Below are 72089 nucleotides of genomic sequence, written 5' to 3' on the forward strand. Positions count from 1 at the left end.
AAACGGATATCGGCTTTCCACGCAATCCAGGCAGCCATCAGCTTTCCAGTTCCTATAAAAGGAACTTAAACAACGTTTTTAGTGGTTTTAGTAAACCGTCACGTCCAAGGGCGCCCATCAGGGGAGGCAAGGTGGGGCGCTCGCTCCCCCTTTAGAGGAAATTTTGCTTCGGAAGATCGAAAACCCAATAGATATTTTGGAATAGTTACCGCAAAATTTGAGACTATATTTGAAATGTCGCTTATACTTGTATATATCTTCATTTAGATATATACAATACGTTTTCTTTCACTTCCACCTAAAAACAGAAAGTTTGGAAAACCTTTCTCTGCAGCATTGCTGTGTGATTTTGAATGATGCCGTAATTTATTCGCGGTACGATATAACAATAATCAAAAATTTACTTTCACAAAACACACTCCTCGACCTCATTTCTTCTACTCTCCTAGCTAACTAACTAACTAACTAACTCTATGGCCTATGGAACCCGCAGGTTCAGTGCCGCGTTCACAAAAGCTCTCCACTGACTTCTATCCTTAGCTAATTGCATCCAGTTTCTACTTTGTATTCCTATCTCTGCGAGATCCATCTTAATGTTATCCTCCCATCTGCGCCTAGGTCTTCCTAATGGTCGTTTTCCTATGGATCTTCCAGTCAAGGCTTTGAAAGCGTTTCTACTTTCTTCCATTCTAGCTACATGACCTGCCCACCTAAGCCTCCTAGACTTGACGACCCTAACAATGTTGGGTAAACCGTATAAACTATGTAGTTCCTCGTTATGAAGTTTCCGCCATTCCCCATTCTCGTTCCTCTTGGGTCCGAATATTCTTCTCAGGATCCTGTTCTCAAATACTTTCAGTCTATGTTCTTCCCTCAGAGTAAGTGACCAGGTTTCGCAACCATACAGAACAACAGGCATGATTATCGTTTTATATATTTTAAGCTTCAAATTTTTCGACAGAATTCGCGACGACAAGAGATTTTGAACCGAATAGTAACACGAATTCCCTGCTTTTAGTCGACATTTAATTTCTTCGTGAATATGATTTTCATCTGTTAATATTGATCCTAAATATTTGAAAGTATCCACTTTATCAAAAGTATTATTTAATATTTTAACGCCCCCACAATTTGCCGTATTACGGTCCCGACGCACTTCCATGTATTTAGTTTTCTCTGCATTTACTTCTAAACCCATGTCCCTGCAAGCGTTTAAGAAGATCTCTGCATTTATTTCTACTGTTCTCCTATCATCCCCTATTAAATTTACATCATCAGCATATGCCATCACCTGGTGAATACCGTTCAACTCTAGGCCCTGGTTGCTATCTTTGATTTTCCTTATAGCGTATTCCAGCACAAAGTTAAATAATAATGGCGACAACGCATCTCCTTGTTTCAGGCCGTTTTGGACGTGAAAGCTCGTGGACAAAAATTTTCCTACCCGGACTTTACATTGGGATTCACTTAAGCATATCTTAATTAATCCAATTAGCTTTCTCGGTATTCCAAGTTCTGTAAGAACGTTGTACAATGTTTCTCTCCTAACCGAGTCGTAAGCCTTTCTAAAATCAATAAATAGTTGATGTACCGGGATATTGTATTCCCACTTTTTTTCGAGTATTTGGCGAATGGTAAATATTTGGTCGATAGTTGATCGATTTCGTCTAAATCCGCACTGATAATCTCCAATAATTTCATCTGCGTATGGGGTCAGTCTTGCTAATAGAATATTTGAAAGGATTTTATAGGATGTTGACAGAAGAGAAATGCCTCGATAATTATTACAGTCAGTTTTGTCGCCTTTCTTGTGAATTGGAACAATGATTGATTCTTTCCACTCTTGTGGCAATTCTTCCTTGTTCCAGATAAGGAGAATGAGTTTGTGTATCTTGTTCCACAATTTTTCGCCTCCAGCTAAAATTAACTCAGCCGGAATTTCATCCACACCCGGAGATTTGTGTTTCTTTAATTTCTTTATAGCGGCTTCTACTTCTATTCGATTGGGTTCTGGAATATACGGTTCTGCGGTGTGTATCTCCTTTTCTCCACGCGCATTAGTTTTTGGCTGCGTGTTCAGCAAATCGTCAAAGAAATCTTTCCATCTATTTAAGAGGCTATCCGTATCAGTGAGAACTGTTCCGTCAGTTTTCTTTAATATATAAGCACGAGGTTGATAGCCTTTCTTAAATTCGCTGATCCCCTTATACATGTCCCGAATATTTTTATTTTTACTATTATCTTCAAGTTCCTTAATTTTAGCTTTCAAAAAATCGCGTTTCTTTGTTCTAAAAGTTCTGGAAGTTCTACTCTCCTAGCTGCCTCAAAAATTTTAGAAAAAAAAAAACAGTGAAGACTGAAGTCCTAATTTTGATCCTAATAGCTACACTGGATGCCACTTTATAATACTGTTAGTTATTCGAAATTAATTAGCGTTAATCAAGGGAGAGAGAGCGAAAAAGACTAGAGGTCTCCACGGGCCGGAAGTTTGAGCCCGGCCCGTGAATGTACAATGTGAGGCCCGACCCGAGTCCGAAATATGCTTTATCCGTTAAGCCCGAGCTCGTGTGATAATCAAATGATCCCGAAATAAGCCCGAGTTACAGAAACTTAATAATTAACGCAAAATTGTATTTTTATTTACAACAATTAGAGGTTTAATTTTGAAGTTGTGCTTTAAAAGTTCTCCAGAAAGAATGGTGCAATATATAGCCTATCTTTGTACAGTATATTTACAAAGTTAGGCCCGAAAAAGCCAGAGAAATATGGTTGTATATTTAAAACTTTACGGCCCGAGCCCGGCCCTGGCCCGAAGTAATATATGCTTTGTAGACCCGAGCGTGGCCCGCGGGCTCGGCCCGAGCCCGTGCAGACCTCTAAGACAGACTGAGACAGAGAACGCTATTGCAAATTGAGAATACGATTTTTATTTTCCCAGTACTGACTGTTAAACAAATGTTGCTCTTTTTCTTTAATACCGAGAAATAAGTGTCATTATCAATAAAATTAGATCTTCAAAGCAGAACTGATTAAATCTATCCGGCATCAATAGATAGAAAAAGATGAAAACCTACTCTTGGAACTATGAATTCGCATACAATCCATTTCTTGCTACCTTTTAGTGTTTTTACCTCTATACGGATGCAATATTGACACCAGAAGTGTGTAAATCTACTGCTACCAGTTACAATAGCAGGATTAGAGTGAAGATAGAACCTACTCCTGCGACGCTAAATCCATTTTTAAAAAAATCGTTTCTCGCTATCTTTCACCGCATTCGCACTGATAACTTTTGCACAGACTGCGGGATAAAGTTGTTCTACGACACTTTCCGTACTCTGTACAAAGCGTATTTTGAAAATAAAAACTGACGCTAAGCATTTATTGTTGTAAATAACACATAGCAGTGTCACGTGCACAAAGGTTTTGTTTGGATGGTGAGATGTTTTCTCAATTAATACAGAAACAGCAACTAATAGATTTTTACCACTTCCGGTTTTAGCAGAAAGATTACAGTGGAGGCGGAATATATTCTTAGGAGGCTCAATTGTTTGCGGAAAGCAGATTCTCGCTATCTACTAACGTTTTTATTCTATAGCGATCAACGTTCAAACCGGAAGTGATTGATTCTGCCATTTATGGATTGAATAAAGAACTAAGAGAGAAGGTGGCACTTATTCTTAAAAAGTTAATTCGATTCAGAGAAGAAAACGCTTCTTGCTATCTCTTATCGAAGATCAATATTGAAACCGAATTATGTGATGAATTTCCATCAGAGTCACTTTTAAAAATAAAATGAAATGAAATCTTTGAGTTTAACGTTCCACGATAATGCCCTTTAGGCTAAGGGAAACGGATGATTAAGGCAAGTGAATGGCGACGGAAGAATTGGTGGAATAAAAATATGGGAGGAAACGGGAGTACCTCGAGAAAATCCACAGATAATTGCCTAGCACAACCTTGCCTGGCTGAGGATTGAACCAAACACCTCATGCACCAAAGGTAAGCGCTCTGCCACTAAGCCACCGTGTCTCCCTCCTTTTACTTTTTCTGTTTGCCATTCCTCTATATAAATCAATTTACACCTATAAAATAAAATTACTGCTACGAAATGGTGTAAAATTACGTTTTTATCAATAAAAATATCATACTTTCTCAAAAAAACAGCAAATTTTGTAATTTAATCTAAGGAAATGTATATCAACTTACAAAGTGAAGGGTAAATGATTTTACATTGATGTTTGCCAATTTAATTACATTTTTGTTTTTATTTTTTAGTGTAGAGAGTTTAAGATAAAGATAAAATATATTCCTCAGACGCTTAATCGATTACAGGAAATTGCTTCTTGCTATCTGTTACCGTTTTGGATCTAAAAATAATTCACGTTAAATCGGAAATAGTTGATTTCTATCATTGCCATTTTTACTATTACCTCCATGAAGGAACTTGATTCCTTATTTTGATCCTCTAGATCACGATCAAAATTGATTCGAGATTTTTTTTTCCTTCCAGATGACGGCCACACATTTGTGTCTGCCGGACGGCCAGACGTGCACACACACATGCAAGATAAATATGTAAAGGAGTTTTGGTAAACCAAACTTCTTAGTAAATCAAGTTAGTACGAAACTAGCTATGCGGAAATAAAATAAAATAAATGTATATTGATGGTTAGGTGTCTTAACAGACACTAAAGCATCCCCATCCTACCTATTAGATCTGGTATAGCATAACATGAGTTTAATGACTGGTGCTCAAAATGAATCAAAAAGTATGGAAAACAGAAGCACAATAGTTGGCAAGCCTGCACGTCAAGTTTATTGGATGTCTTCTCCTCCTACCACTTCTACTACTTTTAAGACGTTTTTTTTTATCTGACAGCAATGTTTTGGGAATACAGGGAAGCTTTTCATTATCCAACATCCTGTCGACAGGAATTGAAAACAAAGAAGGGGTTATCTCCCAAATGGAAAGTCTGGAAATAACCTCGAAAAGTTAAACAAAAAAATACGAAGAGGGGGTGAGAATCCAGCATGTATAAGGATTATATATAAAGAATTAAAAAAAAAAGAAGACGTCGTATTACTGCAAGAGTAGAGAAATACGCGTTCAAGATTTAGTGATACATAGAATACAGAATGACGGAGGAAGAAAGTGAACGAAACGTAATATTTTCTGAATTTATAACGTTTTGTTATAACATAATATATTAACAGCTGTACGTATTTTCTTTAACAGTAATTGGTAATTATGGTATGGTTCTTAAGGGTAACGGGAAGTGTTCGAAGCGAGTAGATGTGAGGGGTTAGAACATTTTTATGAGCTAATATACACAAAACATAGCACCCCACAATACAGTCCACACATTAAAAATGAAATCGTTAAGTTTTACGTCCCACGTTTATGCCAGTGAGGCTAAAGGAGGCGGTGATGATGAGAAATTAATGAAATGATGGAATGAAGAAAGTGGGAGTAAACGGGAAAACCCCGACAAAACACGCGCACACGATGTTTGTCCACCACATCGTTCACTTGGTGCAATCTGGAATCGAACGTAGGACCCCATACACCAGAGGTAAACGTCTACCACTAAACCACCGCGGCACTCTACACACTACAGTCCAAAATATGTATACATACTCTCAAAAGAAAATTCCAAGTGTATTGCGTGTTCGTACTTAGTTTAACTCTACTTCACAGATTTAAATTATATTAGGATACAGCACAATACACGTTTCTGCATCTATACAGTTACTAATGTGGTCAATTTTTCTCCACCTACAAAACTAGACCCACAGAAGCAGAACTTCCGAAACTGTAGGAGTACGACGTTTTCCGGAACTTTCCTTGCAGAGCCAGATTAAGACCTTTAGAGCCCTTCAGCACTTAAAAGATCTTGATGCCTCTATATATTGATTCAAAATATAAACAATAATAAACCACTTTTTTTGTATTGTAATTGAATAAAACTAAGAGTAAGATGGAAAATAATGCTTATTTTTGTACACTTCTACATTATTTGATTGATTGATTGACTGATTGATTGATTGATTGATTGATTTGTTTTTCAGTTTAGCAACCCTTTCATCAGCGAGGCTATATGGGACATGAACCTACAGCTTGAAGTGGGATTCGAACCACATGGTCTCCTGCTGGGAATCGAACCCGGTGCCTTCCACGTCACCACTTTATTTATAATTGGAAAGTTTTCTAATATTTTTTTAAAGCTGCAAAGTCTTTGATCAAATCCTCAATCATTACGATTATCAATTATTATTACCTCTGTCATTACTTTTCCTTCCGTGAAGGAGGTTTTACTGACCCCGTCCGCACATAATCTCCCACTATTACAATTTTCTGTTTCATTAAAAAAAAAAAAAAAAACTCCATCTTCACGACGCGAATTAAATAGGCAGGAAATTCTAGCTAAAATAACTGCACCTCAGGCAGCAACGCCGGCCCTCAGATAGAAACAGGTGCTATAGAACTGTGTATCGGGTGGCACACCTGCGTCATTCAGAATTACTCAGAGAATTAGATACAACTATTTGCTCTCTCTGGCATAACCCGGCCAGCCTACTTTTATATGGGTCACCCTGTATATACGTACATAAAATAAGAAACAAAGGAGCCGGAATGGAGAGTTGAATTAAGAATTATGATTAGGAATATCATGTATACAAAAATAAGTTTAAAAAAAAACAATACAACACACGAATTAATATTTTTAAATAGTAAGAAACTCTGGTGTCTTATAGCATAGCCTCTTGACAGAGCTAATCCATATGCGTTTGAATCTCCAAAAGTTAGTGCACAGAAAATCTCTCTATCGTTTATTTTGAGCTTCATCCACGGCTTATATGCCTAACTCGAGAAGCGAGAAACCAAAACACCCAGTTTGCCCAGTAATATAGACATTGGTGACGAAGGTCACTGATGTTTCTTACTGACACTTTCAAAGCAGGAATAAACCAATTTGAAGTATACCGCTTCATATGTTCTGAGTCTTACAATGCCATTTAAGAACTTTTGAATTTTAGTTACTTCTATTTTTACTCACACTACCACTTAACAAAAGAGAAGAAAAGAAATCGTCTTTTCTTTAAACAGTGAAAAAAATAGGGTAAATAGTGTGTTTATAGTCAAGTAAAGATGTTTCACTCCGGCATTTCGTGCTTAGTACATCTGATTAGTAAAACTTTAGATATTTTAATAATAATAAAATTCACGAAGCGTCACAAATGTACTTCTGAGATGTAACACAGCACTATGATGATGATGTCATACTGGTGATATGGTGATCTCATCTCTGACTAGTGGTGTCCAAAGCTTCTCCATTTGATTAGCATACATTGAAACTTAACATACATACAAACTTCTATATAGATAACCACCCAATACACAGGAGTACAGTTACGTTGCATAAGAATGCAGGAAAAATAAAATGATACCATGTTTCTTATGCATATACGTTGCGATCGTATTCAGATACCTGCTTGAACTTTAATTTTTTCTTTATGGAGTCTGTACAATTGGCATCATAGCTTCGCAGTGTTATTATAATGTTATCTTAAGTTAAGCTTAACGTTGCATCTTAAAGGACACTACTAATAAATATTAAACTAATCGTCCGAATGACTTTTAGGAAGAAAAAAAAAAAACAAGCTGTTTCATCTTTTAAAACATGAAAGCGGGTATTACAGAGATGCTAACGTTCTGCTATCTTTCCTTCGTTCTCCGTGTGGAGAAGTGTCCTTGAAATCATTTTAAATGAAAAGCTGGATGCTGTGTTGCACTTTGTTGGGAACTTGACACCCTGTAACCTATCCGAAACCTTGACAACGTTTTGTCTTCTCCCACATTCTTGGATGATATTTACAATGAAACAGGAACATACGTTTCTGCTGCATTTTAATACCAGCTAAGATGCATAATACATATATATATATATATTTTTTTTTAAAAAAAAGCTTTACAGTTTCCTCTTATATATAACATATATACCACTACGTACTTTGAACTTTCAAATCTCACTTTCATCTAACAGCTTGATAGCCATACTTCTAATAGCAGTATTTTACGAAATTAATATTGTTTTTTTCAGTAAGATTTGAAAGTCATACATGATTTGTTAAGTGGCATTATTCGATCTATCATATAAATATTCACCATATATTTTTACATTTTTGTTCCTATTCATGCTGAACTGGACACTTCACTATATAGCTACAAATACAAGTTATACGATATACGAGAGAAATGTAGACGAAAAATATTTTAAAAAACGCATACTTTCATCTCAATAACTTTAGTTAAAAACCGAGATCCTTCTTCGTCACGTTACTGATTTTGAACTATTATCTTGTGCAGTTTATATCTGCTAAAATTAAATAAAAATGGTTTATTTATATAATCAGTGTTCACATGAAGCTGTGCTTGCTGTCTGTTTACATTTTAATCTTCTATGTTATTGGTGGAGAAAGCTGGTTGCTGAACTGGGGAGGAGCATTATCGACGGTATGTTTATTTTAAAATATTGTTCCATACACACACGCGCGCGCGCGAACACATACACATACAGTATTGCATAAAATGGAAATGATTTTAACACATGCCATTGTTCAAACTAAGGCAATTTGTGTAATATCAGTCATTATCTAAAAGACATACAGAATAGCATTCGTTATCTAAAAACATGCAGTTTTCACTTTCCATGGCAGAACAGATAAAATGGCAAGACAATTAAGTTTATTATCTACTATTTACAAAAGAATAAATAAAATAAGTATCCATTTTAACAGTGACAAATTGCGATTTTCATTTTTCACTTTCGAGCGTTGATAAGAGAAAACGAGTATGGTGGTTGTGAAAAAAAAATCAAATTCGAGAATTCAACTGGGTTTCACACTTCATGGACTCTGCACGCCGAAAACGTTATTTCTGACTGTCTGTCCGTCTGTTCGTGCCGAAGTAAACATGTTCACAAGCTTAGAGGTCTAACCATCCGCACCAAATTTTAAACGTATGGCTTTTATCGAATTTTCTTCCTACTCCACAAACATAAGGGTATTTATTGATGGATGAAAATGAAAAATTGTGACTTTCTCGAGAACGACTCTAACGATTGTGCTAATTTCATACATCAATATTTCATTTACAACCCTATACTGTGGTAAAAGTCATTCCTCTGGGAAAAATATAGAAGAAATAGTTTACTGTTGAGATGAGTTTTTTTTTTCAAAGTTTTCTTTAAAATAGCCCCGGCTATTTTGTTCATATTTCACATTCGTTACTAGCCTGACAATACTACATAACTCATTTTCCCTTAAAAAGTCCACAAGTGATAGTTTACCGTTACAGGTGCGTTTTTTTCGGGCAATTTTCTCAATAACGACGCAGGTGATATTGTTCATATTTTGTAAATAAATATTTCTTTATAACCTATAATGTTGTGAAAATTACCTCTTACGAAAATATCCACAAGTGGTAGTTTACCTCCGGGGATGAATTTTCTTCAGACGAAGTTTCCCGAAAACGCGTTACAATATTATTCCTATTGCACAAATAAATGTTTCAGTAACACTGTAATTGTACCATAACGTGATCTAGTTTAAGAAATTGGAGAGAGTGCGCTGGTTCATACCTTTTATTTCTATCACTTACGACAACAAAACCAATTTCAATCTTGAAGGGGGGCATGATGACTCAGTGGTAGAGCGCTTACCACGGCTGCGTACCCTGGTTCGATTCCCGGCTAAGTAAGTTTGTGGTGGACAACATCGTGTCTGTGAGTTTTCTCGGGTTATTTCCGTTTCCTCCCACTTTGTCATTCCATCAATTCTTTCATCATCATTCACTTGGTTTAATCATAGTTTTCCTTACACTAAAGGGCATAATCGTGGGACGTTAAACTAAAAGATTTTATTTCCAACTTGAATCTTTTCTCCTCTGAAACAAAATCCTTACTTGCTATACATTATTCTGCAAAATGAGCATTATACGTGTATATGTACGGGAAGAATGAATGTATCAAGTGGTGATTGTTACATCTTAATTGAACACCAATAATTTTAAATATTAGGCCTTGTAAATCAATATTTAATTGAAAACTACAAAATGGCATTCTTATGCATTTATTTATTTTTTTTTAACCCTAAAAGTTACGCTACATAGAGGATGAGTTACTTTATGGGTTGATCCAAAATCCGTTAACCAATTGTTTCCAATTAAGCTAGAAAGAATTACCATTTACCAAACAGAATAAAAAAAAATATCAAATATCTTGTAATACACAGAATAGACGATGTATCTTGAAACACCCGTATAACTTCTAAACAATCAAACAAAACACTGAAATTTTGTACGTACAAAGCAAATGTCAACAGGAGAAAATCGTTCAACATACTCTGCAATATCAACAGAGGAACAGTGTTGTCAGACCAGCATATTTTTTTTTTCAAAAGACACCATATCAGAATATTACATATTTTAATCCTACATTTTAGACAAAAGCTATTATTCAGTGTAGAACCAAATTTATTATTCAGTGTTACAAATTTAGGACACTACAGTATCATAAACAAATTTTGAAGGTCTCTATAATAGTAATGACACAACTGAGATGGATGGGCAACGCATAGCCAAAGTCCTATGAGTGTGTTAAGTAAATATTACAGTTACAAGCAATTCAAAATTGGAATTTTTAAATAGGGTTTTCATTTCGAAAAAAAAAAATACTTAAATAATACCATATTTAAGTACTTATCGGTTTTCAATAGACAAACTAGTAAACTTCCCTGTAGTGGGAAAAATCGTCCTTTACTGATTTTTAGGTAATCTTTATTACAAATACACACTGCGCTTACAGTACTTCTCGTAACAGGTTTGTTAAGTTCAAACCGGAAATTTGGTGGCCAATAACTCGAGAACTGAAAGCCTCTACTTCATCAAAGTTGAAGTGTTAGTTGACCTTAACAAACTTAATATGTGTGTGTGTGTGCAATACCGTGGTGCACAGACATTTGGTTCTTGAGTTATTGATTATGAGCTCATGAAGATCTAGCACCATGTCAAATTTAGTCAAGATCGAAAAACTTCCATCAATCGCTTTACTAAAATTTCTTGACTTCATTGAGTTCAAAATCAAATTCGAAGGTCAATGACTTGGAAACTAAAAATCTGTACATCATAACATTTCACACCAATCTCCAATGTGAATAAAGTTCATCAACCTTTACCGCCATAGCAAGTTTGGTCAAGATTGGATGAGTTCTGTCGATCATGATTTAATGAAATGTATTCATTGTAAGTGCAAACCCAAACTTGCTAGTCAATAAATCAAAAACAAATTATCTGTATACTAAATTACACGAAGTCTGCTACCAAATCAAATTTGGTCAAGATCGGATTAAAATCGTCGATAGTATACATATCATAAGAAGTCGAACTCCAAATTTCATGGCCAATAACTCAGGAGACAAAAGGCCTGAAGACCAAGATAATTCAAACGTGTACTAAACTCGTAAGGTTCTATTTCCATCCTAATTTTGGTCAAAATCGGATAAGTTCCGTCGATCGCATATGGTATATGATATATATATATATAATGTCTTTCTGATATTGTTTTTTAAAAGAAAAAGGACGAAAAGAGTTGATTGAGTTGATTTTAGTTTAGCGTCCCTTTCAGCAGCGAGGCTATATGAGACGTGGACCTACTGATTAACGTGGAATCCGAACCACATGAGCTCCCGCCGGGAATCGAAAAGGACGAAAAGAATCATTAATGCTGTTTAACAGAATTTTCTATCTCAAACCTATGTATATCTATACAAGTGAAGTAACTTGGGTTCCACATATCTCAGGAATAATTTTCAGATTTTAATTTACTAAAGCGTTGACCTATTTTGCTTTTCTATTTACGCTTCTTAGCAGCGAAGAGATGTTTATTTAGTGTGTGAACTATTTCTTGGAGAATTGCGAACGCTGATTTCTTAATCTTCTTCTGCAGCTTCTCGTTTCCTTGTGACTTGTCTCCCAACAAAGTATCCCTTAATGAAGTAACTTACATGGTATTAGGATTGTGGTGAAAGCATGGTGGGGAAAATTCCCTCTTTTAGTGGGTATTATTAATGTTTGCATACTAAAGCTCATTCTTTTTCTTTTTTTTCCACCCTCGTATAGTCTGTGGACACTAATTTTAAAGCAAAGTACAACAGATAAAAAAAAGAAATGTGGGATGGGTGAATTTTCCAGGCACTTTGCCAGTCAAAAAATCCCTCTTATTTGTCGAGGGAAAATCCCCGTTTTCTTGTAACTTAAAAAAAAATCCTTTCTTGTCGTGCTTCTTCCTTGCCCATTATTCTACACAATAAAATCTTAAATCTGGATTTGGAAACATGCCAAAGTTGACTATTTCTTTTTTCTTCTTCTTCTTCTTTTCCCTCTCCTCTTTCGTCTTTCAAGCTCCCTCATTTTCTATTTTTCTCCCTCCCTAGAGGGTGAAAAAAACTATCCGGATATTATCTGTTGGTAAGATACTGTGTGCGAAGAAGATAGAAAACCAGCTTTTTGAACTTGAAAAGTGATAGTTTTCGTTTTCTTTTTCTGTCCTTATTTTATTCTATCCTTCTCCTTTTGCCATCCTTATCTTGCTCGCGATGTACAAAAAAAGAAAAAGAAAACAAAAAAGAAAGAAGAGAATGTTTGTAGTAAGCCGTTTTACAGAGAATACCCTCTTTTGTACTGGCCAAACAGTCGTTGTTACTAAACAAGGAAGTAAAGGAGAAGGGGATACTTCTGGTGGGCGAAGACAAGATTCTCTTTTCACATTAAAATTTATATAACCAGCCTCTCTCTCTCTCTCTCATTTTCTCTTCTACTTCTGTGTCTCTATCTTGCATAGATACCTCTTGCTTAGTAGAATCCTTGTGTCAGTTTTCGAAAGTTATATTATTTATTTATTTTTAGATATATGTGTATTTGGAAAATTCTGACTATGGTAAGTATATTTGTGTTACTTTATAAGTCAAAATGACTGTGTTTATTGAGAAACAAAGTATTTTTTATACTCATGAAGCACTACGTAAGTGTGCGTTCTTGATAGTTTATTCGTACTGTTATTTTATTTCGTGTCATTACTGTTACAACCCTAATGTAATACCAGTGTCCAGAACTATCTCATGGTTTTATAGTTAGTGTACGCGGAGAACCCTAGTTCGGTTTCCAGTGGTTCGAATCTTACGGTAAATTATATTTCTTTGTCTCATACAGGCTTAGTGGTGGGAATAGAAGCTAAAAATCTCCAAGGTAAGCAGCCAACCAATATTCATTTCCACCCCGAAATGTGCACTAACATGCAAACGTATAAGTTAATGTAGAGTCTGAATAAGGACCTTCACCGGGAAAAAAACTCAAAGTATTCTGCACCATTAATCCCCCATGGGTTTATCCTGTATTTGGCTATGTTACTTATAGAAAAACTCACTATAATAGTACTGTATCGCTTTCTATATTACGGGATATACAATGCTGATTTATAGAACCTAATAAAAAACGTGATTCGCCACCATGTTTTCACTAATTTGGTTTAATCTCCACCTATTATGTAAGTTTACAGCAATGGCATACAGTAGCGAGAATAGCATACCAGTGATGTTTAGAGGTGAGGCAAGGGGTATATGCCCTGGAGGCTACATCTGCCCCTCTCTGACTTTCCTCCCTAGACATAATATATATAGGTTAAGTAAAATAAAAATGCCATTTAAGAATACAAGAAAATAGTTGTCCCTCTGTCTGCTATCCAAGAAGCTGGTGTCGTAACTGTAGAATATGCCTTTTCCCAGTTTTTCAATTCCAATTTTTTTTTATTCTCTTTACTTTACCATAATTCACCAGTAAACAGGAAAGCCACAATTCCGGAAAATTTTTATCGGAAAACAGAAAGTTTATCGGAAAACCAGAAAAATTAGGTTTTCTGCATGTAAGAAGAATGTAAGTCACCAACAATTATTGAATTCTATTACCATCATAGGAATATAAGTTTCGACAAAGTAAAATTAGACCATTTCTCTCAAAATTAGAATGTATACTATTATACATATATTATTATTATTATTATTATTATTATTATTATTATTATTATTATTATTATTATTATTATTATTATTATTATTATTATTATTATTATGCAAAGAGAGTATTTCTTTGCGAATATTTGAGGTTAAATATGCCTTTATTCTCATGTGATACTTTTATTTATGTTCAACGGACAAAAACTTTTTATGTCTTGAGAATTCAGGAACTAGGAGAAGGTGTTTACATACTGCATTAGGCCCCTAATTGTTGTACGCATACAGAGTTGCTTAATTTAAATGCGTAATTTAATAATCTTCCACTTCTTCATATTAAATCGAAATCTTGACATTAAACTTAATAGTGTGCGTAATCCTGTTGATCCTCTTTTAACCCCCCCCCCCCCTTCCGCTTCAAAAGGCTCGATAAATTAGTATTCCAGTTGTGACTCCAGATTACAACCTATCCTAAAAATACCAAAAATAAAAACCTGAAAGCTCAGAAAAAGAGTTCGAAGACAGAGGTGAAACAGTAGCCTGACTGGAGTAGTCAACATCGACGCTGCGTAAAAGGATGAAAGTTGTAGGCAGCAAAATCTTATCAAAGCCCGCTAGTTTGCAGAAAAGAAAATGAAATGAAATCTTCGAAAAAAATGAAAGGAAAATGAAATGAAGTTTTACATCCCACGGTTATGCCGGTTAGGCTAAAGGAGACGGTGATGATGAGAGATGAGTGAAATGGTGGAATGAGAAAAGTGAAAGGAAACGGGAGAGCCCCGAGAAAACCCACAAGCATGTTGCAGAAAAGAGTCGATCTACAACTCCAGCCTAAATTGTTCATGCATTTGCCGGTGCTCCTGGTGCTTGACATCACGTTGCATCATTACAATGACTAAATATTGTTAACTTCTATGCCTGGAATCAAGTGAAGTGTGTTCATTTTCTTCTACTGACCGTGTACCAGATTACAGTGATGTAGGAACATCGCAATCGAGGTCAAGGGATATGGCCCAATGTGATGTTCTGTGATGAATTACGGTTAAAAAAAAGTTATCATCTACAGATCTAGTATGTGCAACAGATGGTTCTAGACACCACATGGTGTGCAGAGAACGGGCAGAATGTTATCATCTACAGAACATCCGGAATGTGGCACGTGAGGTTCCTAGAGTTAAGCTGTAGGTGGGTATAAAAAGTGGTAGAATCGCACTGCACATCTTAAACGCAGGATCCATTACTGAAAGAAGGAAACTATTCTAAGGAGGTTATGAAAGATTATATATATATATATATATATATATATATATATATATATATATATATATATATATATATACTTTTCGTTGGTACTGACTTTGTTGACATGGATTACAAGATTCACTCACACAGAACCGTTCTAATATTTCTACTCATATATTGGTCACTTGATGTATCAAAATCATGTCCCCGACAATTATTGGTCTATACGTGTTTGTTCCTTAGCAACTGTCAATCAGTGAAATAAGGTCATCATAACGTAGTTTTGAGTAACTGGTATACCTAATCCTTAATCGAACTTTCCACCCCAGTTAGCATTTTCGTGTTTACAACATACTCGTTTGAACCACAGTAAAAATCATCCATCGTATCTCCGTTCTACTGACTTAATGGCTCTGTCTAGATAGGTTACCATCCTGTATTCTAAATATTATTCTTAGAGAATCTTCATATATACGGAAGTATAATATTAGAATTATAATGAAAACTATATTCACGAAGAAACTAAATGTAGACTAAAAGCATGGAATTCGTGTTATTATTATTTAGTTCAAAATCTCTTGTCGTCGCGAATTCTGTCGAAGAATTTGAAGCTTTAAAATATACAAAATGATAATCTTGTCTGTTGTTCTGTATGATTGCGAAATATGGTCGCTTACTTTAAGGGAAGAACAAAGACTTAAAGTATTTAAGAACAAGATCCTGAGACAAATATTCGGACTCAAGAGGAACGGGAATGGGGAATGGCGGAAACTTCATAACGAGAAACTACATAATTTATATGGTTTACCAAACATTGTTAGGGTCATCAAGTCTAGAAGGCTCAGGTGGGCAGGTTATGTAACCAGAACGGAAGAAAGTAGGAATGCTTTCAAAGTCTTAACTGAAAGACCAATCGGAAAATGACCATTAGGAAGACCTAGATGCAGATGGGAAGACAATATTAAAATGGATCTCGCAGGAGTAGAAATACAAAGTAGAAACTGGATCCAGTTGGCTAAGAATAGAAGTCAGTGAAGATTTTTTGTGATCGCGGCACTGGACCTCCGGGTTCCATAGGCCATAAAGTAAATACGTTAGTTAATTTACCTGGAGCGAGCCCCTGCCGTCTAACAGCGCTCTGCCCTTACATTATCGTCACTTTTTAAGGCTAGTATAAGTAACTACCGTTTCTATCATCAGTGATGTCCAAATGGCGGTTCGCAACCCGGATTCAACCCGCAAGTGTTTCATCTAGCCCGTGAATAAAGACATAAAAATTGTATGATTTGTTCCTTTAAGTTGTGTGTAACAGGAAGAGCGTAGATGGACATCATAATATACAGTTCTTGAATCAAGACTTTACTTGTAACTGCGGAAATTTTGTTAATCTATCGATTACCAAGCCCATTCTGAAAAGTACGGCCGTTGGTATCGTTTTTCTTTTTTTTTTTTTTTTTAATGCAATTTCATAGAATTACCTTGAAATGTTCATAGATCATGCTTTAACTGGCCGAAGCAGGATAAGGAGAATACACACAAAGATTTAGAAAATTTATAAATTACGCGTATTCAGCGAATCATCATCTCAGGGGGAGGAGGTGAGGAAAATGGCCCCAAGTTTGATTCTTATATTACCCTGGCCCGCAATGACTCATTAATTGGGCAACATTGCTTTAAAGAATCTAATCCTTCAATCACAAAGCTACACGTCCCGCAGATGAAATATGCACTTTAATTCTAACTTTATTGTAATAGGAAACTTTGAACGAAGTATGTTTAAATTTAAATTACTACTACTACATGCATAACAAACTTGAAGTCTTTATTCATTTTTCCCCCATGGCCCTCGGTTCATACGACTCAACTCTAAAGCAGAACTTCAGTGAACTGGGTATATCTGAATTTTACAAATATTTGCCCGCACGGTTCCCAGAAACCCGCAAATTTTCATCATACGTGATTTCCATGTTCGGTAATACGCACCAGTGTAAACAATTTTCCTCATTTATGAAAAGGAACGAGTTCTGAGTGAGATGCAAAATTAATATAAATTCACTTGACCTCTGTTCTGAAAATCGCAGGCGTAAGCAACATGTGTCCATAGATATACGAAAGCAGTTACAGGGGGGAAAAGTGTCAGGAGTCGGGAAAGAAACAATGGGTATCCATCTACTACCCGGATTTCCTTATGTTCCTTCTATATTTTAAAGAATTACAGTATTTTGTGTAACATTTTATGTATTTACTTATTTTTAAACGCAACATTAAATATGAAAATGGCTTTCTTTTGTTCGTTTTTGCGACCATTACTATTGGATACTAATGACTATTTGTATCATTGGTTTATCAATTACTGAGTTTGACGTGCCTAAACGTACATAGTTATCCACCGTTGTTAGGATAACGAATGGTAACAATTCAAGTCTTAACTGTAGTTCCCAGCACTTCTTTTAAAATAAAAACGGCAGCTCTAACCCTAGACTATTTACTTCTATTTTGAACAGTAGAGATACCATGCGACACAGTTATAAAGCTCTTGCTTGCTCCGTAGTCGGCGTCAACGTTCTCCGTGCTTATATAGTAAATTGATGTTGCAAAGTCCTACCAAATGAGTATTTACAGAAGAAAGACGCGTCACATTCATATCCACATAGTTATGGTTGTCATTGCTTGAAAGTTTAGGAACCAAAATGTGCCATTTTTCACCCGACAACTGACATTAGGACAATACTATTTTGCTGTTGCACTGTGAAATGTCTTTCATACATCAAAATCTTATACACGTTTAGATCATTCCGTAAGAATATATTATTATACGAAAACGTCAAGATTCACTGTATGAAAGAAAATTAACCATCGATCTGACACTAAAAAAAGCTGAAATAAAAGTGAAGCCATTATAACAAAAAAAGTTTATTAGAAATTATAATAACTTCTTTCACGCAAGTAATGATTTCTCATATATTTTCCATTCTATGAATGTATTTGAGTGTGTGTGAGAGAATGAGAGAGAGAGAGAGAGAGTTTGTGTGTGTGTGTGTGTGTATGCCTAGAGCCTATATAAACAGAAGGCATTTCTCTTTGTTCCCTTCTATCTTTAACCCCCTTTTCCGTTCGAATCAACCAATAAGAGAAGGTGCCATTCCCATTAAGCCCTATTCGAAGATATATCACACTTAGTCGGAACTTTTGCTTCCAAAAACAGACGGCAGTGGAAGGTTACGGCAGCAGTACTTGGGAGTCACGAGCAGTTGATAATCCTTAATCCTATTAAGTGAATCTAGAGTCAAACAATGAAGCGGATTCAGTTCCTTGATTCAGGAAATTAATCGCTTCATTATCCTCCGGACAAACTCCAGGAGAAGAAAGCAAGACAGAGAGAGAGAAAGAGAGATGGGAGAGAGGAAAGTCAAGAGGGGGAAGGGGAATAAGAATAAGAAGTGGGAGGAGCCCAGGGAGAGCTGTTAACCTTATGGGAGATAAAATGAGGATGCTTTTGGAAGGAGGAAGCTGAGCTGTGTAACTGAAAGAATCGAGGGTGGGCAAAGGCTTCCGTTGAATTTTCTCGAAGAGAACGGAGGCAATGCAAAGGAAGTGAAAGAAGATGAAGAAGAACAGAATCAGCAATATGGTTTGGTTGATTGAACTTTGGGGAAATTTTCTTTCCAACTAATTCACATGACAGGCAAAATTAAAGGAACATTTTAGCTCCAATGGAAAAGAAGAAGTAATAATAGCAAGTGGAACCTACACCTTAATCTATAAGTAACGTAATACACGGGAAATTGTAACTTTGTTTTAAGATATGACAAAAGTATATCTTAGGCAATGTATTTGCAAAGAGTAAGTAGATTGGAAATGAAATCTTTCAGTTTTACGTCCCACGATTATCCTCCGCAGCATGATGAAAATTAATAATTATGAAAGGAATTGATGGAGTGAGAATGTGCGAGGAAACGGGAAAACGCCTGGGATCGAACCCGAGACTCCTCGCAGTAGATCCACTTGCTTTTCCATTTTTTTTTTTTTTTTTTTTTTTTTTTTTGTCTAATGTCTTGCCACGAGTTCTGTAGGTTTATCGTTACCTTAGACATTGTTGTTTCCGATTCATCTAACACACTGTTAGTTGAAAACACTTGCTCGAATTATTGAGTTCTTTGAAAGTCGGAGAAGTTGCACATTCTTCAGCATCAACGTCTGGTCTATCGTAGACACAAATCCGTACCACATCACCTCGTATGCCCTGTAGAATTACGAAAACGAATGATTAATTAAAGTGAATGATTATGAAGTACGTAATTGGTGGAACGATATTGTGGGAGGAATGGGAGAACCTGGAGACCCAGGCACAACTACGACGTTGTCCTCCATAAACTCGCGTGGCCGGAGATCAACACTTTACACCAGGACTGAGACATTGTGCCCTCCACTAAATCACACAACTTATGTATAGCAGCAAATGTTTTTTTCATTATTTTCAAAGCTATTATTAGTTTTGGAGTAAAGTATTTGTTTTCAGATATCTAAAGATCTTCTGTTGAATACACTGGCGTCAACGATAGTTGATGCGCAGATAATAACTCAGGTTAATTATTATAGTATTTTACCATATCAGGACCTTGGAAGAGAAAGGGCGAACCCGAAAAATCGATTTTTTCCCCCCTCGCATCGGACAGATCTGGACAACACACAGATACTATGTTTTGCCCTGGTTCGCTCTTAGTTTTCTCACAGTTTCAAGATAAACAAAGATTCGCCCTTGCTGTTTTAATGTAGGTATACTTGCGAAACTTTAAGCCTGATTTCCCAACACCCCGATTACAGGATTCTCCCTTTCTTTTCCAATGTCCTCATTTTTATTTTTTATTTTATTATTATTATTATTATTATTATTATTATTATTATTATTATTATTATTATTATTATTATTATTATTATTATTATTATTATTATTATTATTTTAACATTAGCTTTAAGCAAGTAAACCTATTCACTGAACAAAAGATCTCTTACGCTTTAAATACACTGAAAAAACATTGGATATATTTTGCTCAGCGGTATGTGACCCACAATACAACAATGTATTGTTGGTGGCCTAATATATATCATTTTTCTTTATAGCGAAAGCATTCTATTCTTCAAAGTCAAAAATATTGAAGTAATAAACACGATAGAGCTTAGCTTTTTCTATTGTTCAGTTAGTAGGATTCTGTTTTTTTTTTTTTTTTTTTTTGCATTTCACTTCTCTTTCTAATTGTACCAATCTTTTTTATAATCATCGGTGACAATGCCTTCCTGTCCACCCTCCATTAAAATACTAACTGAAATTTCAGTTTAATGATCCATGATTATGTTAAGGAAGACAATGATTAAGACAAGTTAATAATGATGGAAGAATAAGTGGAATGAGAAAATGGGATGAAACGGGAGTACCCCGAGAAAACCCATGGACACGATGTTGTCCACCACAAACTTACTTGGCCGGATATCGAACCAAGGACTCCAAGCACCTGAGTTAAACGCTCTACCACTGATCCACCGTGCCCCCATTAAAATCCCAATACTGCTCATAGTAGTTTCTAGGGTCCGGATGTTAGGCACGAAAAATATGCAAAATAAACAGCCAAATAGACGCTTAAAATTCCAAACATACGCAGTAATACAGACACTAAAACGTAATTCGAAATAATGAAAATAAATATTCAACAAGTGAAATGAAGTCTGCATAGTCTTCAAATTATCTAGAAACATACGTGATCGTTTCTTTGCAGAGAATATCTTATGCATTTCTAATAAATAAATTATTCACAGCATATGTTTTATCACGTCATACAGCAAATCAGATTTCTACAGGATAGAGTAGCAAAGGAAAAAAAATAGTTGAGTGGGATGGTGAATTATTAAATATATATTGTAATTTAACATATCTTAACCATTTACCACAAGAAATCATTAATTCCAATTTTACCTGATTTTTTTCTAAGCTGTCAATTGATGCATTATGTCTGATCATACACCACTTTAAACTCAGTGTGACGTGAACTTTCTATTTCTACATGTATTGTCGGGATATATTTAGAGCACGCAATAACACGTGGATCAAGTTCAATAGTACATTTTTATTTTGAGTACTTGCCAAATTGTTTTTAACTTCCTCAAGTCCTAATTAGCTCGGAAAAACTTACATTTCTAGTGGCGGCATTTTTTCGATATATGGGGTTGAAGCTTAAACTTATTTATTTATTTCGTAAGGACAACACAAAACACTTAATGCCCAGTTATAGTGTCGTGTAAGTATCTAACATACATTATTATACATACACAAATATACGTCGTTTAAATCTGCAAAAGTTATTGCCTGACAATTGTTTTGAACTTGTTTTCGGACATACTAAATATATCTAATCATTTCGTTATATGAAGCACACATTCTCCACAGAGAAAACTTATGTAATATGTTGGTTCTTGTTTTTCTACAACAGAATGTCCCGGTGTTTGCTGTGCTATTCTTACCTGTTGCGGCACGTAATAATACCTCTGAAACTAATTCTGGACAATCAATTTTTACCGTTTAATAATTTATGAAAAAACAACAAATCAAAAACCCATCTCATTTTTCTCTAATGTTTGAAAACTAAAATTCGTTACTAAGTCTTCATAGGGAACATACTTTGGGTAGAAACCGGTTTCCTTGTATACAAGCATTTAAAAAAAAAAGCTGTATATGTCCTATTGTATCAGAGTATTCAGTGACATTTGGTATCCAAACAACAACAGTATTCTAATTTTGACCTCACATACGAAAAATTACCTTATAAATGTTGATTCTTTGTAGAAATCCTGTCCTATCCTATATATTGAACCTAGGTTTCTATATGCACTACTAGTTATTGCCTCAATGTGTTAAGCAAAGGTTAGTTTGGTATCAAATATAACTCCTAGATCTTTGATAGTATTTGGAGCAGACAAGGAAGTGCCACTTATTGTGTAAGTAAAGTTAATTGGATTTTCTTTCCTCGTGAAAGATACAGACTTATATTTGAACACATTCAGGACTGATTTACTCTAATCACACCATAATATTTGAACTCTCTGTAGATCATGTTGAAGTTTCAAGCAGTCATCAACTGAACTTACTTTGGAGTATAATTTGAGATCGTCGGCAAAAAGAAGAACTTGAGAAGTTTTAATACACCGAGGGATATAATTAATAACAAGAAGAAACAACAGGAGACCTAGATTAGATTCTTGAGGGACTCCCAATAAAGTATTGAACTTGACCTGAATAACACTCAGTTTCTTTTTCTTTTCTTTATTAATTCCTTGGAACCGACAACCTATATTGAAACAAAAGATCTAAGCAGTTGTCTCAAAAAAAAAAAAAAAAAAAAAAAAAACTAGTCATTGATTTTGAAGAAAATGCCAAGAATATCCCGTATTTAACATTTAAGCATAATACGTATACATAAATATTCTAGAGCGAAATAGGCAAAATAACTATTGATGAAATTGAATCAAACATCCCTTAAAATGAACCCCAGCTAGTTCAGATTCATTATATCTCTAATAATTAAAGAAATGAAATATTCGCTGTTTTTTCCTCCCCATTTATGATTCTTTTTTTAAAAAATTGATTTCTTCGTTCTGTCGTATATAAATTAGCTGGAGAATTCGTTCGTATCAATATTCGAGATCTGTTGCAACCAGGGGTAAAAGTGAACCTGAAAAGGTAGGGGGACGTATAATGTCATGCCGTTCCCCGTGCCTATCTTTGCCCATTGGAGGGATGCCATAAATATTTTTTGGAAGCGAGGGAACGGCATCCACCCATATTCCCCCTCACTTTTATCCTGGTTGCATTTGGAACATGTATTCATCTTAAAGTACAATCATTTAAAAAAAATTGGGCATGGCCTTTCATTTTAAAAGCTGTACTGCCTTACCACATTTGAAAATAAATCAAACAAATGTGGATTTTCTTTGGTCAATTCGAATCTACACTTGAAGTTTTAGAACTTTTAACATATAATTACTTGAATACGGCATTCTAAAGTCAGATAGCTGGTTAAGATTTTTTGCACAAGACTGTATATTAATCCATGTGCGTTTGTGCGTAGTAATTTAGAAAAAAAAAAAAAAAAAAAAAACTGGACGATTCATATGGGGAAAACTGGAAAGTCATACTTTCATAGTTAAATAACATAAACTAAAAGCCAGAAGGAATATGACATGTTTATGTATTAATGTTCAGTTTATCCAAGAATGAGGAGAAAACTGAAAACGTAACTAAATACATATAAACGCTGACGTCAAAATTCTCATTGGATGTCTGCCATGTGGTTCATCATTCAGATAAATACGAACCTATTGCTCCTAACATTTCCTATTCTTACAAGCTACGCCTTCGTCCGGTCTAACTGCCGCGTATATTTCCTAAATAAGTACATCTACGCACTATGTCCAACAAGATGAAGGGAAAAGGAAAAAAAGAAAAAATATATAACATACGGACAGCGTCTGTGACATAACGGAACGACCAAACATAAACATGCATACGCAAGAAAGGAATGAAGAAAAGCAAGCAAGAGAAACGGAACACACTGAAATCTCGCAAAGAGGAAACGTTGTCCCTCATTCCCTTTATGTGTTCTTTGTCCTTTGGTACTTGTTCCCTCAAGTAGCGATTTCATGGGTTTTGCTACTACGTCACTGTGACAGTGACTTCAGGTGATCACTCCTACACACTAAGAAGTCACTATCATAGTTTACTTATAATTTCACAACCTAATTTTAGTACTGAAATATAAATAAACATACGAAAATTAAAATGTTCACTGTGATGGATTCTAGAAACAGTCAAAATAGACAGGATTCTCCTTATTTATTAAACAATTCTTGCTTTAGATATTTTTAATACCCAAAAATCACGTCAAAATTCTCAACGCAGCATTATCTATTTTCTTTCTTTCCTTCTTTCTTTCTTCCAATTCTACAAAGTGCATGATAATGTCTTGTACGCCAAGAATTACAACACAAACCTTAGAACTAGAACAAGAATCTCACAGAATAAAACACTAGTCTGTTGAGAAAAAATAAATAAAAAAAAATGTTGCATACACGACTGGCATTTTCCCAAACTGTTCCATTTTTAAAGTGGAAATGTGCAGGTATTTGATATTATTGCAGTGTGTCCAGTTGCTATTTTTTTTTAGTTTGAACTAAAAAAAAGCGGTAGAATAAACATGATAACTTGCTGCGACAGTAGTTTACTTCATAAACAATTAAATATGTACAGCATACTTCTCAATAGACAATTGAAAAGTCGCCTTTGATGGTTATGGACTCAGAATCCTTTTCAAGTGTGAACAAATCTATTTTCCATTCTAATACAATTTGATGTATATTGTTTTGTTGTAACAGCAAGAAGCCTAGTTGGTGTGCAGATCTGATCTGTAGTCAGAGCCGGATTTAGGGGGGATGCACCGTAGCACATGCACCTCCCTTCATTGTAAACATACACTATCTAAAACGAGAACCTAGTAGTGAAAAAAGGAACATTTTCCGAAACTTTCTGCTGTCATGTGTCCATTTGAGGCTTAAAAAAAAGCTTAGTTTTGTAAAAGCAATAGTTTAAGTCGATTTTCTCAAGGTTGAAGGAAAAGAAGTCATTGAACAAAGTAACATTCCTCATTCACGCGACAGATGAATAAAGGCATTTAAAAAATTAAAAATTTAAATCAAATGTAGTGCTAGTTATTGGTGTACCTTCCTTCGAGAAATCCTGGATCCGGCCCTGTCTGTACTAGTGTAACTGAAACTTAAGAATACAAAGAATGTAGGCGCTAACGCCTCGCCTTCGGTACGAGCGGTCCCGGGATCGATTCCCGGTGGAGGCACTCGGTCCAGCCACCATGAATGAGGTTTACCTGGGTTTTACTCATTCACACCAGTCACGTAACTTACAGGTTCCAGGCCACTTCCTTCGTTCCTCAATATTTTCGTCCTTTCCTTTCCCCGGATAGTGTGATCGCCGAGGAACGTCATCCCTCAAACGTGATGGGCTAAATGGCCATAGATGCCAAAAACCCAGAAACCTAAATCCAACTACAAAGAACGTATATCTTGGAAATTTTAGATACACTAGAAGCACAAATCAGATAAAGTGCAACGAAACATCATTGGCAAAATCAGGCTCAATTCAACATGACACACAAAATCTACAAAGGTAAAAGTAAGATTTTAAGACCAGATTAACACCAATATAAACCGATTATTAAATTGAAATCCGACTAGCAAATCCACTAGGTTTCTTGTAAAGCATTAAACATGTAAAATGAGGTACACGAAATTTCAGCCTACTTCAGTATATATTTGAGAGTATTTTTCACTTTTCTGATATTACGATATTATTAATTTCTCGTAGAGTTCGTTAAGAATAAATTTAACTTATTGTATGATAAAGTCAGTTAAGAATAAATATAACAAATTTACAAGAGTTTCTTTACAAGATGTAGAATATTGTGGACCAAACATTTGGGTCAATAGTAAATAGTAAAAGGCACTTGTAGAAACACTAGTGCTGTTACGACTAATATTTTATGTATAGTTGAAGCTTTATTATACAGAGAATTGCGAAAAATAATAATATAAATTCTACATTAGCATTAGAAGTTCTACATTAGCATTAGCATTTCACACCTTCCGTGAAATAGGCCCTCATACGTTTTATCAATTCCACTGGATTACTAAAAGTGAATTTCGTTCGTACATACATGTGATGTATTGATACTTTGGCTTGCAATAAAGAACCCAAAGGGGTAAAAAAAAAGTCAATTCGATTTTGCAAATGCATCACTAAATTTGATTTGAATCGTCGTGTTAATCTAATTACTTTCATTGCAACAACCAATGGACTGTTTTTCTTTGTCAACCTCACCAGTGAAATAGGTGCCTCATATTTTTAACACACTGTATGAATGTTACAATCAAAAGCGATACTTAATTGCAATGATGGCTAATTTTTCATTTTCATTCAACAGAATTATCAATAAAAGTAAAGTATCTACAGACAGACAAACAGGTTTAAATGGGAAAAGGATTGATTTATTCGTACAATTACGGATGAAAATAGTCTGAAATTGGCTTAGGGTTTAATCCAGTCTGTCAAATAAGCACTTGGGAAAACCTGAAAATAAAGATAGCCGAACATGGTGCTTACCACATTACCACTATATGCTAATGTCATTGAAGTGGAAGGTCCAAATGGGAGTGATATCAGTTACTAATTAATAGGATTGTTCAATCTAATTGTCGTCACACCACAACACTTTTTGCTCCAATTTCGTCTTTACACAAAGGAAGTCAATCCTCACACCACATTCACGCGTCTTTTGTCATGAAGTTACATCATCTACTTTATCTCACTGTCTACTCTTATAATCCTTTCCTTGTATTTAGTTTCTACATAAAAAATATATTCATTATCAAAGTATTTTTAATAACGTGCGTATGATAAAACACTTCAAACTTATCACTACAATTATAGGTTCACCAGTCTTTCTCTTCAACTACCTAAGTACTCCTCCAATCTCTCCAATCTAGCACTTTGCCCACTCACAAATCACTTTACAGATTAGAAGTGCTCTTAGTACGACCTTATTCTATACTGGTATTAACTTTTGTTATAATTCACTGTTCTTAACATTTTTTTAAACATTTCACTGGTCTCAACATTTATTTTATTTCACTTGACTTATTGTTTGTTGTACAAATGACGTTCAACAAATTTTGGACATACACGGTGTATGGTTATAATATTTTTATTAGTTGCAATATGACGATGAAATTTTAGGTGAACATACTTTGGTCCCTTAGCGTATAATTGTGGTTTCCTATTGTTTATATGTAAACTACAAAAGGAACTGAAGTAGACATCAGGACCCAAAAAACGGTCGGTAATGGAATTCCTGTTTAAAACCGATGATAAATCAGCCACATCAATTCATAAGCAGTTGCTCCCGGTTTATGGAGATTACACATTGGACCGCATCAGTATCCAACGTTAGATGTAGCGGTTTAAAAAGACCTAGACTTTCCAGATTAGGTCAGAAAATTACGGTCTGCTTTTTCTGGGATGTGTGCGGTGTTATTTTAACAGACTTTCTTGGAAAATGGCTCACAATTAGCATGAAGCGTTACAGTTTGTCACTGGATAAGGCACGACGTACTTCCGAGGCCGGCGCTTAAAGGTAAGATCATCAAACGCCATCATGACAATGCCAAGCCCCACATAGGCATGATGAGACAGCAAAAATTTATGAAAAATGGTATAGGAATTCGTCCCTCAGCTTCCTTATAGTCCGGAATTGACTTCTTCGGATTTCTTTCTGTTTGGTCGTCTAAAGACACATCTGCGAAGAAAAACATTGGACAGTGACAAAGCCTTCATTTCTTATGTGAAACAAAAAGTCAGCCACCTGAATTTTACCAAAGTGCATTTAAGGTTTGGAAAGAACTGGACGAGATGTATCACAGCAGATGGAGGCTACACTGAGTGACATGGTCTTGTAGCCAATTGATCAAAGTATGTTCACCTAAAATTTCACCACCATATTGCAAATAATAACAATATTATAACCATCTGTCCAAAACTCATTGAACGCTTCTTATATATAATTTACTGATCTTAACATTTGTTATGTGTCACTGGTGACATCTATTGTTTATTCTTTTTCTAAATGAACTTAAATTTCTCTGAAATAAAAAAAAATCAGAAGTTAGGGACATCAGATATTTACACAGTGGTCACTTTACTTTAATTTACCTGTATATCTCTTTGTAGAAAGCAAGAAATTCTGACTGACTTATTGATTAACATTAAGGTCAAATTGCTTACGTTAGAAAGTTGAAATTTGGACAGTACATGGGTTTTATGACATAAAGCACGAAAATTGAAAATTTGATCTGGAAAGGGGTAGCAATCATTATAATCAGATTTTAGAATTCCTTACGGTTAGACGCATGAAATCAGGTATTTAAACTTTAAGGTAATTAAACATATGTTTAAGTGTTTTTTTTTTTTTTTTATGTTTCTCCTAGAATAGAAGGAAAAAGAGATGTGGGTGGTAAACTAAAATGTCTAGGCAGGGGTTCAAATTTTGTGCGAGACCGAGTTCAGACGCATTCTATATAAAAGATGGGGCCGCGGTGGCTCAGTGGTAGAGCGTTCACCTTGGTTCGATCCCAGCTCGCGAGAAGTGCACTTGCTGGTGGACAATCACTGTGTGCGTGGGGTTTTTCGGGTTCTCCCGTTTTCTTCTACTTTTTCATTTCACCCTTTCATTCATTTGAGATCATTACCGTCTCCTTTAGCCTAACTGGCATAATCGTGGGACGTAAAACTTAAAATATTTCATTTTTTCTATATAAATGACACGGAAGAAAGAACGCAAAATATAGCTTGCAGTAACACGTGGAGGCATTTGTTAGTTTAATGTATGTAGTGTATTTGTTAATTTTCTTTACGAAAAGAAACCACTTGGCTTAACAGTTCTTTGTAGGTCTGATCCTCCAACGCCCTCTACTAGCGACAGTGTGAACTATGTCCAACCAGCGATGGACACGTACTCAGCGTGCTGTGTTATTCTATCTCTAACAGGTGTATCAGGAACTTTCTAGATCTAGTGGTCGTTACGACTTTTATTCACGTGACTCCCCAGTTTGGCTTATGACACTGGGTGAACGCCGAAAATTGGGAAACACCAGCACGGAATCAAGTATAACTTTCTAATTTATGGGTTTATTTGCTTTGGCTCTTCCAAACTTAAGATGTAAGTAAAAACATATTACGAACAAATAATAAAGAAACTAAGTCTACCTGATAGATAACAATAAGAAATGATATAAAATGCAATAAGCTGATCAGTACGGTACTGTATACCTACTTTTGGGCCACCCTGTAGTTTATTTCTTTTAGTAAATTATATAAAGGAGAATAGAAGAAGTAAGAGTTTTAATCTAAATTATGCCAACTTCATTTGGGGTAAATAACCTTCAGTCTCATTGAACTGTTAGGAAACCATAAGGTTAAGCAAACAATCAGTATGCTAAATGAATCGTGAATAAGCAACTTAGAATAAAAAGTAGAAATTCAGCACATTGATTCTCCATCATGTTAGCAATTTGCTTTTGAAACGCTTGCTTAGCAAACGAAATCTAATTTCCACACACATACATGTATATACAGACTCGCAAATTAAAGCATTAAATAAAACTAAATCGTTTGTTACTTTCAGAATTTGCATTTTGTTGTTTCAGCAATAAAATCTTGTATTTTGGCAAACGGATTTAATTACCAGTTCCAGCAGAAAAATCTAGTTCCGGAATCACTGCTTCTTTTTTCCTTCTTTTTCTTTTTTTTTTAAAAAAGGAACCGGAACTGTGAGACGTTAAGTTTTGCTTTGGCATGGTGAACTTGTGAATTTACAACCCTGAAGATCCGCCTTTATCTAGAGACTGGCTGGGTTGGTCTGTGTGCTTCTTCCTCAAATGCTGTGGCATGGGTTTTGCAATGGAAATCGTCCAGCTTGCTTCTTCCCTCATCTGACGCATTTAATTCCAGCCGACGCAGCTCAATTGCGGGCTTCTCGTGCACCTGTCACGCCCAGAAGTGTTGTTGGGTTGTCGCTGCAAGAAGAGCCAAAAGGCACAACTTCTAAAAGAGATGCGACAGAGGGATAAAAAGGCGTGAGATATTACACCTCTGTCAGGCTCTTCTTTGCCTCTTTAAGAAAAACGTTGCCAACAGAGCACTAAGCGTATCTTGGCCAATTGCAAGAGATAACCCAATTTACGAACATTATAATTTACTCTAATGAATACATTAGACATTAATGTCGTGGTATTCTCCACAGCAACTGCTTCCCCTATTCAACTTAATCAATTGTTGTGTCAAAACTATGCTCGTCGGACCAAAAAAAAAAAAAAAAAAAATCACTGGAAGCAAATACATTCCCGATCCAGAAAGGGCGTCATGATAGAAATGTCGTTAGAACAAATAGTGTAAACCAGGGATGCAAATAATCACTCGCCCGGGGCGAGTGGTTCATCGGTGCAGGCGAGTATTTAATATCATACCGAAGGCAAGGAAATGATTTCTATTGTGGGATGTGGGCCAATAGCTTTTTTCCTTGGGCTAGTAAAATTTACTTGCTTATTTGCATCCCTGGTGTAAACTCAGCATCAGATCCAGCAGTTGGAAGTAGAAAAATAGTCAGCAACGTATTTGGTTTATCTTCCTTGAAATATGCGTAACAATACGAGATGAACGCCAAAAAGAGAAAATGAAATGAAAAGAAATCTGAGTTTTACGTCCCACGCTTATGCTGGTTAGGCTAAAGGAGACTGATGATGAGAAATGAATGAAATGGTGGAATGAAGAAAGTGGGAGGAAACGAGAGAAGCTCGAGAAAATCCACGCACACGGTGTTTGTCCACCACAAAGTCCACACGGCGCGAGCTGAGATCTAACCAGGGACCCCAAACACCAGAGGTGAACGCTCTACCACTGAGCCACCGCCCCCCCCCCCAAGCCAAAAAGAGGTCACTGTGTTTGAGCATAACAATGAATGCAACAAGAATCAAGTTGTCCGTGGTGTATTATTTAAGGAATGTACAAAGACCGTTGTTTTGAATCTCAACATAGCTATGGATGCAAAGAAAAATATGGTTCTCAGCAATGTATATTACCATTATGTTTGAAAATTTAATGCAACTTGGTTTTCAATGAGATGAGAAATGTTTCAAATTGCAATGAAACTCCATCTCCCAAGCAAGTTGCTGCAGAATTTTGAGAAGGAAAAACTTGTGGTTGGTATGTGGAGCACAGCAACTCAGGAAGATATTCGCTAACAGTGGTTCATATATGAGCTAATTTCCCACGCATTTGTGCAAATTATTTCCTTAACAAAGTTATTTGTAAATGTAACTAAAGTAGAAGCGTATCTGAGAACAAGCCTACGTAATTGGTAGTATACATCTTCTGCTCAAAATAGTTGATTCGCAGTACAAGTACAATGTATACTGTTTGAGGTATATTAGAAAAAAAGAAGTACCCAAACCAGGTACTTTATACTTCATAAATTCTATTAAAAATATGTTTTCAAGCACTGTAATCATGTTCACCTATGTTTCTTTTACAAGCTTTTAGTTCTATGTTTATAACATATAGAATCTGTTTAGAACACAGTAATATCTTCTTAGATTTTCATTGAGCCGTTAAATATCACAGTAAAGTTTGAGAAGGGGGAAAACATCACGTGTTAAATCATGTTCAACGTTTCTCTACATTTTTTAAAACTTGGAATTTAATAATTATTGTAAACGTAATACTATACGGAACATAGACCTACAATCGAACATGAAATTCGAATTATATGAAGTCTCATCGAGAAAAAGTCCTGTCCTCCTCTCCAAGGTCGAGAAAGCTAACTGTCAAACCATCAGAAGCTCTAAATTTTATTTCACCGTTATGTGTTAACAACGTTTAAGTGTTTCGGTGTAGTTTGTTAGAGCATGTGTTAGGTCACCAGAATTTGCACATAAGTATGCATTCTAACGTGTAATTTTATTCTAGTAACTGTGAGAACAGCTACGAGTAAAAACACTTAAAGTTGCCAATTTGATTCTTTTGAGACTACCAGAGCTGACTTTTTCAATGGGTGCTCTGAACAGAAATTCTTGTTCACTCAGATGCGCTCTGAAGACCAGCATTGTTTGCTCAGATAACAAAAACAGTATAATATCAACAATGGCGAGAAAGTGTATATAAAATGTGAGTAGACAACTAAACGCAAACATCACCCACTAAACTTCCCTTCTTGGAAGGATTAGTATATGTTTCTCAAAATAAAACAAAGTTATTGGAGGTTTAATGACGTTACGACTTCAAGAAAGTTTGGCATCCTGGTATCCTGAGACGGCATGAAATTCAGCGTATTATACCAACTCGTATTATAAGTTTGGAGAAGTAAATGGTTAGAAACATAAGTGAGTGCAAGCGTAGGATCACTGTATGATTACCACTATCGCCTCCAGTGTGCAGGTGCCGGAGTACATTGTTGGCAAAAGCATAGATGGTTTTTGATTTTACGTCAAATGAATTTCATGTTTCATAATCTCAGCGCTGGAAAGAAGAGTAAAACTGAAAATTGTGAAGTTTGTTTAAATTGCAAATAAGAAGGATCTCTCCTTGTTTCAGCGGGATTTTATTGTATTTAAAGAGCTGGCAAATCGATGGAGTTTTATTATTAGCTATATTAGACTTTTGTTTGTGTAAACTACTCATTTCATTTCAGACTGTTCATGGCGTATTTTGCACAAATGTGGTGGACCTTGGTGTAAATGTTCCCGGTTTAATTTTCAATTGTGTGAAGAATTTCCAGTGAAACTACTAAATTGTGAAATGATAAATGAAGGGTCTAGAAATCGTGAATGGAAGCCGATGTGCTGACCACACATTACCCAAGTAGCAAACAATCTGGGTGATCACGACTCTTGATGTGTTATAAGCCACGGAATTTGGTTTTGTGTTTGATACAAAGGGAATCATTTTTTAAAATCATTTAATACGTTGATGGAAGCTATGATAAGCCAGGAACGTTTTCTTTTTTCTTCATTTACAGTATATACTACCGAAAAAAAATGAAACGATAGGGGCGATGAACGGTAGTGACAAAATTTAACTCAACCCTCACCCAAAGTGGGTTGAAAAATAAAAAAAGGCATTGACTTGATTCTCTAATTCTCTTTGTTGGTGACCGTTGTGGTATATCGCTTATGCGTATTGTCATGTGCAGGGGAAACCGCATACGTTTCCATCCTGGACAGATGCTCATCCCATGTTAATTCATTTGTCACGTGCACTTTGCATTTCTGCAACCGATCATGCGAAAGGATATGGTCGTTACAATCGCTCATCATTGGATTCAACCCAGTTTACGCTCTGATGCTTTTTAACTTAACAGAAACCTCTGAAATAAAAAAGAATAAAAAAGAGCCAGTAGTATATATATATATAAAATACTGAATTGGTCTTCATATTTTCAATTGCACCAAACCGGCATAATACCATTGAATTACAGTTCGATCAAAACGAACAACTAGACTGATAAAATAGACTGACAGAAATGAGAGACAGACACTAAATAAAAATAAAGGATGTTACGAGAAAATGCTACTGGCACATTTTAAGGCGATACATACTTCATATCGAAACTATAAGTGAAAGAAAAGCTGATCAACACTATTGTATAAACGCGTACATCTTCAAATCTGATACATTACCACAAGGTAGAGGTCTGCATGGGCTCGTACTGAGCCCGCGGGCTGGACTCGAGCCTACAAAGCATAAATCACTTCGGGGCCGGGCCGGGCTCGGGCAGTAAATTTTTTAAATATACAACCATATTTCTCGGGCCTTTTCGGACCTAATATTGTAAATATACTGTACAACGATATAGATTGTACCGTTCTTTCTTAAGAACTTTTAAAGCACAACTGCTAAATTAAACCTCTAATTGCTGTAAATGAAAAATACAATTTTGCGCAAATTACTGTTTCTGTAATTCGGACTTATTTCGCGCTCATTTGATTATCACACAAGCTTGGGCCGGGCGCGGGCCTAAATACTAAAACATATTTCGGACTTGGGTCGGGCCTCACATTATAAATTCATTGGTCGGGCCGAGGCTAAAAATTCCGTCCCATTCAGACCTCTACCACAAGGTGCATATTTAGAATTCAAAGATTGTGGGTTACCGTGTAGCCAAATGCTCCCTTTCTGTCTGTAAGGATCTGAGTTCGATCACAGTATTATTTACAATCATGTTAAAATAAGCGTCAATGTATCAAAAATTTTATAGCGCTAATACAAAGTTCATTCCGGAAAACAAAGCAAGTGAGAACATCATCACACCCATCCCAAATATTGTAAAAGTTGCAGAATATTACATGTTATTGAAACTAAGAAAATCCTACGTTCTCTACAGTAGAAATCTCGATCGAAACTTGTAGATTATGAATTCAAAATTTAACAACATTATTTGAATATTGGCATTTTTCTTCTTATGTTCTATTTTATCTATGAATTTTTACAACACATTACATGTTAATTTAGGTGTTCCTGATATCAATGACCTTTTTTATCCTTTATATGATTTTTCTAAAAAGTATATTGATACTGAGACATTTTCTGGGCATTAACGGTATCTACGCCCTTAAGCCCGTCACGCATAAGAGATGACATCTTTCGGCAAGCACACTATTCGGGGAAGAATTGGAGAAAGAAAGGAATGGGGGAAGATAGGAACCGGCCTGGAATCTGTATGTTAAGTACCATTTCAGTATTTGCGTAGTGTAAATGAGGAAAATACAACAAAAAAAACCCACTTAGAGTGACAGGCCTGAAGAAAAAAACTGCTACACCTTTTCGACCAAGTGTCCTCATCGAGAATCAAACCCAGAACTGCTCACATCAGAGACGAGAGTATTAGCGAATACACTACCGGGGCCACTTTTTTCTGCCTAAAAGACGAAATGAAAATGAAATGAAATTTTTCAATTTAACATTCTATGATTATGCCCTTTAGGCTAAGGTAAACAGATGATTACGACAAGTGAATGATGGAAGAATTTGTAGAATGATAATGTGGGAGGAAGCGGGAGTACCCCGAGAAAACCCACGGACACGATGTTCTCCACCACAAACTTACTTGGCCGTGAAACGAACTAAGGATCCTCAACACCAGAGGTAAGCGCTCTACCAGTAAGTCATTGTACCTACCGCTTTGAATTAAAAAGAAATTAGTCATAATGATCTAAGATATCGTAAGCGATCGACGGAGCTCATTCATTCTTCACTAAACTTAGCATGGTTGTAGACATTCACAAAATAGGCATGGGTCATGAAATTTGGATTTTGAACTATACTCGAACTTTCGCAAAATTAGAAATTGAAAAATCTCTAATTGATATTTGGAACAAAAATGCATGAATAAAGACGTAATTAAACGTTAATTGAAGGAACAACAAAATATATGAGGCGGTTCATTTTAGCTGTTGAGTATGCTGTCTGTACTTATAATGAAATTTTGCTTTTAAAAACATGTAATAGTTTCATGTTACACCCCGTGAAGGAGTTTGGTTTGTATAGACTGCTATTTTGTCAATTAATATTGAAACCATAAGCGGTAGTAAATTCCTACTGCTTCCTGTTTTAGGAGGAACTGTTTTTTTTTTTTTTAAAAAAAAAAAAAGGTGAGTACGTGCAAGTGACACTTTATTTCTTTATTCAGAAGTTGAAGGGCATCCAATTAGTGGAAGAGCATTCTTTGTTGTAAAAGAATCGAGTAACTAGCAGTTCATTACGATCTGCTACTAGAGGGTTTCGCCCTTTCTCTTGGCCTGGGATTTCGGATCATCATTTATTCTTAATTTAATTTAAAGATGGTCAATAAGCTGTGAAAGAAATATACATTAACAATAATAATAACGTATTAAACAAATGTTACAACAATAATATTAATAGAAAGCTTAGAGTGGAGATGGAACATATATTCTTGGGACGCTTAATTTATTGCAAGAAACAGGAAACAGCTTCTCGTAACCTGTTACAATTTTTGGTGTAAAGGAACAACGTTGAAACCGGAAGTGGTTGATTTGTGGCTGCCAATTCCGGTTTCAATAGAAGATTAAAACAAAAAAAGGTCCTATATAACGCTAAACAGGTTCCAGAAAAAAATCGGTTATCGTTATCCCTGATGATCATTTCTACTCAATGTAGAGTGTTAAAGATGGAGATGAAACACTTTTAGGAAGCTTAATTGATTACAGAAAACCGCTTCTCGCTATCTATTATCGTTTTTGCTCTATACCGATCAACGTTAAAACCGGAAATAGTTGATCTCTATCACTTTCGATATATGGATCACCACCAGCAACAAACTGGATTCCTAACTTCTGACCCACATCCTTGTTAAAATTTGATGGTGATACATTCAGTCCAGTAGTTCTTTTTGTCTCCCGGACGGACAACGGACAGATAGGGCAAATATATGGTATAAGCTGCGGAATTTTGATAACTCCTAAAAATCTATGAAGGACGAATTTCTCCGTAATATGAAAACTTAATAGCACCATAAGAAGTCTCAGTGCTTTAGAATGGAGGAATATATATATATATATATATATATATATATATATATATATATATATATATATATATATATATATATATATATATATATATATATATATATATATATATATATATATATATGTGTGTGTGTGTGTGTGTGTATGCAACCATGCAATACCTAAGTGTATAATCAGGTTGCATTACAGGACAGGAAAATCAAATAATAATGTTTTCTTATACGTTCACAATTTTGTTTAAACTATGCAATGATAATGCTAGATTTGAAGTTTAGCGTCCCTTTCAGCACGAGGCTATTTGAGACAAGGATCTACAATTTAAGGTGAAATCTATACAGATATAATGCATTCAAATATATGAAGGTCCTCACACCGGAAATCGAACCTGGCCTCCATACACTAAAGGCAAGAGTGCTAGCTATTAGACCAGTGAAAAGGGCTAGACTACTCGAAGAGCGTCTTCGCTTCGCTTCATGAAGGAGTATACCCAGCATTAGTCCCTACACCCATGCTATCACCCATGCTCCACTATACCTATGTTATTATAAAGCTAAAATTATGGTAATCTCAGGTTCGTACCTCGAATGCCATTACATGTTTTTTATTGAGCAAAGATTAACCCTTAAACAATCATTAACCATTGAACAAAATAACTTTTAAATTTGAAGAATGAAACTACGGTTTAGGAAACATTTTAAGATTAATTTAAAATACATGACATAAATTAATTTTGTATTAACCCACACAATATTTTAGATCATGAAAAGCAATTTAGATGCCGATTGATGGAAAATGGGAGAGAGGACTATACATGTCCATGTGTTATTTTGTTACTTTAAAAGGTACGATGAGACGTCATAAGTGCTATTTTAGGTTGTGTAAAGTGAACCTCAAGAATACGGAATAGCCGCTTTCGATCTATGCATATTATACAGTATATGTATAATTAGATATAGGCACATGGCTTCTTTTAAGTTTGATAGTTTGTACTGTACATACATATATATATATATATATATATATACATATATATATATATATATATATATATATATATATATATATATATATATATATATATATATATATAACAATCTAGTTCCATCACTGTTTTGTGAAAATATAGGTGGAAGTATTTTACAATTACTTATAGTCTTTTCGAGTGTAGAGTAATACCTGTTCAATACTACACAGACGTAGTGGCTTGTAGTATTGAACCGTTCCCAACAAAAAATTAAGGATGCGCGCCTGCTTGTAAGCAATATTTTAAAAGTACTTTTGTGTGTGTGAAGAAACGTACGAATGTTGACTTTTTTTAAACACATTCTCAGGCAGCAAATTTATCATCAATGTTACTAAATGTAACAAAATCTTGTCTGTTGTACGTAATCATTACTAAATTTCATACTTTGTATAAAGGAAGTACAGTAAAAGAGGTCTTTAAAAAAAAAAAAATACGATATTTCCTTTGGCGTCACAGAGCCCGAGTTTCGACTCTGAAAAACCACGTATTAGTAATATGAATGATAGTACATCTAATTTGTTTTCATTTTTCTTTCTTTCCCCCAGGACAAACAAATAAACTCATGAGTACTAGCTGGCAACAAACGTTTATTAGTATCGTATGTTAATATTATTTCTAGAACACAATGTACATACTCGTATACACGCACACACAAACACACACACTCCTGAACCACAGAATTGAGTTACTGGTGTGAGGAGCGGAAAAAAAATAACAGACAGTATGGGTCTTCATTGTTGGAGAACCAACCCACAAATAGGCTCGGACGTAAACACACTTGCTGAAAATAGCTATAACACGAGACACATGATTCAAACAGACACATACACACTGACTACTGAGTATATATATATATATATATATATAATGTATGCAGTGAAGAGCACATTGTGTGGAGATAAATTCATTGTTCATGAGAATGTATGAGCATATATGTATATATATAAAATATCAGGAACATAACACTGTGATTTTATATACAGTACGTTGTGTTCGTTGATGATACTGTGATTCACAATATCTCTAGTTTATTAGGTTAGGCACTTGCTACAGTTATAATTTGGAAAGAGTTACAACAACAAAATTTAGAAGGAAGATGAATATTGTGTTATCAAAATACAGTAATATTTAATATATACAATGATTTTTTTTAAAAAACAAATCACACTAGCCTCTTTTAATTAATAGATAAGCATGACACTGAAATATTTACAGACATTAACAACACAGCCACACACAAAAAATAAAAAGTTGTGTGTGCCGGACTCCAAGATACAGATTCAATGTATTTTTTTACACAGAATCCAAATTTATAAACCCCAGGAGGATCGATTGTGTCAATGTTTTGTTATGGGCGAGAAACTTGAGCAAGTTTGGAAGAGAATACATGTAATACAGCTATACAAAAACAAAAAATCTTATGGGCGAAATACGTAGGGAATTTGGATAGGGAGGATACACGTAACACTGTCATACAAAAAAAAAAGTTAGGTTCAGTGGACCCCAGGATATAGATTCAATGTGTTTTGTTACACAGAATCCAAATTTCGAAACCGTAGGACAATTCACCGTATTTTCCTTTATGGGCAAAAATCGTGTGTAGCCAAAATCGCTCAAGCTTTTCGCCTATAAAAAAAATGACAGTCAATCGTCCTGAGGGTTTCGAAATTTGGGTTCTGTGTAACAAAATACATCGAATCCATACCCTGGGTCCGGTGAACAGAACTTTGTGTGTGTGGCTGTGTAATTATTTTGTACACATTCAATACACTTATAAGAAGCATCATCTTAGTGATCCAAAGCGATTTCGATAAAATTCGGCAGGTAAATACTACACATGAAATAAACGAATGTGTGCTTTTTCATCTGTGGAAAATCGGTTCTTGTGGGGCAAAAGTCCCCACCGAAAAATGTATTGCTTGACGCCAAAAGTGTAGGAAAGAGTAGACTGAAGCGAATGAAATTGCGTACAAACATATTAGACGTAAAATAAGGAATATGTGTTTCATATTTTTCTTCAAAAAAACGTTTGCGTGAAGTAGAGGTCCTTCCAAACTTATTACCACGAAATGTTAAAATTAGTAATAGTTCAGAAGTAATAAAGTACATGCAGGATTGGAACGAAACTGCGCTAAGAGATACTATGTATAAAATAAATGAATAAGTATCTTTTTTTATTATTATTTTGAGTGGAAAACTAGTTCTTGGAGGTAAAAGCCCCTGCCCTAAGTTTTGAAAATCGGCGCCAAGTGTACATAAATAAATAATCCGAAGCGACCGTAAAGGACATACTATGGAGCGTTAAATATTTTATTTGAAAGTTCAGATACATTCTACTGTTTGAAATGTTAAAATATAAAGGTTCGGAAAGATCTCGGTTGTTCTGCAAGTGACTTAATTCAGTCAATGAAATTGTTTTTTTAAGTCGGAAGTGTATCTAAAAGAAAGTTACAGGAAAAAATGTAAGTCAAAGAAATTCAAATGGATATCAGAAGAAGAATAATGTAGAAAGATTTTAAGAAATATACTTTTGCACGAAAAGTAATAGTAAAAGTAATAAACTACTAAATAGTTGCACACTAATTTCATAAACCTACAGAAAGAGAAATACTAATATTAGACAAAGTATACAAAAATAGATCTTTCAAAAAATGCCGTCACTGCACACATTCCTAGTAGGATTTTTCTTAATGGACGATTCGGGAAAGTTATACCGCGTATAAACCATGCTGTCCACGTCCTTTCGTGACGTCATGCAATTTTAGGATTATCCCTCTTTGGAGATTACAATTCCCGCAGGAGCTTGTTCTTTAGCACGTGGATAAAGAACGCTATAAGCGAATGAAACTGAAAGAAAGCTTGTAAGTTGGTTTCGTGACATACCTTCACACACTCTCAGCATAGAAAATGCGACACGATTTCGTTATATAGTGCAGTTAATGAAAAATAAACTTTTATTGCATCATGAAACTTAACTCCACCTCGTGGTTTCGAGTATCTTCATATTTAACTGAGCACAAGATAGTGATATATATACAAGGAGTTCCTCAAAGATCAAAGCTTGATCTATTATTTCCTGCAAGGGCTCTTCTACCATTTCCACGGCCCACCTAAAAACTTTTGATGTGATCCCCCCCCAAATCCGAACCTCTTTTAAACTTATTCCATGCTTGTCACTTCTATGTGGTTATCACTAAAACGTGTATTTCTTTGTGTAAACTTTAAAGTAGGCTATATACACAATTTTTCAGTTTTTAAGTATTTTAACTATTTCTTTTTCTCAACTTTCTAAAATGTCAACTACGCCCTTTGTACCACAACTCCTATTTTATCTCTGATTTTGTATATGTATTAATAGTATATTTACCTTTTTAAGCTTTCGAAATATGGGTGTGAAGAAAAATGGAAAGAATTAGTTGGGTTGAGCGGAAAACGAATGAGAGACTGTTAGAAATGGTGAAGGAGGAAAATACACATATATTATTGAGAAGAGGAGGACAAACAGGTTGGCATACTGTCTAAGAAGAAACTGCCTCATAAGAGACGTACTAGAGGGTATGGTGGCAGGAATGAGAGGGAAGGGGCGAAGGAGGCTACAATTAATGGACAATATAAAAGAGAAAGATAATACATGAAGACCGCAGGATCGTGAAGCGTGAAAGCTTCTCAGCTGCGGCAAGTGACCTGTCAATAAAGGCAGAATACCAATTATGATGATGGTTACCTTTAAAAAAAAAAAAAAAAAAAAAAAAACTCTTCCTTTGTTATGCGCCCAAGATGTTACGATAAAAAAAAAAAAACTATAAAATTATATGAGTTTGAAAGAAAAGTTGTTTGTTAAAAGTCATACATTCACATGTATCCAATGTTTCCTAATATACGGGAGTAAGATAAATTATGAGTAGAAAATCCACATCGAGAAAACCGAGCGCGTATCATTTGCTGGCAAATACGTAGCATCACATATACATGGGGGAAAAAGCAATGATAATGCGAAAGTATTTCATACCGGGTGTCAAGTGGTGCTGAAATGGACGTCCATTGTGGGCCAAAGGACTTGCCACAGAGTAACCTTAAGAAAGAAAGAATTAATGCTTGTAGTATTCAGTGGTAAGTGTGTCTCGGAAAGAAATATTGCAGGCGATTACAGGCGATTCAAAAATGGTTCAAGAGCATGATCGAGAAACATCTAGCAGCTGAGGGCTCAATCATGGTAATCGTCATGTCGCTATAGACAACATATTTTATTGTCAACTATTCGAGAAATATAATCTAAGCAGTAGCTGTTTCGACGACGACGCAGCCGATGTGAACGACAAGACACTGGTTGTGCAGCACCAAGTCGGAAACCTTCCTCGTTGCCGACTTTCAAGGATTGATGAACGGATGGAATATATGAATCACGCGAAGAAAAGAAATGAGGAAAGTATTAACAATTTTCCCTATATTTTCGTACTGATAATTAATTACTTTTCTCATCTATTGCTTTTAACATAAGAAATCTTTACAGCATTGCGAAAACTAGTTACAGCACAGAAAGTACCTGAAAACATCGTTATTAGATTCTCTATCTAGATCAGACAGAAATCAGTGAGATCCTGAAGTAGGTGTAAATTTCCAACTACATTTTAGTTTACACGAGTTATGTATATGTTATATAATTTCGTTTATGGATAATGAAACTGAATTTATTTTATTTTCGTCCCAAAGCAATTCTGCCCATCGCTATGTATATCGCCGTAAGTTTATTAAAAGCCTGCTGGTGATATACAGGGTGTTTCAAAACAACACCGACAACGTTTGGGAGGTGATTCCTGACACCAAGATAAGGTAAAAAGTATAGACCAACCTTGGTGCACAAATGCTCACTTTCGAAGTTACAGGCTGCCGAAAACATGAAAAAATGAACTTTAAATGTCCATAGTTCTAAAAGATGCAGAACCGAAATCGCTGTCCATCGCACTAGAATAATCGTATGGATCCTTAAAATGTAAGAATGAATATAAACTTACTTGATAAAACGACATATCAGACCTTATCTTCAACATACGATTCGTACCTGAAATGGAAGAAACAGAAGAATAATAAATAAACAGTTACAAATTATTATTAGCATTTAACCCATTTAAACCCGCTGTTTCCAAATGAGAACAATTTATTTTTTTATCCTATTTTGTTAGTGGATTATTTGTCATAGATTTATTTTGTCGTTTACAATAAGGACCTGATACCAGTCCACCTACTACCACTAAAATCCTCACACTATATGAAATGATGTCAGAATCAATAAGTTTAGAAAGAATTACGAAATTCTGAAACAAACAAAAAAAATGGGCTTAAATGGGTTAACGAAATAAAAACTTATATCAGAGATCATACATATACCGATTGATATACCTTACTGAATAGAACAAAATGATAGGCGTCAGTGTAAAAGCTCAGGCACAGTTTACGAGAAAAATGAGAAATTCTAATTATTTTGTCAGCCTAACAATTTTGTAAACAAAACAAGTCTAAACAAGAAACATATATACAACAATCGATAGTTTTCACTGAGCAGAGAAGATCGATAAACAAAGTGTTACTTTTCTACCCTAAAAAATGTATCGGAGTGATTACAATCACGCTACCTATTTAGATGAAACTGATCCTGATACAAACATTTCATGGTGATATTAGCAAGACGAGAGCGCACATTTTTTATTTGATTTTCAGTTTAGCGTCCCTTCTAGCAGCGAGGCTATATGAAACGTGGACGTAGTTTAATGTGGAATCTGAACTAGGGGTGTTCGATAAGGCTGAAGATCTATCGAACTTCGGGAGTGAAAATTTATCGACTTGTCATCGGTTACTCGAAACCGTTCGAGTATTTGAAATTATCGAAGTTTCGGGTATTATCGAAATTTCGAGTATTATCGAAGTTTCGGGTATTGTCGACATTTCGAGTATTATCGAAGTTTCGGGTATTATCGACATTTCGGGTATTATCGACATTTCGAGTATTATCGAAGTTTCGGGTATTATCGACATTTCGAGTATTATCGAAGTTTCGGTTATTATCGATATTTCGAGTATTATCGAAGTTTCGGGTATTATCGACATTTCGAGTATTATCGAAGTTTCGGGTATTATCGACATTTCGAGTAGTATCGAAGTTTCGGGTATTATCAAAAGTAGTGATGAACAGTTCGGTTCCTTCACCTCTCCAATGATTTCTTCTTACAGCCAAACTAGTCAAGCAACTTTTTTCATCTGATAAGTTATTGCAAAGTTGTATTTGTCGAAATCATATGTAAAATTATTTTTCTGCCTGCCCCATTATTGGCGTATTGGCGCAATCGGCAAAGTGACTATTAGTAGACTAGTGTTGTCTCGGATTCCAATTCCATTCGTGTGATGCATGTTTTCTCTTCCTCTTTCTCTCTTCTGACAGACTGCTTAAACCTTGTACAGATTTGTGGGGAAAAAACTTTTCCTTCACTACATTGCTAAGGAGAGAAGTTTTAAAATGAACACTCTGCATATATGTAATACATATTATATACAACTATGATAACCTCGAATACATCGTTTCTTTCGAACACTCCGATAATCCTGAACTTTTCTAAATATTCAAGCGACTCGACAAATGCGATGATATTGATATATTTCTGTATTTGCTGCTTTCAAACAATTCGAGAGTCTCGAACAGTTCGAGTGTCTCGAAGTTGTCTAATGTTTCTTACATTTCGAGTGCCTCGAACACTTCGAGAGTCCCGAACATTTCAGGAGTCTCGAACATTTCGGGAGTCTCGATCATTTCGAGTGTCTCAAACATTTCGGGAGTCTCGAAAGTTCGATAATTCGATAAAATTAAAATTCTTTATCGATGAAACGGTTTTGAGATTTTATCGAATTGTTATCGATTACTCGATTATCGGAACAGCCCTAATCTGAACTACAATGAGCTCTCACCGAGAATCGAACCCCGGTCTCCCACGCCACAGGTGCGTACGCTAAAAGCTCGACAACATACTATATGGTGATACAAGCTTAAAGGATCATAATGAAGACTTAAAACACTTTAATCTTTATTCAACTATGATATTGCTCAAAGATAAGACATATCAATTGATAGATCACATCGACATCAACCAAATGAGGAATTCTCATGTGTAGTTTTCGAGAAAATCAAAAGAAACTAATTTTTATGGCATTACAAAGGTACGTCTTTCGTTGCCAATCCGATGCCCCTTAAATCGATTTTTTTTTAAAAATTTAAATCAAAGCTTCCTCTTCTCATAACACAAGTCGCAAACTGAAGAAAAAACATTAGAAATTACTATTAAATGTTAGTTGCGCCATTTAAGTGAAAGTATAGGGATTGAATTTTGAATTAATCCCCAATCGTTAACCTATTTCAATCCCAAATGATATTTCTTAAACATTAAGGAAAAAGTACGGCAAAATTTATCAACATGACATTTTTTTCACAAGTTACTGATATTTGGCAGGGGCATATAAAATCGGAACTGGCTTGTGGCACGAAATACTTATAAAATACATATATTTCGCCTAGTTATAAAATCTAAAATAAATAAATAAATAAATAAATAAAAGTTTTGGATAGGGGATCGGATCCCCCTAAATACGCCCCTCTTATCTGGGAACAAACAAACAGACGCACACAAAAAAGAATTTTCGTCTTAAATGTCGATGGTGATTTCCCCGTTGGAATAGTTAACGAATTAAATCCATATGTTACGAACAGAGGAAAACAGGATTCCCCCGTTACCCGTTCAAAATCCCCGTTTCCCTAATCATCCTCTGCATGACACTCGTTTTCATACTGTGCTGTACATACATTTGAGACTCATTGTATTACACAGTAATTATTATCTTCCATAATCGAAATAACAGAACAGAAACGTGATTTTACTTATGTCCACTTTAATTTATTTCGGAATTTGATATAAATCGTGATTTAAATCAATCCACCCTTATTATTATTATTATTATTATTATTATTATTATTATTATTATTATTATTATTATTATTATTATTATTATTAGTAATAATTTAGGTTCTGCACGAGAAAGTATGAACCGCTTGTTTGATCTCTCCTACCGTGAAGCATATATTACTTGAACTCATAGTCATGATATATTTAGATTATGTATATATATAAAGTTACGTATCCCTTCAAAACTACACAAAGCGTCTCGTATGGAGTGATGTCAGCTAAGCATATAAAATGCCACACAACTATGATTTAGTGGCCCCGCGTAGCGTAGTCGCTAACGCTCTTGCCTTCGGTGCTAGCGGGTCCCGGGTTCGATTCCCGGTGGGGGCACTCGGTCGGAAAGGTGCAACAGCATTTTCCAGGCAAGCCGTCCTGAATGAGGTGTTTCCTGGATTTTCCTCATTCACACCAGGCAAATGCCGGGATGGTACCGAGAAGAATGATCCCAGACCGCTTCTTTCCTTCAGCATTCCTTTCTTTTTCCCCAATTCGCCGGAAAGTGTGACCGCCGAGTGACGTCATCCCTCGTGTGTGTGACGGGCTAAATGTCAGAAATGCTGAAAGCCCAGAAATCTAATTTCTAATTCTCTCAAATACCTAACAATTATGATTTTTCCCATACTCCAAATAGTATTATAAAATTAGCAAACATTGATCCTTACAGATCTATCACTAAATGTAAAAACTTGTAAACCTATAAGCCTCCTTATTACAATGGCCAGACACACACACACACACACACACACACACACACACACACAAAAAAAAAAAAAAAATCATTTCTTTATACATTGAAACCTTATTTGGCAAAGTATCTGTTCTTCTTCTTGATTTCTTTATACATTGGATCCTTATTTTGACAAAGTTTCTTCGTTTCTTTTATCAAAAACTAAATAAAATTCCAAACGTCTTTTTCGGATGTCATGAATTCCTGCAGTTTCTTAAATACAGAGGAATTAACACTACAATCTACTCGGAGCAAAATTGACCCGTAACTAAGATATCGGAAAAACAACCAATAACGATACGTACTTATTGAGTAGTTTATCATTGACAAACAGGGATTTCCAAAGGGTTCACTTAAATAAGGAATTGCATCATGCAAATGCAATTACAAGTTACAGTTTCAGTTTTCTTGAGATAAGCAAATAATATTGATTTTCTTTACGTTACCTATTTCAGCATTTCAGAAATTATATTTCTCGCTTCTCAATTTTCCATGCTTCTTATAATTTTTTTCCTAATTTTCCCTTTTTCTCCCACAAGTCAAGATTTCTGTTTATTTTTCCCTCGTCTCTGGAAATGTCTTACAACCTTGCAACACTGCTTCAATGCCCTCAGGCATAAGTAGTCCGCTTGCAGTGGGTGTGTTAATAGGTTCACGTCCTCTCCGAAATACAAAACTTACTACAAACCCAAGTTAGATTGGGTTATTACACTTGTTTTAATAATAGATCCTACTCTTTATTATCTCACCTTAAACACAGCAGTAAAGAACATTCATTAAATACAATTCTATCACGTCTAGTTACTGTTAATAAAGATAAATGTTATAAATGTTTTAATCCTGTAAGTGAAAAAGAAAAAAAACAGAATTCTTCGTCATCAATATATTCTGTATGACACAAGAAAAAAAATCTAGGAAGATACTTCTATTCCTGAATCGAAGAAGAAAAGACCAATAATTTACACTCATGTCCAAAATGATGTCGCATATCTATAACTGTCTTCTTGTAAAATTATAATTTGATAATGATTGTGCAGGGTACTTTTAATACTGATACTATGTGTATAATCGGCAAATGTATGTTTGTGGTAAATTTCATGGGAAAAGAATTATAAATACGAAAATTAGAATGAGTAAAACAAAAATATTGCTAAATGGACAAGAAAATTTTAGTTTAGTTTTATTGTTCTTATTTACTGCTCTTTTGACATGAAATTTGCCATATACATGTCTTTGCCGATTATACACATAGTAACAGTATAAGAAATACCGGGTGAAGTTGTTATCTACAACAACATATTTATAGACATGCGACAATAATTTTGGACATGAGTGTACATCTAGAAGACTGTGGATAAAAGAGAATGTTTTTCAAAGAATCTCTAAGAAAAGAAAAAAAAAAAGAGAGTGAAAAGTATTCTCATTTGTCACTAGATACTGAAATACATTGGGCACATTTCAAATTTTGTACAATTTTGTATCCTTCAAAACTCCCCTCTATGACGAGTTATCGCGAAATTTGACCCGTAAGGAGAGAAACAAAATTTAAATGTTTATCACATTATTATTACGCGTTTCTTCTGAACCACTGTACGTACGATAAAGACATGCTTTCGATACATATAATATGAATACATTTGCACAACTTTTGGACCCACTACTTCGAAGAGTTAAAAAAGAAGAAGAAGAAAAAGCTAGTTCTACATTTATTACCATAAACGAATAAACTTTGGCACGTTGAGCTTTTCGCTAGCATAAATTTAATGTGGGTGATAGAGGGAGAAGTGAAAGTGGAACGAACCACAAAATATTGATTGCTGCGGCGACATGCTTGTACAGTACATTCGCTAAAACTACAACAGGAAATTGTGTGGTTCAAGGTCACGTTACACTATTGCAGCGTTGCTACATAGGGCAACAATGATATGCAAATAGGATTATTACTATGGAGCTGAGTTAGAAAACAGAAGAGAGAGAGATTGCGTAGTCAGGAACAATGTCAGGAGATCTTAGAGCAGAGAGATATTAACTAAGTCTTTTTTCGTGGCCAATTTAGTGGTATAGAACTTACATAATAACTAACTCTAATGACCTGCTTTCTCAAACCGTTTACAGCAAAAATAAGTATATTGGAAAATAATTTCAGATTATTCAGAAATTCATCCAGGAAATTGAAACTCACGGCGAGTACCCAGAGAGAAGTATTGGTGAAAAGAACGAGTTGCGTGAAAACCTAAAAATTGGGGCAAACTCTGAGAAAAGTCAATTTCCAGAACAGTGCAGCTTGATAATTACAGTAAGCTGACATTACTTTCCATATTCATCTTTGTTCCCTTCTCTTATAGGACCTCCCTGTTTCTTCCTTGAATTGGTCCTCACAAACTTCTGTCATAGATTCAGCTCCTTAGCACACTTGCTGTAACTTTCATTTTAGTTTAATGGTCCCAATAAGAACACATTTCGTCGTGAAGCTTGGTGAAGATGTGTGTGTGTGTATGTGCTCTTTTTATACTGTCAGCAGATTAATAAAATCCTTTTAAATGTTCACTATCGCTAATACGCAGGCAACTTTAACCATTTTCTTTAGTTCTTACCAAAAGTACGAACTGCAGAAAAACGAGTGATCTATCATTTTTACATTTAAAAGCATTTGTAATTTAACCGCTTTCCGAGTTAATTAATTTTACTAAGCAAGTCACTTCTGGTCGAATTTTCTTCCCCCAACGTGACTATGTTGTACACGAAGTATCTCGTAATAAATCACGAAAGAACGGTCGACGAAACCAAGTGCGAATTTACTCGTGCTGGACTAAAATGAAACAAATACGGAAAACGTAGCTAATAGCTCGGGTTGGTCCGTCAGGATCTGGTTACTTTGGATAAAGTGGACCGGGAAGTGGTTAAGTGCCCCATACCAGCATGCGCATACATCTGTTCCATGTAGAGTAGAAATGTATTATCATAATCATTATATTTATTTATTTAACAATCACCAGATACAGCTCAGAGGCCATTTTACACTGGATATCCAACAACAACAATAACAATGGAAAGGATTTGGGAAGGTATCGGCCAGGGCCTGTTTAGTAGATACCATCCCGACATTTGCCTGGTAGGACTGAGGGAAACCCTGGAAAACCTCAGTCAGGATGGTCGGCAGCGGGATTCGAACCGACGACCTCCCGAATGCGAAGCCAACGCTCTACCACTTGAGCTACTTAGAAAAATATATATTTTTTAAAAGAAGCTCTATATAGAAATTTACCTTTTAAGCAGTGCCTACTTAGTCCAAGTTCTTCGAAATAGTTGGTTTTTAATTTGAAAGGATTTTTTTTTCTTTTTCAGTCGAACTAGTCATTTGGACTAACAAGGGTAAGGCGCTCTATGTCAAATGGAAAAGCAATGTTTCCAGTTCACGAAGTTGTTCGAATGAAACGTAACACCATGTAAAAACGATACAAGGAACGTACATATTGTTGTGTGAGGGTACTTAGAATACCTCGAATTGTTACACAACAATAATATATTGTTAGTATGGTGAAGGCCTAAGGAAACACCCTGCAAATTTGGAAATATTGTTATTTCTTTAACATAGGGCGCCGTACCAGTATGGAGCCCAAACAGCTGCTGTGATTATAAAAATTCCACATTTTGATTGATATTATATATATATAAAGAATGTTCCTATCTAATCTAGAAACCTGATAGTTATCAGGATGCACAAATGCTTAGTTGGGGATATTGAGTTTGCAACGAAGTCATTGTCTTTATAGCACTCTTACACGTGGATCGATAATTAACTTGTCAGTAGGAACCGGAAATTCAACAAAAATGAGAGTTTTCCATGTGCCTACAACTGAAAAATGTAGGCAGAAAAAAAAGTAGGCAACAAGGTGTTTAAAACTGAAAAAATCGAAAAACATGGAACTAACAATTCTTTTAGTTGAAAAATTCGAAGAAAAAAAAACTCAAATGAGGAAAGGATAGGCGCAGGTGGTAAAGATGGCGAAGCATATTAAACTTTGCATTCAGCACGTTGCAGAAGAAGTTGTAGGTTGCCGCAAACACAAATGGGTTACAAAACAGATGTTGCTAAGGAAATAAATGGATTACAAAACAGGTGCTGCAGAAAATGAGAAAAAAGGAAGACGTGGAAACAGATTAATACAGAAGAGAACATAAAAATGTACAGAAAGTTAAACAAAGAGTTACGGAGGGAAACTGACAGAGCAAGGGAAGAGTTTTACAAAGGAAAATGCGAGGACATAGTAGAATTAGAAATTGTTGGGAAATATGAGGAAATGTACTGGGAAGTGAAATCTATAGAACTTCGCAGAAACAAGAGGGTATTACGATGGCAGTAGGAAATAAGAATGTGTAGGTAGTCAGCGAGAGAAGTGAAGCCTTAGGAAGATGGAAAGAATATGTTGAGGACTTATATGAGAGTAGGGATAGATCGTGAGCGCCAGATGTTGAAATAGAAAATAAAGTGCGTGACGATGATAAAGGATTCAGTATTCTTCGAGTGGGTTTGGAAAAGCTATAGCCGAGATTTGGAGTAAAAAAAGAAATTGGGACAAATAATATACCAAAGGAATTCATTAAGAATATGGAGAACAAGGCTAAGAAAGACTCAGTACATGAAACAGGAGAGTGGCCAAATGACTTCATGAAGACAATCATGATACCTACAGCTAAGAAATCGAACCCAGATAGATGTGAGGACTATATAACTAATTTTGCTTCGAGTTGTATGGAAGAACAAATGAAAAAGTTGAAGAGTAACAGTTCGGGTTCAGGAGAGGTAAGGGCACAAGAGACCCACAAGTGATTATTAAGGGAGATCGGTGAAAGGTTTACAGAAAAAGGGAAAGAGGTGTAGGTTGTACTTATTGATCTAGAACAGCGTAACCCAACCGGTGTGCCGCGGCACACTGGTGTGCCGCGAATGGGCCGCTGGTGTGCCGCGAGAAAATCGAAACAAATTATTAATTCTATACGAACCAAATTGCAAGACAGGGGAAAATGTACATTTATATTTCACATTACTATGAACCTCTACTATAAATCTACAATTTTAAATTTCATACTGTGTTACTTTTCTGTACATTTTTAATGTTGAAAAACGTATTTATCATTGTCATGACCATTATTACTTCTTTATTGTTGCAGACTATTTCGTAACTTGAAATTTTAACATATCATTCAATAAATTCAACAAAGCAAGCATGCATACAAATTACCTACATTTGTGTTTTAAAAGTATAGGAGATTTGTTTATTTGATCGTTATTTAGTGATCTTCCCTTTTAGTTAGAGGTTAGATACAGTTTTCGAAAGAGAAAGTGGATTTTTAAAAACCCGAGTCCTATATTTCATTGCTATTGTTTTCTATTTTAAAATTAGAATGAAAAATAAGTATAATGATTTAGCACGGGGGAAAATCAGTGATCGAGCTTTCTTCTCTGTAAGAAGGAAATTAGTAATCACATTAAAATACCACGGTAATTATATTATATATATATATATATATATATATATATATGGGTGCCGCGAGAATTCAAGTTACACCTGTAGTGTGCCGCAAGTTGAAAAAGGTTGGGAAACGCTGATCTAGAAAAAGGCTTTTGATCGCGTGAATTGGGAATTATTGTTGGGAGTTCTAAAGAAGGTTGGGCTGGAATAGGAAGATCGAAGACTCATAACAAACTTATATATGAACAAGTAAGTAAGTATTAGAAATGCCAGAGGAGAGTGCAATTGGAAGGGTAGTTCGACAGGGATGCTGTCTCTCGCCAACATTATTTAATATCTACCTAGAAGAGATAGTGGAAAAAGAGCCTACACAATGAAGATGTGATTTCAGTAGGAAGTAGAATGATCGGGTGTATACAGTTTGCAGACGATATGACGCTTTTTGCGGAATCTGAAAAGAAAATCAATAAGACGTTAGGAAACTTGAAGAATGGCTGTGAAGATAAATGTTAGAAAGACAAAAGTCATGATGATTGGATTGAAGCGGTTGGTGTCAAATATAGAAGTAGGAGGGTAAAAATGGAACAAGTGACGAGTTCTCGATAGGTAGTATTATCAGTGATGATATGAAGTGCGAACGTAAAATAAAAGCAAGAACAGGAATGGTGAAAGAAGCCTTTAGGAGCAAGAAAAGTCTATTTTGTGGGTTCTTGAATAAAGAGTTGAGAAAAAGACTCATAAAATGCTTCGTGTGAGGTATTGTTCTGTAAGTCAGAAGTCAGAAACATGGACATTACGCAAAAATGATGAAAAACGACTGAGAGCTTTCGAAATGTTGGTTTGGAGAAGAACTGAATGGGTCGAGCAAAAAATGAATGAGAGGGTGTTAGAAATGATGGGGAGAGGAATAATTTTAAATTTTAGATAGAAAAGAGGAAGAGAAACTGGTTGGGACATTAGCTAAGAAAGAACTGTATCATGACGGACATGCTAGAGGGTATGGTAGGAGGAAACAGAAAAATCGCACGTAAGCACGAAGAGGTTAGCTGAAGATGGTGGAGCATTGAAGCTTCTCAGTTATGGCATTAAAATATCATATCTTAATAGTGAAATGACTTATTAAGTATATTACTCGTATGTCAGACTGTGGAGAATGTTCAAATAGATCATGAAAAAACAAAAAGAATTATGGAATTCCGTTCTCTATAAAATACAATTTACTCGAATACAAAACGTTGTGCGCTTGTTTCCATTAATTTACAAAGCTTCATGCAGAAAGGTGATAACCAACATGTGCACACAAGCACTTTTACTACCTACTAAATTATTTTAATTGAACCATTAGTACCTAAATAAATAACTGGATTATTACAGCTAAGTCTCTGTCTCTCTCTCTCACACAAAATTAAATCTCCCTTTCGTTTGGTATTCAATAAACAATATATACGAACTTCATCCAACGTGGAGGTGAGTCCATTTTCATTGTTAACCACAAAACAGGTTATTTTTCCACGGAATAAGCAAACAAAAGAATAAATAATATAACTATTCTACTTAGGTTCTCGACAGAATTCGCGATACAACCTTTCAGTGATATAGCTCTCAACTTCCTTGAAATACGATAATAATAACTAGAGATAAGATTGAAATCCACATTTTTTTTATCTATTAATGCTCAGGGAATAATAAACCGTTTTAAAAACTTACAATGTAAACTTTCATAGAATCTTCAATCTGACATGCTCCATACAGAATTCCCAGTTATTAAAAAGAGTGCACGATTATGATACTGGTACAGGGCTTAGTTTTGATACAAATGTCCGTTATTCAATCTCTAGCCATATGGGGTGGTTGTAGGTAACGTAATGCTTCTTTAGTTTCTCTCGTTTCCTGCCATTATCTTAAATGTACCAACTGTTTCATAATTAAGTATTTGCATTTCTAGTCTGTGACGACGCTAGAGGAGGCCAAGGGTACGAGAACCTCCGACTATCGCCCACACGATGCATTTTAAGATATGCTAAATAATATATTTTTTCGGCATACGTATAAAAAGCTGCATCCTCAATAAATAAATAAACCTCTGTCTCTCCAGTTGTCTTTTCCCCAACAAATTAAAGTTGATATCGTTGCTGTTTATAGTACGTCCCGTTTAGTATAAATGGTATAATGTTGAAACTAGATATTTTAAAAAAAAGCATCAACTCTCTTTGGATTGATTTAATTTGATTTGAGCTTAGGATCCCGTTCAGCAGCGAGGCTATATGAGACGTGGACTCACAGCTTAACATGGGAGCCGAACCACATGAGTTTCTGCCGGGAATCGAACGCGGGTCTCTCACGCCAAATACACAGAGTCTACGTTAACTGTGTAGCTAAACTCTCTTTTGAAAACAAATAAGAGACATGAAGACTCAGTACTACAGCGCTTCTCTCTGATATATGAGGTCCCTGATTTGACCCCGGCCAAGTAAGTTTGTGAACAACATCGTGTCCGTGGGTTTTCTCGGAGTACTCCCGTTTCCTCCCGCAATCTCATTCCACCAAAATTCTTCCCTCACTCACTTGCCTTAATCATCCGTCTCTTTTAGGCAAAAAAAAAAAAAAGGCATAACATCGGACATTAAACAAATATTTAATTTCTGTTTTGACAAAAGAAAAGTTTTATGTGTTGTTGCATAACATCAAAAAATATTCATCGTTCTTACACGAAACTGAAAGTAGATATTAATTAGATTCTAGAGATCAATAGTAGAATAATGAACTGATATTCAACTATCATCTTGGACCAAAAAAATAAAAGCCTCACCTGTACTTTTAAAAAATCTTGGTGCAGATATTGCTGATTGTGAAACACTACATTTAAGTAGAACTTATGCAAAGTACTTCCTTTAATCAAGTTGGATACATAGCATTGTTCTTGAGTTGGGTAAACTTAATTTTTGATTTTGCTCTTATTTGGCAGTTCATAACTTTGAAAACAGGAATTTTAAGACCCACTTTTACTATACATTTTTCTTCTTGATTTGAAGTCCTATATCCCTGTAGAAACGTATTGGTACTTATTTATATATGCTACTGAAATGCCTGTTCTTCGCACGGGAGGAATAAGTTTTTTATGGAAAGTATCTTCTCTCTTTATTACACATATTTAAAACAAAGCGAAATTAGGAAAAATCCTAGATCCAAGTGCTATTGGATCATGTTTAAAAATTCATTTCAAACGGTTAAGCGGTTTCTTCACATTTGAGCATTTTATGAATATGAAATCGGGAATGAAAATAATATAGAAAAATTGTCCGCTTCCTTCTCTTAGAAGTAGGATTTTCGAAAACGCTGAGACATGTGTCCAGTTGTTTTAAATGGTTTTATACGTGGATTTTTATTCCCTTAACTTGAGAAATTCTTGAGGTATTCTTCAATATGGCATGACAAAAACCCTGCTCAAAGACAATGTAAACTTTGTATATTCAAAAACGGTTCAACCGTTTTCTTGTAAGTTGCGACATACAAAATCCTTTTCACTTATGCATACACCATTTAAGTATATATACTGCACTATCATCACATTTATGCCATATACTTGTTGCAATTACTTATGAATTTCTATTGGTTCTATCCCTTTAGCTCATATAAACGGAATAATAGAGCAAGCCTCTTCTTGTGTCCACGCAGAGACACTGTAGTCATTTTGTGTACGTCTTATTCAGGACGTGTGAGACATTCAAGCTTGATTGTGGTGCGACAAAACAGTCAAGGTCTAAACTTGGTCTCGGCCAAGTAGAAACTTCCTACCAACAATAGTATAATACAGAAGCGTCATTTTAGATTTTGCTTAGGGAGGGAGAACAAGATCCTCTATAGATATAAACTGTTTAGTTTTTCAGTAATATTTTTCTATATGACTAGTTGAAATGCATAAAGCCTATAATCTCAGGGGGAATCTCTAAATGATGCGCCCGGTACCAAAGATATGCATTATGGTTCTCAACCTTTTCGAGCCTACAGCCCCCTTGAATGCGATTGTCCTCAGTGCCATCCAGGCATCTTAACTCAAGCAAAGCCATGCGCAAAGCTGAACTTAAGACTTGGTCGAAACATTCCAAGTACAGAAAGATGCTTCAATTATAGACTTGCAGAGTGTATATAGGGACATCGTATAGAGTGTGAAAGGAAAAGATTATTTCTATGATTTTTCCTACATTATATACCTTCTCCCTTACACCTCTCCGAAAAATTCAATACTTTCCATTATTTTCTTTAAACATGTGTTTGTCCTCCTGACTTTCCAAAAGAAAGAGACCAACGACTGCTTCTTTCACCGACTTTTTTTAAAAAAAGGAGTCTAAATATGTACTATAATAAACCTATTATTATCTTAAACGTTTAATAATTTATAAAATGCATAATGACTTTCGCCCATTAATAAGAAAAATTCCAACAGGTTATGAAATCTCAAACGGCCTTTAAATAGTCTATCACCCTTCAATTGAACTTTTTTTTGTTGTTTATTTGTTTCTTTCATCGCCACTTTTAGAAACGAGAACTCCCACGTTGAGATTCACTACATTAGGAAACTTTTTAATTTCTGACTTCTTCTCATATATCCTATATGGCAGAATCATTCCAGAAAACAAAATTGAATTTTGCAATTGTGTGTTCAATATATTCCTTCTTGCGTCTCCCTTACAGACTCCTAAAACGTTAAGATAACAAAATGGATTGAAAACAAAAATATTTTGTTGTAAATGTCATGAATTACTTTATATATAAAGAGATGTAGAGAAGTATTACCTGTAATTGTTCCCAAAGTGTTACAATGTTTACTCGTATTAGAGAACATTATTCTTCATACAATGGATTTTTATAGTTTACCCAACTTTTCTTCCTCACGAAATTAAATGAAATTTCTTTCCTTTTTCTCCTCAAAAGATGGCAGAACGTTGACAAATTACTACCTCGTTAATGTCACTTTTCTTTTGCTTTCATTCCTCAAGTTTGTTGCCATTGTTGAAAACGTAAGGAAAAGTTTAATCATCTCTTAATCATTCTTCGCGTGATGGAATGAAGAAGCGGAAGGTTACAGGGCAAACAGGAAGGGAAAGCAGGTGATTAGTTTTTTCCCTTCATTTCCTTCCGATGATTTCGTTGCTTTCTTTGTAAAGTTGTATCTAGCGAACAAAGTTGTAACTATTAATACGAGCACCTCATCTAAAGGAAGATTCAAAATAATAGCAATGATTAAAAAAATAAAAAGAAAGAAAAGTAAAGGTAAAATAAATTAATAAAAAATACAAGTAAATGAATAAAAAACTTAGTATTTCCATCGACTGATCTAAACATTTGTTTGTCAGAACCAACCCAGTTTCATTAGATTAATTTGGTTATTATGACCAATCAAATTATGTTGTTTGTTTCAACTTTTTTTCATCCAAATGTAATTTAGTTAATCCTTTTGCCTAGGATGGTTGTATATCATATCAATGATGGAATGGGCCATTGACTTCGAGATCGCACTCGTGACCTCAAGATCCGGTGATCTGCATCGACCTAGAAATTCCGTCGTGCACACGTAAAATCCCGGATTCGAGCGTAATTCCAAAAAGGGTGATTCTCTTCCTCTCTTCTGACTAATTAATTCCAACAAGCGTGATTGTCTTCCTCTCGCCTCATTAATGTAATTCCAACAAACGTGATTTTTCTCCCTCTCTTTTCACTGACGTAATACCAACAAGAACGATTCTCTCCCTCTCGTTTCACTAACGTAATTCCAACGTGCGCGATTCTGTCCCTCTCGTCTCACTAATATAATTACAACGAATGTGATTTTCTCCCTCTCTTCTCATTAATATAATTTCAAAAAGAGTTGATTCTCTCTCTCTCTCTTCTCGCTAATGTTTTTTTTAAGTGATTCTCTCCCTCTCGCCTCATCAATGTAGTTCCTACAAGCGTGATTCTCTTCCTCTCTTCTCATTAATGGAATTTAAAAAACGTGATGTTCTCCCTCTCTTTTCACTAACGTAATTCAAACAGACGTAATTTTCTCCTTCTTTTCCCATTTATGTAATTCTAACTAGCATGATTCTTTCCCCACTCTTCTGGCGGACGTAATTATAATAAACGTGATTCTTTCTATTTTTTTCTCATTAATAACTCCAACAAGCATGATTCTCTCCCTCTCTTTTCACTAATGTAATTGCAACAAGCGTGATTCTCACTTTCTTTTCTTACTGAATTTATAATTTTCTTTCACTTGTGTAAACGTAAGATGTGACGTGAGATTGACATAAAAGTCAGATTCTTAAACACCATGCTATCAAACCGCCCTTCTCATCCGTTATAAGCCGTCCTGTTACGTATCACTTACCAAATGTTTACATCTTGCTTCAAATGTCTCCCAAAGCTCAAATATCTCTGCAAATTTGATAGGTTAAACTCGATTCAAATTTGACTCAACCAAATTTGACATGTGGAATTTGAATTAAGTTTCAACATGTCAAATTTGATGCACTTTTGACATGCACAAACTTTAGCACGGTAAATTTATCGGGAGTCTGACAGATCATCAACTTGTGCACTGAATTAAAATTTGACGAACATTTGTAAATTGGGCCTGTCAAATTTGAATCAAACTTTCGTATTTGATTTGTCTAATTTGTATCAAATTCGAATCAAGTTAAATATCCTACCTGAGCTTTCAAAAGAAAGATATGAGACTAGATATAGTATTATAACAAGACCGTACTATGCTACAAAGATGCGGTGGCTCAGTGTTAGAGCGTTCATCTCTGGTGCTTGGGGTCCCTGGTTCGATCCCAGCTCGCGCCGTGTGGATTTTGTGGTGGACAAACACCGTGCTCGGGATTTCTCGGGGTTATCCCGTTTCCTTCCACTTTCTTCATTCCACAATTTCATTCATTTCTCATCATCACCGTCTCCTTTAGCCTAACCGGCATAATCGTTGGATGTAAAACTCAAAGATTTCATTTCATTTTTTCCATTTATGCAGTTAGTTACCAACTGAAGAACGGACAATTCACTAACAACTGATAAGAACAAAAACTAGTCGCCATTAACCCTTTCCGAATCCTGGCATTTTGGGCTATTTTTTAGACTTTCAGTCAAGCAGCTACTGCATCGTCACTATTTATCCTAAGATCATGGTTCATACCTCATTCTCTTCAGAATAGAGCAGGCTTTCAAATAGTATCACTTCCATGCCCATACCATATACCAGGAGAGGGAAAATTGATGTCAAAGGGAAAATTTCGAGGGGAAAATTTTTTGTCCAACTTTGGGCCCCCCTGCCCCGTATGACCGTAGAGACCTCCAAAAAATCTGATGAATAGTACTTTGTAAACTAAATGTGTGTACCAAATTTCAAGTTTCTATCTTGAATAGTAAGGGCGGGAGAAATTTTATCAGGAATTCGCACCATGCCCAAAACGACCACAAAACACCATGATCTCAGGGAAAAAATTTCCTGAGACATCCCTAATTACCCTAGGGTAATGTTTCGCCCATCATTCTTTTCATAACAGAACTGTCTTTCAGACGGTATGACTCACGTGTCTTTATCATGTATGTAAAGGGGGAAAATCCCAAAGAAAGGATTTTTGGGTCTAAAAATCCCTTTTTTCAACTTTTGCCCCTCTGGACCCCCCTGTTTTTACGCAGAAATCGAAAAAAAAACTTCTGGTAAATACTACTCGGCGGACTGAATGTTTGTGCAAAATTTCAATCTTCTACGCGAAAAAATAGGCCCGCCAGAATAAATTTCCCTACTTTGCCCCACTTTTACCCTATATAGAAGTATATTTGGATAAAAGTTCACTGAGATGGCCCTAATTACCCTAGAATAATAATTCGACCGTCGATCTCTTCAGAATGGAACTGCCTTTCAGACGGTATGACTCACGTGGTCCTATCATGTATGTGAGGCGGGAAAATGACGACAAACGGGATTTTTGGGGTAAAAATATCCCTTTTTTTTTAACCCTTTGCTCCTCTGGTTCCCCCGTGTTTTAACACTGATATCGGAACAAAAAATCTGGTAAATACTACTCGGTAAACTGAATGTATGTGCAAAATTTCGATCTTCTACGTTCAAAAATAAGCCCGCCAAAAAATAATGAACATAGGCTTAAAAAGGGTAAAATACATTTTAAGATTATGACTCATTACCTCCTATGTCTGGACGCAGGACGGTCTGAAACCATATGTAATGTCTTCTACAATGTCTCTGGACTTGAAAAACAAACAAAAAAAAAAAAAAAAAAAAGAAAAAGAAAAAGAAAACCGGACGAAAAAGCTCAAATAGAAGAGAAATAACGCAGTGTACCATGAAACACCAAAACACCAAAATTGTACCATAGGATCCGCAAAGGGTTAATTGTGCTGTTATTTGGATCTATTCAATCAACTTCTACTTATGTCGCCTTTTCTTTCTCTTCTTTTACTTCAGTATATATTATTACACCTGCATCGCTGACTGGAAAAACAATCAATAGCTTTCATGATGAAGCTTTAGCGTGCGTTTATGTTTCGATAACGAAAATGAAAGGAAAGACCCCCAAAAAAGAAATATTGAATGAGCTGGAATATATTACCCTATAAAGAACCTTGATTTATTCTGCTCAAAACAGCCTTAATTATGTAAGTTCTACAACAGAAAGGAATAAATAAAAGCGAATGATTTGCTATTATTATTATTATTATTATTATTATTATTATTATTATTATTATTATTATTATTATTATTATTATTATTATTATTATTATTATTATTCACGGAAGATATGTAAGAGTACCCACAATTTTAAACTTTTTATTACAAATACACCTTTTCCTTTTTTAAAAAAAACGCGAGGATTGCAATAAATAGGGTTTGCATTTTCAGATGCGCACAACTTCCATTTCAAGCAAGAAAGAGCTCTCCAAAATGTTGCTTCCAGTTGGAAATACGGATAATGTTTTTAGCAATTCTTATCTCCTTTCAGAGCCTTTATTCTATTACTCACTTAATCTGTCCCTAATTCCACAGTCTCCCCTTTTCTCTTCTTTTAGTGCTACATTTAATATATATATATATATATATATATATATATATATATATATATATATATATATATATATATATATATATTCCAATAATTTTAATCGATTATTGTCTCATTTTATGTACGTAAAAAAAGTTTTCTTCATGATCTTTCCAATGACACATCAAACGACATACCTGTAATTTGAAATTGTATATCCTATTTTTTGTTTGCTTTTATTTTCTGCCCCTTGTGATTTATAATCAATGAATGTTTTTGCCTGGAACATCCGATATATATGTGACCTACTCAATATATACTGTAGATAATACAAATATATTATCTTTATAATGTATTATTATGTATGTAGATATATGTACTATGTAATAGCCTATATACATTATCTGATGAAATACTTGGAGTTCCATTGATAAAAATAGCCTTTGGATAAAAAAATACAATGTATTTCAACAAAATTTTCTTGTAGGCCTTACATCTGGAAAACTACATACAGAGTAGCCAAACCCAAACTGTCACTTAACACAGTATGTTGTCCTTATTCCGTACATTATATATATATATATATAAACTCGATTTAGGGACTATTCAAAAATTTTGTAGCCCCTGATCCAATTTTGGATATTTCAATCAAAAATTTCCATGTAGGCTTTATATCTGGAGAACTATATACATAGCGTAGCCAACCCAAACAATCAGTTAACTCGGTATGATGTGTTCATTCTATATATATAAACTCGATTTAGAGACCATTCAAAATTTTTGTGGCCTCTGATCCAATTGGACCAGAAGATCCAACATATTTCAACACAAATTTTCTTATAGGCCTTATATCTGGAGAACTACTTACAGAATTGCCAAACCAAAACTATCAGTTAATTCAGTACGATGTGCTTATTCCGTACAAAATAAGAAAACTCGATTTAGGGACTGTTCAAAAATTTTGTGGTCCCTGATCCAGAAACTAATTATTGGCCAAGATCACAATCTTTTGATCCTTTTTTTTTTTTTTTTTTGGTTTCCTAAAATTTTTGTTTTATACACATAAGTTCATATACCCCTTGGCTTCCTTTACCTTCTTCTCTATGAATCCACTTCTCCCTTCCTTACGACAATATATATATATTACATAGTAGAGGCATCATTTAGTAGAGGCATAAGAATGGAGCGTATCATTAGGATGCAAAATTTATTTGAGAAAACCACTTTTCTTAATTACCATTTTGTTTTGTTCTATGGTGATTAACATTGAAACCGGAAATGGTTTATTTGTACCACTTCTGGTCTGAATGCAGTGTTAAGTAAGAGGTAAAATTCATTATTGGGACACAATCTGGGTACTTTTCTCTTACCGCTTGTCGCTTTTGATTCATGTTTTATTAAGATCCCATGCTTATACACAGCATAGGTTGGAGTCGAATAATAATAATAATAGGAAAGATACAACTGACTGCATACCGTGAACAGGGTACCTTCCCAATTCAAGAACACTATGCTGTTCATTATGTCTAGTTTGTAAGTTAAAATTAAAGAAGTTAAACGGTACTTCTATTCTCTTATTAAATCTTAATTATATATTTTAAAGTACATTCTTTTGGCCGTACTGGTCATAAAAATAGTACATTTTTTTTTTTTTTTTTTTTTTTTTTTAAATACGTAACTGGATCGAGGGCCATGCAGCGAAAACGTTCCGTTTAAGATTAAAGAGAGCTTTTACAGCACACTGAATCGAATTAAAGAGTATGGCAACTAATGTATTTTACAGCATCACTTAAAAGCACAGGCACACACACACACACATACATACATACATGCACATTATATATATATATCACACAAACGAAATTAACCACACAGGAACAAACATAGACAAAGACTTACAAACATACAATTGCTACTAGCGGTCAGTTGGATGAGAGGTTCTGTGTGGTGCAAATATGAATTCACGAATCGTCATCATTACAACAGTAATAATAACACTAATAGCAGTAATAATAATTGGTAGGAGTTTGTAGCAGTAGCAGTAGATCCGCCCATTCACACTGCCTCTCTCTAGTTAAGGAGAAATTTCTGACGGGAGTTGGGTTCGGTTCGCAGTGCAGTGCAGGGAAGTTTGCTCAGGAAACTGAACATTAGAACTTTTAATTAAATTTCTCTTGGACACAGACAGAGAAAGAGAAAGAAAACGAGAGAGAGATAGAGAGAGAATTGAGGGTAGGTTTTTAATTATCTGATCGGTATGTGGATGAATGAGATTGTTGAAGGGTGGAGGTGCAAAGAGCAGGAAAGGAAACTTGAGAGAGCGAGAGAGAGAGAGCGAATAAGGAGTAAAGTTGAGAACCTCAGCAACAACCAAATACGAAAATCTCCCCAAAGACAAATGGAAAACCGACTAGGACGACTTCTACTATATTTAAGAAGATTGACTATCTTTTGTGGTAGAAATGTCCGCCTACGACTATTTGCTCACTACACGGTTATAATAATCTGGTCTCAACATAACTCCTTCTCCCTTTGCGTTTTGCGATTAATGGATAAAGTTTCCCCAAGTACAGAACATTGTATATACAAAATTAAATTTTGATTTCGAAGCATCGAAAATCAAAACAGAACAACATAAAATAACGATATTATGACAAAAGTTAGTTCTAATAACCGAAGAAAACAAAGGAAGAACTAACACTCATGACAATGATAAATAAGTGCCCACGCTTAGGTAAATTTTTAAATTGCACTTTTTCTTTTAAAATCAAAATATCCAATAAATTTACACAAAACTTTTTTCTTGTAGGCCATATATCAGGAGAACTACATATAGTGTAAGCAAACCAAAACTATCCCTTAACTCAGTATAATGTGCTTATTCCGTAAAAAAAAAAAAATACGAAAACTCGATTTAGGAGCCTTCAAAACGTTTGTGGCCCCTGATCGAAAAACCAATTATTGGCTAAGATTGCAATCTTTTGATCCATTTTTTGGATCATTCCTAAAATCCTTGTTATACTAGTTTGAGGACATTGACTCCAATTAATTGTATTATTTTTCAACATTTTTCCGTGAGGTCAAGAAAAAAATTACCTCAAATTTGGAATATTTATATTTATTAGATATATATATATCCTAACTTTCTAACTTGAAGGTAATATTTCTCGTGATCCCTTGGATGGATTGTTTAAAGCCACTTCCATTGGATTCTACATCCTCAAATTAGCATAAAAAGAGCAATTACAGATTTATCCAAGAGTTTTTTTTTTCAATAATTCGCATGAATGGTAGTTCTGTATAAGCTGTATAATCACTTATTGTATATATTGCCCACAGTTCGTACATATTCTTTTAGTTATTACGTAAATTAAAATTAACTTGAAGAAACATACACCAGTTTAGAATTTGCAAAAGTCTATATTTGACGACAATAACGTATTTTATTGCACCATTCAAAATGGTACACCCAACAACTATGACGATACTCACAATTATATATCATGAACGTCTCTTGACAACGACTAACATCACCATAGTAATTATTATTATGAAGTATTCTGCCTTTTGGGCAGGACCTGGGACTAATGAGGATTTTTTTTTTCAATTTTAGATTTGGGCCTGGAAATGTTTCTTCCACTTTGTCGATCTTCAGCTTCTTCTTTTAACTCTCAATGTTTTCTTATATCTTTTTAAACAATCGACCAGCTGTGTCCTTCTTCTTCCTATTCTTCGCTTCCCTTCCATCTTTCCTTCTATGGCGGGTGAAGAAGACAATATCTTCGCAAGATGTGTCGAATCCAATTAGCCTTTCTACGAAGGATGGTGGCCAGAAGTGTCCTCTTCTCTCCTATTCGTTTTAAAACATCTTCGTTTGTTGCTCTCTCTGTCCATTTTATCTTATCCATCTTCCTCCAACACCACATTTCCAAGCTCTCCAAGTATTTCTTCTCTAACTTCCGTAATGCCCAAGTTTCTGAACCACACAGTCCAATGTTCCATATATAGTACCTGACCAACATCTTCTTAAATCAAATATTGAGCCTGCTAATTAAGAGTGATCTTTTCTTGTTGAATGCTTCTTTAGCTATGGCAATTCTTGACTTGATCTCTTTGGTGCAGAAAGCATCTCTCGTCAAAATACTTCCCAGATACTTGAAATTATCGACCTCCTCAAGTTCTCCTTATTCTACTCTGATCCGTAAGGGCGTTTCCACGGGATATTCTCATGACTTTCGACTTTTCGATGTTAATTTCCATTCCATACAGTTTTCCAGTGTCAGCACAAACAAAATTATTCCGATCAATCTACACGTATTACTTACATTATTTTCTTCTTCTATTTCATAGCAAATTCTTGAGTACTGCTACCCTGATTACAATTGAAAAGAAAAAAAAATATACAACGTTATCATTGTAACTGAAGTATGTGAAAACCAAATAACTCTAATATTAGCTTCGTAGAAAGTAAAATTCTTCAACATTATTAAACTAATAACAAAATAAAGATTTTTTTAAAACTGACATAGTCATGTGTGTTCCACGTGAGCTTGTTTGGCATATAGAATCCAATGGACCTGCTAATGAGTAACCGAGCTTGTTTCTAACACCTTGATGCATAGATGAACTTACCTTACTTTAAATTTTATGTACCCTTCAAGAAATTCATTGCATACCAGTGGTTGAATACCGCTCATGGAAAGTACATCAACTTCATCCCATACACGTTCTAGCATGTTCGTATCGATGTTTGCTTACACATGCACAAATGGAGTTTCTACGTTTACACATATCTCTTAACAAACATCAAAAGAAAGAAAGTGCGAGTCGAGTAGTCTGTGAACAAGAAGACCATTGTAGCAACTCCTGCTTCTTTTTTTTCAGCTGCTGAACATTCGGAATGTAGTATTTTTGATATCAATATCATCTAGAGACTGAATCAAAGCAACCTTCAAAAGAAATGAAGATAAAAACTCTTTTAAATCCTAGTTTCCTAATTTATTATTAAAGTGGAATGAAAAATAATGTAGACCTATTTAGTTCCTTAAACCAAAGTTTTCGGAACTGCATTTTGTTTCATTTCATTTTGTTAGTAATTAGTAGTTATTTTAATGTGTCCTTTTTAACACACCATAACAAGTATTTGTATTTTCCCTTTGACCTTTAATAAGATAGGAAAATTGATAAGGTGGAAATGAAATGAAATGAAATCTTTAAGTTTTACTTCCCACGGTTATGCCGGTTAGGCTAAGCGAAACGGTGATGAGGGGAGATGAGTGAAATGAAGAAAGTGGGAGGAAACGGGAGAACCCCAAGAAAAGCCACGAGTACGGTGTTTGTCAACTACAAAGTCCACATGGCGCGAGCTGAGATCGAACCAGAAACCCCAAGCACCGGAGGTGAACGCTCTACCACTGAGCCACCGCGACCCCTAATTGATAAGGTGGATCTTTAGGAAACTTTTCACCATTAAACTGATTAATATTAAAATTGTATTTGAAATATATATTACTATATTACAGTAATATATATGTTACTGTATTTAATATTTGCACCGTGTGCGAAGGTTTTCTCTGGGTTCTCCCGTTTCCTACCATTTTTTTTTTCATTCCACCATTTCGTTCATTTTTCATCATCACCGTCTCCTTTAGCCTAGCCGACATAAACGTGGGGCGTAAAATTTAACGATTTTCTATTTACAATTTGCATGTATATTCGTACATACAGTATATACACATCGTCGGTCAAAGTTTCCGGACAGATAAAAACAATGAAATATTAAGCCAGGCTTGTAATACAGTGCAATTTTGAAAAGTATACTTGATAGTTTACAAATACAATGATAGCATTGACATCATAACAACATATCTACATTACAAAATAATAATAATAATAATAATAAATATTCTTCTTGCCAAAGAAACAAAACTTCGCCGCTATCACATGTTTTACCAATCCAGGCACGCAGTTTACACGTTTTACTAGATATTCCTCAGAAATATTATTCTCGGTTTTCTGTGGAATATCAAACATATTATCAGTAGATGTTGGACGGTCTTTTCGCACGCTTCTGGCGAGCTCCTCAAAGAGAAGTTCGGTAGGGTTGAGATCCGGAGACTGAGAAGGCCATTTCGTGACACAAATACCCTTCGGTTTGTTTCTTTGGAGTGTGCTTCGGATAATTATCCTGCTGAAAAGTGAATCCGTGATTAATCAACCGCAATCCTAAAGGAAGAGCATATTGCATAAAATAGAATGATAACCATTTTTGTCTAGGTTTCCTTGTATCATGCGAAGTGAACCAACTCCAGAATTTGCAAAACAGCCCCAAATCATCACAAAACATTCTCCATGCTTAACAGCCAGGCTTAGACAGTCAAGATGCAACTCTTCTGTAACAGATCTTCTAACATAATCTGACGTGTTATTGCAGCGGCTTTTGTGCAAATGGCGTCCTCACGATCATCTAACAATTAACTGTCAATTCTGGAGATTATTATGTTAATGAATTTGAACATAAATAAGAACGGTATAGTTAATCGTTAAGATTTTACCAGAACAAAAGTAAAAGATACACTTTAAGCAAATATGGATATTAGAATAGGATTGCACAGGTGAATGTAAGTGCCTAAAACAAAGGTAAACACAGTAAACTAAAATTTGCCTCTTGAGACACAGAAGCAGTAAAACAAAGGTAATTTTGAACAAATGAAAACTTTGTCTACGTTCACTTAAATCTGAATAGCAAATAAGTAGCTAGATATTTTAACTTGGAATCACAGAGTACATTTCCCATTTCCAATCATTAATTGGGTATTTACAATGGTACTCACATGTAAGAATCATGAAGATAGTTATATCACCAAAAAGGCACGAAGTTATTACATTCTCAACATTCTCTTTTCTCTCACTTCAACATATGTAGAGAACTTGTTACATCTAGTAAAAAGGTTCAGGATATCGCTTCACCAAGTTCGTCTTAGAGTGGAATCCCTAACTGCAGTGACGATATACTATATTCGTGGTACAAGGCGTTTTCGTTAGACAAAGCAGGTCGAGGTCAGCATAAAATAAATCGGTCTGGAAGTGTGTAGTCATATAATAACTTTTCACATGTACGTAAGGTGAGCATAGTGACAAGGTCAACAGAGTGATTATTGAAATACATTGGATTCAACACCTCTCATTCTATTTAGTTCGGCATCTCATCGGCTCGAACTTAATATATCATTTTATACGGGGAATCCATATGTTGTAGCACTAGCCGACTCTCAAACATATATACATCATTCAACCATTCAGTACATGTTATAAAACATATAGATACATACACTACTTCTGGATTATACTAATCAAAAGAATAACAGCTTCGACATCAACGCTTAATTTCCTGATATGCATTTTATTAAGCTAGTTCCACAGATGAAACGCCTGCACACACATTATATATATCAGAAGAAGGAGATGATGATTACATTATAAGGTGAGACAACAGGGAAACAGTTGAGGGGACCCGTAACTAACTTACTCGTACATACGCATTTTCAGATCCATATCACAATAGCCTTAAAACAAGTTGTTGATAACTAACTGACAAGATTTGCAAACTTCCATCTTTAATTCATCTTGAATCAATAACAGTATCTATATATCTCTTTCTTTTCTTCTAACAAGTTACTGCCTAAGCATAACATCATACATATGTTTACAATAGTTAGGAACATAATTATATTGTACAATGTTACGATAATCAACTATATATAGATATTAATAATTTTAAGGAAAAAGATTCCGACCCAACTTGTAATGCTTCCCAAGTTGATGGAGGTGCTGCCAACAGGCTTCTCTACTCACATTGAATTATAGTCCCAGTTCCTCATATGTATGGCCATTGTTCACCTCAACTGCTGCCTGCAGATTTTGATTTTGTACATGTTGCTCTTTCGGCACGTAGTCACAACACTCCAATCAAAGGCCTGGAATCTTTTGCCCCGCTGCAGCGACGTTTGACCCGTTTGAACTCGTACAGCATACATGCCCCTATGACGTTCTGTGGAGGTTCCGTGTTAACTCTGTCCTTACGCAAGTTCACGGTGTAACTTAACTAACCCACACAACCAGGTAGTATGTTGGATATATCCACACCAACAACTAGCATTCGCCTTATCTCCATTCGCATTCAAGTCGTGGTGGGAGAACAAATTGAACACAGACCTCCTCAAAAAGCGATAGATTTTTCTCAGTTACCTTGTAGTAATCATTATAAGATAAACAAACCGTTCGAAAGGGTCAGTTTTGAATTATCCTTTATATACAGCAAATGAATGCTACCTCTGCATTTTATTTTTAAACTCGTGAAAGCAAAAAGCTCGACTCAGTCTTTCTAACCCACTCTTGTTGGAAAGTTCAAATCAAACTATCTTTTAGGCGTACCTGTGCTTTACAGTTGGTTGCTTTTTGCAAGTCAAACAACACTGTGGGCAATGTAGATATTAGAGAGCAACCAGGTGGAATAATGAACGTAATCGCCTTAGAAGCTTTTCTGTCTCATCTACACCTACAGGTTCTTTATTTATTCTTTTATATGTAGAATATATATGCACACAGAAATGTACACATACGTGTATGCACACACTCATGTCCTTTCTTTGCGTGACAGACTGGAGGTGTGGTATGTTGATATACTACCTGTACACGGTGGCAAACGGATTTTTTTTTTCCATTTAGGAAGTTAAAAAAATCCTAATTATAAAACGAAAAAACAGCAGTCTGTGCGTCGCGCTATCCTGGAATGATATACAACCTTGCTTGCTAGATATGTAAAGCTGGTTGCAGAAAGGCATACGGGGCACAATGAGAATTTCTTATAATAAATGACTAAACATCTCAGTGTGCTAGGCTTGTTTTTATATTAAACAATTACACTATTAGATGTCACTACGTGCAGTATCACTGTCGCTAGTAAATGTTGCTCACTTCGGGATTATTGTTCAAAATAAAGTCCTTAAATTAACTATAAAAATAATATACATAGTTTTAGGTGGTTGGTGGGTAAAAATTACAAAAAAGTGAAATGTATGCAATTAGAGCTTTTAATTAAGACCGATCTTAACCTATTTCTATGGTGTACAGCAGGCTGAAGCCTTGGGTGCAGGAACTACTGATATTAATGACAAGAAGTTAACATAAAAGGTTCAGGATATTAAATAATAATAATAATAATAATAATAATAATAATAATAATAATAATAATAATAATGTTTATTTTGAAAATAACTCAATTATTCAAGGGATTGACGTTTTCTTTCCTAGAAGTTAAATATTAACAGAAAACACAAAAAATCTAAACCTGTATACAGTTAAAATACTGAAAGCCACGTATCACCGACGCAGCAATTTTATTACCTTCTGAGATCAGTCTAACTTTGGATATATATGACGGCAAGGGCGTTCATATGATTGATTACAAAGGGGGAAGAGGACTGACATGCTCTCTATTTGCAGGACTGTCATCATAGATATTACACTGACAGAAGTTACCTTATAGTCTTTTAACCAAATACATATAAATAAAAGTCGAATATGGATTTACCATAACCAAAAGTTACTGATAAAATAACTATAATAAAATGCAATCTACTAAATACACAATAACACAAACGCACAACTGGAAGAATCAACATATAACATAATGTCTTTCGGTTTTGCACGTTGTTAAATCAAAATTGTACATTACAGTTTGCGATCAACTCAATTTTTGTCCGTTTAGCGATCATCTATGAATGACAGATAGATATTTTTTTTTCAGCTATGGTAAAGTAGTCTAGCATGCGATTAAACAGTGATTGATTCTTGAAACGAAACCTTAGGGTGCAGGAATCAGTGAACTGGTTGTTCGGTTCAATTATTTTTAAACTCTTAATAAATAAAAAATGAATTAATCTAGGTAGAGAGCATAAGTGATCACTAAATTTTGCGTAGCTCTTTTAAGCATAATAATAATAATAATAATAATAATAATAATAATAATAATAATAATAATAATAATAATAATAATAATAATAATAATAATAATAATAGAAGAGTGACATAAATGATATTAGATTAAAAGATTCTCAGTGGAAAATGAGAAATATGAAATTTCTCTCACATTTTGGTAGAACTTTTTATTTTATTTTATTTTATTTATTTATTTTTAAAATCCTGTTCTTTGCCTTCATGTCTGTAATAATATTTTATTAACCTGTCGATTATCATTTTGAATATTACTTTTCCCCAGTAATTAATTATTCTGTAATTTTCATTTGCAATACTCAAAGTATTTGTAGAGGTAAAAATGATTTAAATTTAGAGTAGAACACTTCAGAGCCAAGAGAGAATTATGACGTAAATTTGAGTGTGAAACAGTTATTTAACGTTTTATCCTCAAAATCACGACAATTGTGGGATGAATTTACTGTATTTACCATCCGGATCAGAGAAAACACTTGTTCTATAATCATAAATAATAATAATAATCATCATCATAAATAATAATAATAATAATAATAATAATAATAATAATAATAATAATAATAATAATAATAATAATAATAATAATAATAATAATAATAATAATAATGCAGGTAATTATCATAAAATAAGACACAAACATCATACAAATTTAGGTACACAGTATTAAACTCGAAACCTTCCGGCTTTGGAAGCAAACAGCTTTACCAGATAAAAAAAAGCTTCTGGTCGACATAATAAGTTCACATGGATTATCTGCATCTAGGAACGACATCCAAGCAGAAATCCTCATTTGAGATCCGTGACGTAGAAGAGATTTACTCCCCGAGAGATCATGTAAGGTGCTGGTGGAGGTAAGGGGAGACGTAGTGAAGACGGCAACGAGAAGAGACTACTTACATTCATTAGAACGATATGCGTTCATTAAAATAATTGATACATATCTTTGAATTCATAAAGTAGTGGAACCCATTACGCTAAAGGATAGAACCTGAGATTATATTGCCACCTATCTCTCTCTCTCTCTCTCTCTCTCTCTCTCTCTACTTCCCTTAACATCTCGCCTGTTTCCAAATGACAAACACGTGCCAAAGCCACTCATCTAAGCCTCTCTTCGTCTCTCTCTCTCTCTCTCTCTCTCTCTCTTTCTCATCTTCCTCTCCATCTCTTATGCGTTTTTTTATCCTCTTTTCTTTTTTACATAAAAACATTTTTCCCCATACATCACCACTAGTACCTCTTTCTCTGAGAGAGGTACATAAATCTTCCCCATGGAATCTAATTGCATTTTAG

Source organism: Thermobia domestica, chromosome 2, assembly GCF_964235325.1.
Source record: "Thermobia domestica chromosome 2, izTheDome1.hap1.1, whole genome shotgun sequence".
Taxonomy (NCBI): Eukaryota; Metazoa; Arthropoda; class Insecta; order Zygentoma; family Lepismatidae; genus Thermobia; species Thermobia domestica.